A 72089-nucleotide genomic window follows, 5' to 3' on the forward strand; every position below is an offset into this window, starting at 1 on the left:
CTCTGAAGTTAAAAAAAAAAAAAAAGCAGGGAAAAATGGAGGGACTGAAGGGAGAATGGACATATTGAAACATCGTCGAAGCAAACTTGGTGGAAGCAAGTTAGTCCTCGGTGAGGATTGAATCACCAAAGAGGCCAAGAGAGGCGATGCCGAGGTCAAGCGACTTCGGGCGGCTCATTCAAGGCGACGCTAAGGGTCATGCAACCACAGCGACTTGAACTAGTCATCGTCAAGGACTCTCGGCAACCCTTAGTGAGCCTCGCACAACCCTCTACGGAGCGTCGGACCAGTGATCCATATCTGGATCCGGAATATCAGTTTTAGAGAGCAAGATGTTGAACACTGATTGTGAGGGGAAAAGTGGAATACAAAAGGTCTTAGTGAGAGTAAAGTTGGAAGAAAAAAATTTATTAACCCTAAAAGTAGCATTTCCAAAATACATAATGCCAATGCTAGGTGAATTTTGTATTGGGTTAAAGTATTTTGGCAATGCTAACTTTGACTCGGAGGTCTTAGAGAATTTTGAACCAAATTCATTCTTAAGATGTATTTGGTCGTCCGGATTTCTAGTTAAAGTAAAACTGGATAAGATAGGATAAGAAACCTAAAGAGCTTGTCATATTATATCTACTGTTTGGTGAACTAGATATATAAAGTTGGATAAGTGGGGCAAGATGCAACCAAGATGGACTCTGTTTTGCCGAAATATCAGAATGCTTTAGAAATTATTCAATAAGGAGTTATGATGAGTGAGTTTTTATTGGATAGAGATTAGTGCCATCCCGCTTAATAATATGCTTAAGCATGTTGGACGAAAAAGCAAAGAGTGCATGCACGCATGGGGTTTTTGAATAGGTCGTAACCACCAAGACGGAATGATTGGCACAATCAATGTAACCGTAGGTCTTACGACAACGATGGAGATCTACAAGTCTCGCAACACTACGCTCTCTCATGACATGCAATAAGCTTCCAGTTGAAGGAAATCTAAGATCAATTGCTCCAGAATCTCAATAGGGTTATGCTTCATAAACAGGGAATGTTTTGGCAAAATCAATGGGTACAAGTCGATATCAATTGCTGGTTGCTTCCTAGACGAGAAAAACGTAAAGCAGGAGAGAATGTGCCGTAATGACTGCTGAGAGAAGCCTTCCATAAAATATCAAAAAGGAAGTCCAGAAATATGATTTTTTTTTTTGCCCTTCAAAAAAGCAAGAGAACGTCTTGGTGCAATCCTCGAAAATTGACTGCGCATGCATAAGTTAAAAAAAATTTACCTAATCGGTCCTAAACTTATTGTACATATGTCAATTTAATCATAAGATTTGCAATTTAGCTAGTTTAGTTATAAACCTTTACGCAAAAATTCCATGTAGTCCTTTGGGGAGCAGCTTTGGCTTAAAACTTGAGCAATTTCGGTCAATTTTCATCAGAAATCGTTGAGTGGTCCAATCATTACCAATCATCCAGTGTTACACACAGCCATGTTAGCAATTTCCGGCGAAAATTGGTAGGAAGGTTTATACTGGAATTTCGTGCAAATGTTTATGACTTAATTTTCAAAATTAAAAAGTTAAGGGTGGAATTAATTAGCATCTGTACAATATATTTGGGATTGCTTGAATAATTTTCTCAACACAAGTCCAATGGTACGTGATGCTGGTTTGTATATTGCCTAGGCTTAGACGATTCGAAGACTTCATTGAGCTCAGGAATGACTCGTGTGCACCGGGATGTTGTTCTAAACTAATGTTGACCAGGGAAGGGGGAATTTAACATCAAAAGTAGGGAAAAAAACCAAAAGGCAACATGCTTTTTGTGCGAAGTCTTTGGTAGGCGAAGAAAAATTCCATGCGTAACTAAATGAGTAGAACAGATACAAGCACCGAATGACATTGAACCTAATACCTCAACTTGAGGAAACCATCATAAAAAAATCCAAGTCCAAGCCAAGCCCAAGCCCATTAACATATTCGATTGTATTCACGTCCTCTCAAAGGCTTAATCAATATTATTTTACTATGGCCTAGTAAATATTCTCATGTTATAATTCGAAACACAATGAAGATACCATCGTGCTCTCCTTGCTTTTCATACAAAAAGGGTTAAGACAAAATGGATTCGAAGCAAGCGAAGGGGAATAAGCAAAAGATCAGTTCATACAACACTACGGATTAACATGTGAAATGGACTGGAACAGATAAGACGGAAAAATTCTATGCAGTATCTGTACCGCAGCACGACAATCATCTCATATTGTCTTAAGGCATGTATTCTCTAATGACTTCACTATAATTATAGAATAGTCAAAGCTAACCGCGAAAAAGAAAGTTCGCTGAAGAAGGTTTTGATTGATGAATCAACGTGGAGTTCATGATATCTTTTGCATGGACGATGATGATGTCATTCTCCGCCTCCCATAAACTACTCAAATTCACGTGCCACTTCTTCTGCCCAGCCAAAGCAAAGTACAAGTGTCTATCTTCGCTACCAAAGAGTCAAACAACTCTCCGTCACACCTTTACCTTTTTCCGATAGATGGCTTAGCACGTTTTGGGCAGATTCTGAAGGACCAGCCTAACAACTGGAATGGAGATCAATTGAACTTGCAAAATCTCAGGGGAGGGCCATTCACATGCAAAACGAAACCTACGAAATCCTAGCAGAAAAAATTTCTCTTTTTCATCTCTTGTTCATTCCTATAATACTTTTACAGACTCGAAAAGGCGGGCCGTAGATACATTATACTGAGATTACAGGTAAAACGTCTTCAATGAAAACAATGGGCACATAAAAAAAGCCTCCATGTCATAACTTCAAAAGAAAGTGCGACAAGTTGCAAACCTTCACCTCATGCGTGCGTTCATGGCCGGTGACATCCGAATCGATGGATATCTTCTCCAGTACGGTATTTTTTATCCATCCACCCAGAATGGGAATGCCGTCAGCGTCTGGGGCCAACACCACTTTCTTTTTTGTTCCCTCACGTTGTCATTCAGCATGTGATCCAGAGCGATAATGACAACGATGTGCAGAGAGATTACTCAAGGAGTTCCAACCATTCAACACCTTCATTATTGGCTTAAGCTGGTAGCTGAAGCTTGGCATTGTTCTTCCAACTACAAGAACAGGAGGGAATCTCACGTCACTTGTACAACTATAATAGACCAATAATTATCTAGAGGGTTTCACTTTAACTACCTGATAAAGTAATAGTAGAAGAAATCTGCATAAAGAGCGGTTTGGACAAGCCCCGAGACGCAGGCTGATGAACAAAGAAAGATCAATCATTCCACCTCTAAACAATAACTGCAATTAGTTTCCTGAAAGTTTAACAAGACCAGCTTACCTATCCCTCGACTGAAATGCTGCTCGGCGAAATAGCGATATATCCAGTTGAGAATGTAGAAAACTCGATAAGCCCTGAAAGGCGGGAACAGAATCTAAGAACAATATATAATGCCAGCATACGGTAACACAATGAAGCAAATACAAAATTGTTACCAAATAAAAGGAGCCAAAGCAATCTAGAACATCCTACTGAATTTGTGCTAAGTACTGCAAAAGCTGCAGATAGCTTTATCTCAGGAGGTTTTCTATGTCATCCTCTTTCTCCTTTGTGCTTGACAAAGGCGAGAAATAAAAGCTAACCAATACATGGTTAAATAGATCATATACTGTGATCTCCAATATAATATGGACATAGAACAGGCTCGAATCTCCATGCTAACATGGTTCAGTTCCATGGATATGGTAACAGGCAAATATTGCCTTCAATACAAGACAGATTGCAGCTTAATCTATGGGAAATGTTCTACACATTCTGGCATTGTTGCTGTAAGGATAAAATAGGTTACTGCAAGATCTGTTAATACGGAATTGTAGGTTTCAGAAGGCTTATCCATTAATAAAAAGGAGAAAAGACTTTCTTCAATAAACTTACCATGGTTTGGACTGTCTGGCAACAAATGAGATGAAGAGGCTTTTTTTCCTTTATTAGTGATAAACTTTTAGGCACAAAGCCTAAAGATCATAGTCAACAAATGGAAAGAGAAGAAACCAATGTGAATGTGAATCGACATAAATGGACAGACACAACATGAGCCTAAGTCCATAGTCGACATTTTTATTTGCGATGGTCTATCCGAAGTTCTCATCATAAATTCTACTTACCACAAAAAGTTACAAGGAGCTGAATAAATGGAAAACTCCAGATGAAATAACACCAAGATTCATTGGCAGGGAGAGGAACGGAGGGGGGCTGTGACTTTCAACTGCTAAACACAGAAAGTGATCTTTGCAATCCTAAACTACAAAATGTTCCTTAGTACAGCTCATTGAGGCCAAAGAAAGAACTATCCTCCAGAAATCACTCCCACTAATTTTGAGGTTACCATTTCTCATCAGCGACTTTCACTTAACTCATCAGTGGAATGATCAGATTTTCGCTTGTTAACCAATAGGCTAGTTTTCTAGGGGGTGGGAGAGAAGGCGTTAAACAGCAACACATGAGTTTGAAACTGAATGTACTCTATGACTATCGGATGTTCGGAAATCTACTTCAGGTTTTAGGTTGCACCAAGGCAAGCATTGAACCTAGGATAACAGCCCACTTTTACAACTTCTCCACTTGTAAAGGATGAAATACTGGTTACGGAACTCTTTGATTTAGGATGATTCTAAATTTGAGTGTTGATAGAGGATTGCAAATGGAGTTCCGCACGATAAAATGAAGTCAAACTACATCTCCACAGCAGTTTTTTCTGTATTCTGAGCCAAGTTCGTTATTCAGTAAAAATAAAAATCCTTAACCCTAAGAGATTGCTCCAAGTTAAGTGTGTTCTTTTTCCTTGCTCAAATTTTGAGTTCAAATCATGACATCTTCCATTTTCTTGGCCATCTATAGGAAGATGAAGTTGTATGCTTCAATAAGTTTCCAGTGCACATGGGACAGGGAAATATACACTCAATGGGAATTAGTTGGTGCTCGGAGAAAACTCCAAACACCCTGTTGTCAGCAAAAAGAAGGGAAAATACAACAAGAAGCACTCTTTCAACAGCAAGACTATACATGCAATGATAAAAGATTTATTATTGTTAGGTTTATTACTTATTATCCTATAGTGTTAGCAAGTTGGGGTTGTTTATGTAATTGGACAAGGCTAAACCCTAAGTGTATAAATACTTCTTTTGATCTCAATAATAATTATTCTCTTTTTTACCTACAACATGATATCAAAGCATTGCCTTCTTACGTGGGAAAAGATGTATGACCACGCTGCTGCCACTAGGGTTCCTTCCCTTGATGCGATAGCCAGCAAGAAGAGAGTATTTGGCTTGGTTGTTATTTTGTCTGACGTCTCCAACCGTGCTGCCTCCCATTGCTGCTACTCTTGCACCGGCACACCTTCGACTATGAGGAGACTCTTTCTCCGGTGGCCAAAATTCCTTCTGTCCTTGTCATTCTCTATTTGGCTGCCCGATTTCGGGGGACTCTTCATCAGCCTGATGTCAAAAATGCATTCCTTCATGATGATCTTCAAGAGGAGGTCTATATGGAGCAACCACCGGGGTTTATCGCTCATGGGAGAAGGTGTGCCAACTATGAAAAGCTCTTTATGGACTTAAATAATCTCCTTATGCTTGGTTTGGCCGATTTAGTGACGCGGCTATTACTTTTGGCATGCATCGGTACAATGTGGATCACTCTGTGCTTAGTATGTCCTCTTCAAACGGGTGTGTTATTCTTGTTGTTTATGTTGATGATACTATTATTATTGGAAGTGATGTTAAAGGTATACAATGGCTCGAGAAGTATCTACGAAAGGAGTAACACTAAAGAATGGGGTTGTCTTTGTTATTTTCTTGGCATAGAAGTGGCCTATGCCGAAGGCAGTATCGCTCTCTCTCAACAAAAGTATACTCTTGACATTCTTAAGAGGTGGGCTTGCATGATGCTAGGCCTGGTGATACACCTATGGACCCCGAGGTGAGGGTTGATAATGAACACGAAGAGCTTCATCGTAATCCGAAGAAGTATCGTCGGTTAGTAGGCAAGTTAAATTATCTGACTATTACATGTCCGGATATTTCTTGTGCTATTAGTGTGGTGAGTCAATTCATGAGTTCTCCCCATACTACTCATTAGCAAGCCGTCCTACAAATTGCTCGGTATTTGAAGGGAGCTTCGAGTCAACGGCTTGTGTTCCATAATCGAGGTCATTTTCATATAGCTGGTTATTCTCAACCCGATTCTATGGAGGTAACAGGATATTCTGATGCAAATTGGGCCGGTTGCCTTATGGATCGTCGGTCTACTTCGACGTATTGTGTCTTCCTTGGTGGTAATCGTGTCATGGAAAAGTAAAAAACAACTTGTTGTTTCTCGATCTAGTGCAGAGGTGGAGTATCGCGTTATGGCTAATGCTACGGGTGAAACAATGGGTACGTACGCTATTGGCTGAGATTGCTGAAATTGGACTGCATATGGCCGGATCATCTACTCTCCATTGTGACGGATCAGTCCGCTAATCATATTGCAAGCAATCCAGTGTTTCATGAACAAATCAAGCATATAGAGGTGGATCATCATTTCGTTTGGAAAAAAGTGAATTGTGGTGATATATGGCTCGTGTACGCACGTTCTAAGGAGCAGCTAGCAGACATTTTAAGCCCCTTCGACGTGGACGAGTTTTATACATTTTTCACAAGTTAGGCTTTTTTTATATGTATGCTCCAACTTGGAGGGCAGTGTTGGGTTTATTACTCATTATCCTATAGTGTTAGCAAGTTGGGGTTATTTATACTTGAGGGGGAGTGTTGGGTTTATTATTCATTATCCTATAGTGTTAGCAAGTTGGGGTTATTTATTTAATTGTACAAGGCCTAACCCTAAGCCTATAAACACTTCATTTTGATCTCAATAATAATTATTATCTTTTACCAACAAGAATTATGTTTTGAGATGATACGTATTCCATGATCAAAAAGGGGTTTGGACAGATGAGGCTTGACCAAGTTATCAAAACCCAAAGAAAGCACTCGATGACATCACAAGATGGGTTTAGTTAAACCTTAAAAAGAAAAAGATAGGCTCAGATTAGAAAGATATTTAACACCCCAAATACGAGTAACGAGGGAAAACGTAAAAGTATGTTATCCAAACAGAATAGGGGAAACTTAATAACAGGGGCTACAATACGAGGTTGTTCCTTTGCACTCTGAATATTCTAAGTGAATGTCTATGAATAGGTAATAGAGTACCACTAGTGCAAAGGAACATCAACAGAACATAATGAGAGAGAAGCAAGAAAAACTCAACTTGTAATTGAAAGCAAGTAAGATATTAAGAGATATACATACCCAAGAAAGAAGACATATTGCCCTGTTAGATTGTCAACATTGCCACTTCGTTGTAGCAAAACTAACTGGGGAAAAATTGCAACAGCCTCCAAATATATCGAAAACGCCCAAAAGATCTGCAGCAAATTAATAAATGATCTCAGTTAGCAACTTAAAGGTTCAAATAGGCAAGAACATGACAATCTCATAAAGGATCCCTGAAGTGTAATAAAGTAGAAAAATAAGTCTAAAGGGAAAAACTCGGGGAATGCAACGCACTTGACGTAGGATTTCAAAAAACACAAATCTATTGTCTGGGAAGCATTTTGATCCTTCTCCCTATTTAGTTTTTTCTGGATTATATTCCAAAGGAAGAGATTCATGGATCAACTCACTGTGCATGTTCCTATTTCTTGTTGCCTTTTGTTTTCCAAAGGAAAAGAATCATGCATAGACTCACAGGTCACCAAAAAAATGAATAAAACATGATTGTATCACTTCTTCCAGGCTTCCAAACGTTGAAATCAAACATAAGGAGACAACAGCCACTAAGCTCTAATGAAAAATGCTGTAACAGAGAAGTTAAATGCCACTGCCTGAAGCTACATCAGAAGGCTACAACTTGTCCCACAAAGGACCATGAAGAATCATGAGACCATCCGCTTCTCCCAGAGTTAACCAAGAGGTGGTCCTGGGAGAATCACAAAACCAATCCATCAATTACAAGTTTGCTTTGTGTAGGCCATTCCAACACCCTCACATTGATATTGGTGGCTCTTAACAGCACATCAAGCCCCTAAAAAGCAATAGGCTGACACCTATGCTGGAGGAGTCGTTTTTTCCTATGAAACAATTATCCTCCGAGTCCCAACAGCAGAAACAACTAGCATAGACAGCCTTTTCTACCTTTCTAATTCTTTGTTTGGGGAGGGGAAGAAAAATTACGTTGAACATAACTGTAAACAAAGTTACAGAGTGGGTGCAAGAATTGGTAGCACTAATATAAGCAGAATTTTTATTTTCCCCTTGCATCTAGAATGCTATACTAGACAGTTTTGCTCATTATAACATAACTAACAATACTAATATGGCCTCCACTGTTAACGGAATTTCTTTTCCTCTGAAGACACCTTTCCGACGAAGTCTCCTAATTTAGAGATAACCATGAGAATTGCTGAAGAAAGTGACAAAGACAATATATTATGCACTAAATGTCACGTACCATGATACGGGACATCGGTTCTATTTTATGGCACTCTAGTAATTTGGAACAAGAAAATTGACATTCCCATCATCCAATTTGAGATTTTCTATTGCATTTCATTCAAAAAATTGGTAATTTACTTCCAAGACAAGCAATGCCATGAAAAGGCAGTTAGAATTTTAGTATGTTAAGCAGTCTTTGAGATGTACATAAAACACATTGTAATGTGTATTGTCCTAAACACAGCTAAAAATGCAATTTTTTAATTCAACAACACAACAGGAAGTAGCCCATGCACTCCATACCACATTTAAGCCTGATCATATTAAATAGCCCTCAGCAAGATCAAAAGGCCATCGATTCTTTTACCTTTTTGGCCACCAAAGGCCATTAATTCCACAAATAGCTATATATATTCTACAGAAATTAAGGCTGCCGATCGATTATTTTCATAACCCCTCCTGCAGCTACTAAAAGTTCATTTGGATTGACAAATTTATTCCACACAGCACTTTTTTGGCTTCCAGACAAATTTTTTCTCACTGAGAAAGACAAAATTTGAATTTTCAGAAAACATCAATAATTCTAAATTAGATTTACTGTCAGCATTTGTGAGTTTTCCCAGGTTGTAGGGGTTTTACGTTAAATAAGAAAAAAACTTCAACACCAACAAAAGCTAGAGCGAAAGAATTGACTCCAAACAAAGGCTATGTACGCGAGCAAATGCCAACAAGTTCGACTAAACAACAAATAAGTAGAGGTACAGCTTGTAAAATATCAAATATCTACTATCCAAACAACTAATAAGCAAATTAATAAGGGTTTGCAACTGAGAAAAATGGAAACACAGGCACCAACTTATCCCTGGCAAAGCTTAGAAACATCAAACCTAGGAATGTCACTGGTAAATATCACGGAGAACTCAGTATCCAACCTAAAAATCCTACCAAGGATATAAGGCAAAAAAAGGAAGCACAATATGGTAACCTAAAAACGTAACCGTAAACGCAGAGGAAAAAAGGGAGCTGAAATGAATTTGACGAGGACCGAAAGGAAGAAAAATCAGAAGTCACTACGATGAATATAACCTTAGCAACAAAACACGCTAACGTCTTGCAACGGATTGTGTGTCAAAATGTCTAAGTCCAACATTGTTCGTGAATGGTAGATATGTCGTTCAAGCCTCAAAAGAGTCCAGCGAATTTCCACATAAGTGATTCCAACCCCATTTAAACTTCTATCTCCAGTCATCAAGTTAATCCAAAACATGCGCAAGATGAATACGAGAATTTACCTCCTGAAAAGTGAACTTTTCATGAACAAGAAGTGCCAACACAAATGCAGCCAATGCCAGAAAATAATGACGAAAGGTGTCGAGGTCCTTATTATAGCTACGGCGCACGACAGGATGCATCCGCATGCACCACACGATCGCAAGAGAACTCCCAATGAACACCAGTTTCATTACAGTATTATACACCGAAATGAAGTCCGTAAACAGATCCAAGTACCGCATCAAAAACACCAGTGCGTAGAGCTCCTGAGTCTTTAGGGAGATCCCTGGACAAGCGCCATGAGGAGATTTCAGCTTTCCCGATTAACAAATAAAAGAACCCACAAAATCAATCGACCGAAACCCAACGGTGTTTGATCACTACATGCACCGCAGCCACCCCCCACCCCACCCCCCACCCCCCAAAAAAAACCCTAATTAATCAGATTCAACTTCTACGTAGACATACATGTAGCATAATATCTACGTAATAGCCCTAGAGAAAATTGAATATAAGGAATAATCCGCCATCACCATTGAGCTTCATGGATTGAATCTCAGACCTACTAGAATCGCCGCTTAACCAGCAATACCAAGTTCACCCAAATAGACCTAAAGGGCACCGAACTGCTTAAGCTACACGCTCCCCATCGACAGCTTCAAGCACGCAACTACGTAACGAAGCGGGCAGAGAGTCAGAGAGTTTTACCTGAGCACGATTTGGTGGCGTAAATCTTGAGGAGAAGAACCAGAATACTCATCAAGTGAGTCATGTCGCCGGCGAATCTGAATATGTTCATGGCTCCCGACGCTAAGGAGGAACCCTTCGCGAGCGAGAGCGAGAGATGGAGAGAGCAGAGACGAGAAGCTCCTCGACTGGCTTCCGGGGTTTGGTGTGTTGTTGCGTGCTGTTGCGTCGGAGGGGGGAAAGGGAAACCGAAATCGAGGAAGAAGAAAGGTGACGTGGCGGTCGGAAACCGCTCGTGGGCCCACCACGGTTTCGTCGTGGCGAGAGGTAATGGTTGTCTACGGATCGCCTGTGCCGTTGATCTCTACGCTCTCGGAGCCGAGGGCCATCTGCAGCCGTTGATTATATGCACACACCGGCAAAACTGGTCGCTTGACCAGCCCTTGACATGGAGTTGTGGGGTTTGACCAGCATTTCCAAGCACCTGCCTTTGGGCCTCCGAACGCTGTTCAGCGAAACTCAAAGTCCCCTTATTTTGGGCCTTTGGTAATTTTTGGAATGATATTTCATGACTAATGAAATTTTTCCTTCTAATTTTGCTCCCTCTAAATTATCGAAATTTCAATTTCACCCTCGCTGCTGTCCCGCGATCTCGACAAGCGTCGCACGAAATCGCGTGAAACTCGGCGCCGGATCGTGTCGACAAAGCTCTTAGGCCCTCGGGCCTTCTTCACTCGAGTCAAGTCCATTTTTTAACATATTTTTTTAATTTTTGAAAATTTTAAATCATTGGTTTTTTTTTTTCATTTTTTCCCTTGGCCAACGAGGGTACCGGTGACACTCGCTATGGGGCCCCGACAGCCCTTTTCAAAAACGGCACTCAACTGAAATATTTTACTCCGAAGTGACACTCAAGTGAGGAAAAAAAAATTATGGCACTCAAGTAAACACCGTACGAAAATTATGACACTCCGGGTGAACTTAATAATGATCGTATAACGGCTTTCTAAGGGTCATAAAACGGCTTTAAAACATTTGATTTATTTCTTCGTAGACCCTTCATTTTTTTTACAACGGCTTTATAACGGTATCTTAACGGCTCTGTTTTCTTTGAATATAAAACAAAATACTAGAAGTCAATCTTGTATGTGCACTAATTTATAAAGACAATATCATTTTCTTCTAAAGTCTTTTATTTCCTTGCTAGGTTATACGCATAAGGTTATTCATGTTTCTTCTAATATTCAGTACGGATTATAGAAGAAGGTCTGATTGAGAGGAAATTTTTGGAGAAAGCTTTTTTTTCCTCCAACACCTGCAAAGGTTCGTTAGGCATATAAATTTCTCAATCTTGTATATTGTACTAAAATTTTGAACACAAGATAGGTAAAGAAAACCATGAACATTCAAACTCTTTTATAGTAAACTTGACCCAAAAAATTTTAATGAGCAATTCCAGAACCAAGGCATGAAATAAATAAAAATAAAATTCAGTACTTGATTTCTTAATTTTGTCGAGTTTCAATCTTTTCAAAGGACAACTTACTATTTAGAGAGTTTTAAGATTTTTGAGATGCAGCTAATGGCTTGGATAACAAAACGACCCGACCGAGTAATGACTAGATGAGCAAAAGGTTCATCTTCAACAAACAATTGATCGGGATGGTACAACTAAAGTGGAAACACTGGTTCTAACACGTATGAAATAACGACACATGACATCTTACCATCGAAGAGAACGTGCGAGTGTGAACGATCGAGAGTAATATGAGCACCTTTTTGTTCAAATGATTTTTCACCCAAAAAAAAAAAGAATAATTATATGGAACAATTTGATAGGAACTTGATATCTTTCATGATTTAGCTTGAAATTAAAACTAACGAAATGAAGGATTGGGGAGAATTACCACAAAAGTCACAAACATATTACAATTATGCCGATTCAGTCCTACACCTTTTGAATTTGTGTCAATTCCGTCCATTCGATCAATTTTGACTAGCCGGGGTTGACATGAATTTTTTTTAATAAGATTTCATAATATGTTAAATTTAATATATATATATATTTTTCTCTTTCTCTTTTTTTTTATTTTTAAATTTATTTCCCATTTACTTAGGGCCGACGAGGACGTCACGGCCCTAATTCCAAAAAAAGAAAAATTAAAGAAAAGAAAAAAATATAGAAAATAGAAAACATTATCAAAATATTACATTAAAAAATCCATGTTAGCGCTTGTTAGCCAAAATTAGTGAGACAGACTAAATTGGCACAGATAGAACGGGCTTAGGATTGAATTGGTCAAAAAAAGATTTATGACCGTAATTGATACAATTGTAATAGGCTTAAAACTTTTTGGGTAATTCTACTAAAAAATTGACTAGCATATTTAGTTCTTTAAGTTTTAGCATTTGGAGCAATTGGTCCTCTTAACTTTGATTTTGTTCAATTAATTTTTTTTTTCCTTTGGTGTTCTGTGGTATTTAATTGTCTTAAGTTTTTAGTTGTGCTGTCAAACCTCTTGGTCAACCACCCTACTAAGCCGACGAATTAAGTATTGAGGCGACATTGCTTATGTGATGGAAAATGACACGTCATGTTGATTTGGCTCCAAAGAATAAGGAAAAAAAAAAAGAAATATCCTAATTTGATGGTACCACGTACCACGGTACTAGCCAGTGAACAAAACACTCGATTAATTAAACAGAGGAAGTTGGAGGACCTAAATGCAAAAAACCAAAATTCAGAGCAACATAAGTGGACAATACGTGGCATAGCGGCCACGTATAAGGGGTAATTGATTCCAAATGCGAAAAGTTAATTCGTTTAGAATTGAAGACAGTTCGACTTGAAAAATGACTTTAGTTTTAAGCAAACACAAGTGTTATTTAAGGAATTCATATAATGTGAATAATACGTGGCATCGCGACTATCGTATTCTTGCTTTTCTTAACCTTTTTGGCTCGAAATTCATCTCTAAATACTTATCCGTTTTTCCAAATAAAGAAGCAAAGGATAAAAGCCGGCTTTATCCGGTTCAGTTGTTCGGATCACCCCGTGAATCGGCCTGAAATCGAATCCGATCGGGAAGCTCGTTCATGGGATTGAATCGGTCCGTTTCCCCGGTTCTAAGAAATGAAGGGACCACCCCCCGGTCCGCTTGATCCCGCTAGACGATGAAAAAGGCTCCAGCAGTTTTTTTTTTTTTACTTTTTTTGGCGACTCTTTTATTCTTTCTTTTTTGGCAAGAAAAAGGAAAAAAAAACAATAAATGAATGAATAAATAAATAAACGAAAAAGAAAACAAGGAGACGACAAATGACCTCTTGCCTACGTGGACACGGAAAACCAGCTGACCCCACACTCGACTCGACCATATCTCTCTCTCTCTCTTCCTTCTCTTCGTGACTTTCGCTCGCTCTTCTTTTTCTCTCTTCGCTCCCGCACTCGACATAAAATCCCCCGAAACCCGCGTCGATTTCAGCGCTCGATCACCGCCGTTTCGCCGCCGCCGCCGCCGAACCCGTCTCCTCTTCCTCGTTCCTTTCTCTCTGGTTGGCCGGGCTCCGTTGAGCTCCGACTCACCTCCTCGCCGTCGTCCTCGTCCTCCGATTGGCGGGCCGATTCGATGCGATGGGCTGTGCCGGATCTCGGGCCAAAGGAGATGGTACGGCCCCCGATCGTTCTCTGCTTGCTCTTCGCGGTTCCGGTCCCGCGAGGGGATTTTTCCATCCGGTTGGGTTTTGTTGATCTTGATTTTTCGAGTGCTGGGTTTTTGGAGTTTGGTTCGTTAGAGCGTTGACCGTGACCTAGACCGATGTTGTTGGGGACGATTGAGTTCTTTCCTGTATCTTGTCGAGCTTAGTGCTCGATTGTTACCTGCTACTTTTTGCGTTTTTACCTTTTCAGTGGATGGGAGCGTCTGTGATGAGCGGGTTTGACACTTCAGAGCGGTGTGGATCTTAATTCCACGATTGTTGATTGCATCAGTCCTGTGGAAGCCTCTGTAGGTTAAACCCTTGCTGCTGTGTATGAGATAGAGTTTTGTGAGGTTGAGGATGTGTGACACGGTGATCAGCTAGGCCATGTTCTTTCGGGAGTTGAAGAGTTGAAGGAATCATTTGGATCTGCATGTTAAACCTGTAAATATTTTTAATATGAATTACGCATCTATTAACCGAACTGTGATTTCACCGAAACCAGTAAATATTTCAACTTTCAACTCTGTTCGTATGACAACTTGATCTGCTGAGTGAGAATGATTTGGGCGTCTACTGAATTTGTTTCTAATGGAGTTAAGAAAATGTAGTTTGCATATGGCTGTATGACTTTCTTTTCATGTAAACTCGAAAGGGTTTGAGCGTACTGGTGGATGCTCCCCTTGATATTCTCCTCGCTTCATTTAAACAGCAGTGGCCAGTTATCTTCTTCCCTTGAGCCTTCTTGGAAGTTTACATTGGTCAACCTTTTCTCTGTGATATTCTGTGTTTACGTTGATTGTCAAATTTGGTCACCTAAGTGTTTCAGAGTAATTCTTTTTTTCATGACATTCTTATGTGGGATGGGGGAGTTCATGTCGAAAAATTTATAAAACATCAACGCTAGGTAAAGTCCTTGAAATTATCTATCCACTATTTGGTATCAGAAACACTTTTTATCATTGCATTTCTACATATTGCTCTGCCTACTGCCAGCACATTCAGTGCACTTGTCACATCATTTCAGCTGGAAGCTGAACAATTTGATTGCTATCTTATTGTTTGTATTGTTGTTGACAGACTCTTCTAAGAGAATTAGGAAGCCAAAACCTTGGAAGCATCCTGAACCAATTACAAGGACACAACTGATGAAGCTGCGTGAGGAGTTTTGGGACACGGCACCTCATTATGGTGGGAGACCAGGTATTCTTACATTGTTAGGATAAGATGGTGTTAATATGTAATGCATGGTAACCACCCTTCACCTTCACCCGCCCATCCTGCGCGGGTGAGGGGAAAACTACGCTTTGCAAATTGGGTAGATCATAACAATGTGAGTCGTAAGTGCTATCTTTGTTTGACCATGTTTGAGCAATTTCCTTTTGAATTGTGATGCTTCGTGCTTAAATGTGCTGCGTAGCGTATTTATCATGCTGCTGTTAACTACAAAACTATAGATAACTCACATTGCATGAGAAATATGCTTTCCATGGGAAAGCAGGGCACGGCTTACCTTCTTATTTTGGGGGAACTCATTCGATATGTGTTGGTCTTCTTGTGATTAGAGCTATTTTCTACTGTTAAAATCACAGGAACTGGTTTTTTCTTGATTTGAGTGTCCATGGCCTATTTATGTGCGCCTATTCCTTAGAAAGTGGTCACTATACCTTTGACACTAGAAGTTGGTATTAGTGATGTTGTTTTCTTGAACTCAGGAATGCAATGAGTTGCCTTAGTGACGTTGTTTCTGTATGGGAGGCTTACTTGCCGCAAATTTTCTTCTACTTATGTTTATGGAAAGATGGTTGTGGAATGTAAAGTTTCCTATGTTTTACTGTTCGCTCGTCAAGTATTAAAATAAATTGAATTACGAACAGCAATTGGATAAAGCTCGTCCAGTAAAATGTTGCGGTTGCCTTCCTGTACCTCATGAGTGGTACAATACTGTTTGCTAGAAAGTGGACTACATGGATTGTTCAGAATTAGGGATCCCTTTTCGGAGAATATACTTACCTGTCACTTTTCATATTGAGACTTGTAAAGGCTAGAACTTTGATGAGTTAAAATATTTATGGGCCTACTTATTCAGTCATTTTTAAAATTTCAGTGGGGTTATACTTTTACACTGCTAGATTAATTAGCAAGTCTTGACACTCTTTTGCTTTGCCTTTGCCAAGCTGCAGTTGTTTTCATACGCACTATCATCTTTGATTATCCTAAATGATTTGAACATTTAGTAAGTTTTGCCCTAAATCTCTCACTTTTAACCAATTCAAAGGTGGATTTCTGGAATTCTTGTATGTGGTGAGTGGGCAGGTGTGGGACCCACCCATGAGGACGGGGAGGGATTGGGGGTTGTTTACATGTAAGGACGAGGCAGTCTATTACATGAAACAAACTTTCTTTGCTGTTGAAATGATTGTGTGGGATGACAATCATTGAAGATATGTTTTTTACTTCAAGTTGCTTAGACCCATTCTTAGGTCAGACGCCTGAAGTATGATCCTATTTAGAAGACGTGGCACACATTGAATATTAAAAGGTCACCCCCCAAAATGAAAGGCTTTTAGTAAGTCAAAAAGTAACTTGCTACTAATATTGTCGACTAAAAATACAACTGATAACCTGTTGAGATGATTATATTGATATTCTTTTCAATTTATGAAGGTTCCTGAAAACTGCCAAGCATGTTATACTTGAAAATAGGCTTAGGCTACTGCAACTCTCGCTGTAGCCTACACTAATTTGCTTTGAGTTGCAATTCTTTGCACTCTTGACAAGGCAGTAATTGCTTTGTTATCAACTGATCACATGTATTCCGGCATAATTTTGTGCCATTTCAATAATATGATGATAAACGGATGTCCCCAAAGGCTCGTGGGATTTTGGAAGCTTTGCACATCCATCTTCCTTGTCTACAGTTAAGAAAACCTTCATAGCAACCTGCTTCTGCATCCCTCCATGAAGTATGACAATGTGTGTGTGTCTGAGAGAGCCTGTTTAGCTGGAGAGCACAAGTTCAAGCCTCATGTTCTGTGCATTTTTAGTGTTGAAACTTTTAGAGAGACTGAAGATGGTGAAGGAACTGACATAAGTTGGCATGTCAATATCTTGATGACTTAGCTATGTTTTCTGTTGTATATTACCGAACTTCCTTTCAATTTCTGTAGTAATTATCTCTCTCTCTCATTTGATGTCACTGTTGTAGACTTGTTAAGCAATTTAATTCTGCTTTCAGAGATATGGGATGCCCTGCATGCTGCAGCAGAAGCAGATCTAACGCTTGCCCAAGCAATTGTGGATAGTGCTGGTGTGATTGTTCAGAGAGCTGACTTGACAATATGCTACGATGAAAGAGGTGCTCTATCCATCTATTCTCCCAGTCCCCCACCCACTTCTCGCCCACCACCGCCTATGAATCTTTTCCATATATGTTGTCCTGTCCATCATCTAATCCGTGCGATGCTGATTGTTGCAGGTGCGAAGTACGAATTGCCCAAGTACGTTTTGAGCGAGCCAACCAATTTGATTGATGATAATTGACAATGGAGGCGGGGCAGATTTTGCTCTGCTTCGTGTGTAAATCCTGTGAATTGATATCGATAGTTTGGTACAACAAATTGCATCAAAGTGGAGGACATTCAGGCATTTTAATGATGCACGCATCAATACAAATGTTACGTGACTTCTGCCGCACGAGATGTATAACTTCCACAGTTTCATATGGTTTGTTTCATTAGTAGCTGAACCTTCTAAAGAAACGTGAAAAGTAATTAATTCAGGTGATTGTTAAAGTGGAAATGATGACATCCTTTGTTCCTAGACCATTGTTTTCTCTAACTTGGCAGGGTCTGAGGCAAATTAACCGTATAATATCATCCATCTGTCATGTGGAGTTGCTGATGGCCCTTACGTTTCCAATGCTGCGGATTCATCTTGTAATTGATTACAATTTCAGATTTGGTTCCAAATTTGGAAACAAATCCCTCAATAAATATAGATTGTCCAATGCATAGTGAGGAAGATGTGCTAAATTGTCCAGAGATCTTTGTGAAGATTGAATTTAGCATTACTAGTGGATTCATTCAAAGCCCTTTCACACCAAATCTGCCCAGTTTGTTTCTCTTAATTAACGTCATGCATAGAGTGGAGATAGCTATTGGGTAAGACAAATCCGGCCAAGGAGTACAATGGTTTCCGATGGCAAACAGCATGGAAGCCCTCTTAGCTAGAGCACGTAGCTGTAGGTTTGCAGTACAAGTTCTTCCAAACGATTGATCATGATGCTCTTATTATAGTTCACGGAGTTCTCCGGCGCAGGCCCAATCGGGCGAGAGCTGTGGTCCTCATCTGCCTCTTCAAAGGCGGCGATGACAGCGACAGTGGCGGCGCCTCCATGCTTCTGATAGGTTTTCGTTCCATTTTCAGGCCCTCGTGGTTTGCATTAAATTCGAGGAAAACAAGGAATAATTCGAGGTACGTCATGCCATCTTGTGACAAATTTGTTACAACTAAAGAAGCTGCGAATACAATAGGGGCTAACGGAACTGATGTTGACCTGTTTGTTTGCCGACATACCACAAGTTCAGGTATTTCTTGGAAAAGGAAGTGAAGATCTAAATAGAAAGTCAATTGCTTCTCAATAGGCATCGACTCGTAAACTTTGTGTCCATCACATAAATTCAACATGAAAAGCTTGTTAAATATAGCATTTACAAATAACGTGAGAATCATCGGAGTATGACCAATCTTCGAGTCGATCATCTCTTCGCTTGAATGCCACAAAAATGGTGCTTACTTATTAGTAACACGCGAGCGCGAGCCCGACAGAATGGCCGCCTCATCTTACATTCCCAGTTCTCTTTCCCTTTTTGGTTGCCGGACCATCCGTTGCTTGTTCATGCCGACTCTGCTTTGAATCATATCAGGACTAAAATTTGGGCAGCCGAGAATTGTTTGTGAGCACTCACCTGGTAGTTTCGAATTGTATCCGTCACTCAATGATATGCAGCCGATCAATTCCAAATTTGTGAGCGACTTTAGTTCATCCAGGCCCTTAACTTCCTGAAGCCCTTCGCATTCTTGAATTTTCAAGGACTTGAGCTTTTTCAGATCCGATAGGTCTAGACTTTCAATCTCAAGACACCCGCTTACGTCCAAATGCTCCAACGACTCCAGCGATTCGAGACCTTGGATCGCAGTTAGATTAGGGCAATCGATCAGCGTCAACAGCCTCAACCTCTTCAAACTTGAAAGACCGGCAAATCCCTCGAGGAGTTCTAACCCTTCCACTTCGAATTCAATCAACTGTTCAAGCCCATTGAGCTGAACCTCCTTCCACCAACATTTATACATGAACAAACGTGTCAAGTTTCTCAAGTCTTGACCAAATGATAAACTGGTTCTGGATTCATGATATTGGAGCGACAATGTTGACAGAGACGGTTGAAGGAACACGAGGGATTGTCGGCATGGACCATCTAGGGAGAACAAGGGATGAAAGTTCTCAGCATGACCACTATACCTCAACTCCGCCAATTTAGTTAGGTTTGAGAGATCCTCGACCCGCTTCAGCGAACTTGATCCAAAGCTTAGGCTTATCAAACTTGCGGGAAGCTTAGGTAAGACTTCGAGTTTGCTACAACCACATAGTCCCAACATCTCTAGGTGAGGAAGAAGTTGGATCGACTCCGGAACATTTCTAGTAAGGGTAAATTCCAAGTTAAGAACTCTCAAAAGCTTTAACTCCCCAATGCCCTCGGGAATTTCCCACTCTAGATCCCGGCAATCCTCGGCATGTAGCTCTTCCAACTCTTTTAGCTCGACAATGCTAGGCGGTAGCTCCCTTATCAAAGAAGACGCAAGATTGAGGACTTTTAATCTACATAGGTTTCCAATAGATCCAGGTAACCGCAGACAATTTGTTGCCGAGACATCCAACTCGAGTAGCGATTCCAACTTCCCAATCGAGACCGGAAGTTTCTCTATGGAAGCTTGTGATAGAAAGAGAGACTTGAGTTCTGGTAGATTCACAACAGAAGTGGGAAGTCTATTGATTTTTGTACCTTGCAGTTTAAGAACCGACAAGCGCTTTTGGCTACCTATGGAATCAGGCAATCTCGTGATAGCTGTATACGAGAGATCCAACTCAATCAGCGATGTCACTGTCGCAAATGATTCAGGCAGCTTCCTCAACTTTTTGCAGTTCCCTAAGTACAAGTACTCGAGCTTCTCTAACTCTCCAATCCCTTTGGGCAACTCCGTAAGATCCGTACACCAATTCGCATTGAAGTAGATCAGGCACTTGAGCTTTTCGAAGGAACCATCTATCTCAACCAGACTTGTGCAATCTTTAAGGATCAATCTCTCTAAACTCAAATAACCAGAGAAGTTTGGAGTCCTGGTCATGTTGTAGCAATATGTGAGATCTAGAACTTTGAGCTTCTCCGCAACCTGTTACAATAGCTGGAAATTAGATGTAAATGGGTAGACTAATTTTCCTCCTTTGACCCTCATAGATCCATTCATCTAATACTAGTACCTATCCAACATTTATCCAACTATGTATCATTTCAATACAATCTAATTGTAAAACAAGACCAGCTGAATCACCTTGGTTTAACTTGTGGAATGACCCTGATTAATCCGAGTCATCATTTTATTTACGACAGATTATCAGAGAAACGATTAAACTACGCGAGACAACTCAATGGAGATAAAGACAAACAATTATATCGACGGATGGTACCTTGATTTGACTCCATCCGGTCCAGTCCTCTGTGATGGAACTATCAGACACGTTGAGAACTACAAGATTGCTTGGATGGAAATTGATGGCCAAGAGGTCTCGAGGACACCTTTGCCAGGACACGTATCTTAACTTTTTAAGCTGACTCTCAAAATCTCCATCTAAATGTCCCCCAAATAATTTGAGGAACCTTATGTTTGGAAGCCTTGAAAACTCTTTGCCCGTATAGGTTCCTCCTCTTAAGCAGACTGCTTCAATGGCCTCCTTTCTCTGCCATTCAATAGTAAAGCAGTATATTAAAAACGTGTTCAAGTTCTGTGTCTCTCGATTAAAAATGGGCTCCTAATCAATAACTGAAATATTGAGAAAAGTCTAAAATTTGATGGTCAAACGTATAGTTTACCTCTTTTGTTCCTACGATATCACTGGCCGTCTCAGGAACCCACAATCTGCTTTGCTTTCTTTGATCCATCAGCCTCGTATCTCCACGGACAATTTTCCTACCGAGATCTCTCAATTGATCGTTCATCCAGAATTTGTTGTCATCAGTAATCTTTATCAACGACATGCAGACAAGGACTTCAACAGAATAAACCGGAGAAAACCCACAATCTTTCCACATGTAGTATGCATTCGTCTTGTCTTCGTCCACAAAGAGACAGGCGATGTCGAGAAAGATCTGTTTTTGCTCCGAACTCAGCCCATTGTAGCTGATCTTCAGCTTGTCCTGAACCTTTTCATGAGGTACTTCCCTCAGATTTTCCAGTACTTCAAACCAGGAGGCTTTGCTTTGGCGACGAAGTAATGAGCCTACAACTTCGAGGGCCAAGGGAAGTCCTCCGGTTGTAGAAACTACTTGTTTCGAAAGATTGACATAATCATTTGGAGGAGGATTGCCTCCAAAAGCATGTCTAGTGAAAAGCTCAAGCGACTGAACGGGATCCAATGGCTTCACTTCGTACCGCAAAGTTTGGTCAGCTTCAACGACTCTTTTGTTCCTAGTTGTAATTATAATTCTGCTTCCTGAGCCAAACGGAAGACGCTTGATGGCTAGTTTCTCGAGTTGCTCCTCATCATTGACGTCGTCAAGGACGATGAAGACTTTCCTGTTAGACAGTCGCTTCACAATCACCTCGATCCCATCGTCGGCATCGTTTATTTCATCTCGAAAGTCCGAACCCAACATGTTAGACAATAGCTGTTTCTGTAAACTTACGAAGCCCAAGCTAACCGAAGATTCCCGGACATTTCCCAAGAAGCAGCTATGACTGAAGAGGGAATTCAGTTTGTTGAACACATCCTTAGTGAGAGTCGTTTTGCCGATTCCGCCCATTCCATGGATTAGCACAAAGCGCATGCCCCCGGAGCCCATGTCCAACAACTTCAGAACCGCTTCCACTTGATCATCCATTCCAACTAAATGCTCGACAACATATTTGTCTCTTGTCTTTAGCTTCATCACAATCTCCCGTACCAACCTTTTAATGAAATTCCAGTGCCTGCAACATCAGCAAATCATCCAACTCGAAATTGTAAAAGATAACCTCAGGAGACTTAGCAAGCGGTTGCAATCGACTCATCAAGTGAATGATTTATTTTAATCATCAGGGACTCACAAGCACACAAATTTTGATTGATTCAGGTACCAAAAACAGCTTCCAAATCACAGATGGTATTCATTCAATTTAAAACTGCCTAAACGAGATCTTATTCAAGTTTCCGTACATAATCAAAGTCTAATACATAGGTTATAGAGTACTTTAGGACACCTACATACCCTTGCTTTTCCAGCTGCCATCCTTTGAATTTGGCTGCACGTTTGAGGGCATCCTCCCACTCTTGGATCGTCTGGTCGTCAAACCTCTTCTTATGATTCTCCAAAGCACCGACGTATAGTGGAGACCTGAGCTTAACATCGGCAGCTTTCACGTCGTAGAAAATAGGCAAAATCTCCTTCTCGGATGGTTTTGATTCCATGCAATCCACCATGCGCTTGAGCTCGCGAAGGCACCACGCACTCGAAGCATAATCTTTAGAGAAGATGGGTACGTAGATCTTCGATTTTTCTATGGCCGTTGGTAGCTGAGCGTCTAATTTTTTTCCGATGTGAAGCTCTTCCTCATCAAAGAAAACACGGATGTTTGCCTCTACCATAGCATGGTAAAGGCAATCCGTGAATCCTTGGCGAGTGTCCGGCCCTCTGAAACTCAAGAACACCTCATAGTCGATCACCGACGGCTCACCGCCGCTCGTTTCAGCCTCCGAGCTCTTTCCCATGTCCATTCTCGCAAGTGTTTTCGCCTGAGAGTTTACTCTCCAAAAGCGCACCTGATCAATGAAAGGAACTTTCACTTTGTGTTTGCATTAAAGAGAGGCTGAGGAGTCGCTACTGACTTTCGTTTATAGTTGCCAGGATTGAGACCTCTTTCCCATAACTTTCCCTGGTTGAATAGTCTTCGATAATGCCAACCGCTGTTTTTTTGCATAAAAAATAGACTGCGGGGTCACTACTGAGTTTCGTTCAAATTACGCTTGAGGCCTCTTTCCTAGAACTTTCCCTGACTTGACTAATCTCTGAATAATGCCAAACATCATATTCAGACAACTGCGGCCAAATTTCCCAGCTTAAATCTTATGCGTGTCAACATCCGACACGAAAAGTACCGGTTGTAATATGAAATTTGTTCTTTTACCGGTGACATAATATGTATCCCGATCCTTGTCAACGACACACAATCAAATGAAATTTGTACGTTACGAGTATTTTAAAGTATATTAGACTAAATTGATATCATTATAATAAATTTTAATTTTTTTTAATAATTTTCTCAATATTCGGGATTTTCCAACTCACTTTCCCGACCGAATTCATGTCTGAAGCTAGAGCACACTGGTTTGTCCTTATTTTTATCCAGGGAGGGATGGGACGACCTTTCTGTGCTTTTGTCAGGCGCCTTACGTATGATCCTATCAATCTAGAAGATGTGGACCGAAAGGTCATGCCGAAAAAAATAAAAAGGTTTTTAGTAAGTCATGATAATAACTTGCTACCAACTAACATTAATTAATGATAACCTTTTGATATGATTATAATGAGATGCTTTTTAAACTCGTGCAAGTGCCTGAAAACTACCAAGCATGTTGTGCTTGTAATAGGCTCGGTCTACTTCAACCCCTACCGGAGCCAAAGCTAATTCGCTACGAGTGATGAGTCTTTACACTTGGCAACACGATTGTAGTTTTGTTACGAATGGGTCGGATATATTACGGATTGTAGGTTTTCTAAGGTAGTATCCAAACTTTCTTACAAACGAACTTCGTTAGATGTATTGAAGAATAACACTTGCAAGTTTTCTCCGGATTATTCAATTCGAGTACTCGTATGCATATTCTCGCATCATATCCAAAATTTAGAAAGTTAATATACATGTCGACATTTCTATATGAGAGTTTCGATATGCTTAAGATTAAAAAAAGTCAAGGTGCGAGTACCGCAAAATTTTTTTTAAAAAAATGAAAAACCAAAACATAAAAGATAGTCCTTACCAAAAAAAAAAAAAAAAAAAAGATAGAGTCAGTACAAACAGATCTAGAATACGAATTAGCTAATAATAAAGCTGGAAATTTTCTGTCCAAGTAAAAGAAATCTAAATCCATTTAAAAAATATCACCTAAATGCCAAAACAATATCTGAAAAAGTCCTAGAGTTAAGGAAGAAAAATAAAAATGTAATCTTTGGAAAACCAAAAAAAAAAAAAAAGCATAGCTGCCAGCTGTGGACTGAAAATGAAATCTTGAGAAAACCAAGGACTAACCCTGTAATTTCCTGGATATTTGATATCCATTGAGAACGACTTGCCTATAAATTAGAGTTGACGTAGACTCGACTATTTGATAGTCAAGTCCACCAGAAGGGGGGCCCACCGGGAGAAAATTAAAGACCATTCAACCAGGGAAAGTTCTAGGAATAGAGGTCTGAAGTAGGGGTAAGAAAAAGGACTTGATCGGACCGGTCAATTTGGTCCAATTTCTAGGGAGTCGGTCCGATTCTTGGTGTTGACAACAAAAATCGATTTGGGCGTTAAATGATTGCGGAGCCCATTGGATGTCGCAAGGCCCACGAAAAGACTCACATTGGTAGCCGAAAACACGGTAAATCAACAGCAGGCCGGATGGAAATGTCGACGACACCATGATGTCTGTACGTCCCGGCGATAATTGTGCGGAGCAGTTAAGTTACTACTTTAAACCGTTTAAAGAATAAGGAGAGCAGTTACGAAAGCCAAACCGAGAATCTAAGGATAAAGTGCACGTGAGTAACCGCAAGTGACGGTTATACCTTTGTACCAGGCTATGAATCGTCAGAGACGTGACGAGCCAATCAATCAACAATCAAATACTTATATATATTTTTTTTTGGTAAGGAAAAATACTTATCTTTTGCTTTGCAATTTATTTTATTAAGCATTTACCTTTATCGTCTTATTTATCGTTTTACATTTATTTTACTTCTTGTCCAGAGTCATCACAAGACTCCGTTCAAACAATAAATACGAAAGCTCTAAGCTTTTCGATGGAAGGTCTTTCGTCACGGACGATATCAGACGAAACATCTTTTTGGAATGCCCGGTAGGACTATTTGTGGTTCAATTTGAGGAAGTGCTATGGCAAAAAATAAAAATCAGGTTGGCATCACCGGCGAGAGTCATTCTCCTTAGCGATTGTCGAATGATGGCTCGGATAATGTCAATGTTGTTCCGAGTGGAGTTCTGGGTGATATACCAAGAGAGCTCACCCACGAACAAAGGAGAGAGTAGGTGCCGGACGCTGCTACGGTAGCCACCATTAAAAGGGTGTTGGAGGAAGACCAAAATGATTTCGCCAATCATGTGGTGAATCATCTTACCGACGCCCTTAAACCGATGATTACCGATGTGGTGACGGGTTTGATGTCTAAGCCCGGTCCGTATAATCAATTGCCATTTCATAACCGATGTACAATAACCCCAATAATATAAATCTAGCGATTGAGTTATATTCGTCTTTACTGTATTAGTTTGGTATTAGAGTAGGTAACTGGTTTTCAATGAAATATTGCCAAAACGTTCCTCTACTTTTGGTGAGAATCTTCGTCTTCAAAGTCAGTAAGAATAACTTGCTACTAATATTGTCGACTAAGATTAATAAATGATAGCCTGCTGGTATGATTCTATTGAGATTGTTTTCAATTTGTGGAAGTGCTCGGGAACAACCAAGCATGTTGTGCTTGAAAATAGGCTCACACTACTTCAAAAGAGACTGATTATATGTCGCCAAAGAACTATCGATGTTTAGCTATAGGAGGCGAGGGTCGGGATGAAGTAAAGAATTCTCCGGTTTTAATCACCACCCCTTCGGTGGGATGGCGGCCCTCATATGTGGCCGGCCAGGGCGTTGTGACCCTCGCCTAGACTAGGCGATGGCGTCGCGGTTGTCACCGCCCAACAGGCAAGGGCCCCCGCGCCTTCGCCCAAATCCCAACCAGAGCCGACACCCTTATCTCGCTAGCCGGCAACCTTGCGAGCCATAGTTATAATAAAATAAAAGAAAAAAAAGTGAAAACTTGAGAAAATAAAAGAAAAATATTGTACATGTAAGTTAGTCATACCCTGCAAGACAGTTGTGGTCCACGTTAGCGATATTTGGCCAAAACCGACCCAAACGGGATTTGATATCCAATTTCGTGGCAAGCTATCTTTTCTCTGGGCTTTTACACTGATAAAGAGCATTCAGCTCAGGAACGGATGTGGTGTGCCGGCACTTCTCCTCAACGATCTTAGGAAACTTCGTTACTCCGCTTGATCCATACGAGAATAATTTTGGGAAAGCTGCAGATTCTCGAAATTACCGGCGAAGTACAGCCTTGGAGGTCCAGGAAAGGAGTAGGAATAAAGGCGGTCTGCACCATCGGGGTTTGACCAAGAGTATACAATTTGCAAGGTCTTCGCTGGTTCTCTCGAGTTGAATACGTAGGGAAACTTGTCAATAATTCGGGATTGTTAAATTCAAGTCTTTTGAGAGTCTCTGGTTCACGCAGGCCCTTAACTGCCACGAGCTCATCGCATTCGCGAATCGACAACGTCTCCAGCTTTTTCAAATCCGATAGATCGTCCAGACTTCCAATCTTAGGACACCACTTTATCCACAGTCGCTCCAACGACTCCACCGAACCAAGCCCTTGGATCGCAGTCAGATTTGGGCAATCACACAGGCTCAACAGCTTCAACCTCTTCAGACTCGAAAGACCGGCGAATCCCTCAAGGAGTTCTGCCGCTCCCACTGTAAAATCAATCAACTGCTCAAGCCCATCGAGTTGAACTTCCTTCCAAAGGCATTCATCAATGCGCAGACGCGTCAATTTTTTGAAGTCGCCACGGAATGACAAACTGGTTTTCGATTCATGCAATTCAAGTGACAACGTTGACAGAGACGGTGGAAGGAACGTGAGCGATTGTCGGCATGGACCATCTTGGATGAACAGAGGACAATAGCTCTCATCATGACCCCCATAGGTCAAATCCGACAATTTAGTTAGGCTCGAGAGATCTGGAACCCCCCGCAGCGAACTTGATCCAAAGCTTAGGCTTGTCAAACTTGTGGGAAGCTCAGGCAATAGTTCGAGTTTGTCGCAATAGTATAACCCTAATTCCTCTAGGCGAGAAAGTGGTTTGACCGTCACAAGAGCATTCCTGACAGGGCTAAATTGCAAGTTTAGAACTCTCAAAAGTGATAATTTCCAAATGTCCTCCGGAATTTCCCACTCCAAATACAGGCATTCCTCGGCATGTAGCTCTTCTAGCTCTTTTAGCTCGACAATGCTCTGAGGTAACTCCCTCATAGGAGATCTCGAAATTTTGAGGACTTTCAATCTACTCAGGCCTCCAATAAATTCGGGTAACAGCTCAATTTTTGTATCTGAGACATCCAACTCGAGTAGCGATTTCAAGTTCCCAATCGAGACCGGAAGTACCTTTATTTTAGTTCCCGATAGAAAGAGAAACTTCAGTTCCCATAGATTGCTGATAGAATCGGGAAGTTCATCGATTTTTACACCTCCCAATTTAAGTACTGACAAGCGCTTGTGGTTACCAATAGATTCGGGTAACCACTCAATTTGTGTATACGAGACATCCAACTCGAGTAGTGATTCCAAGTTCCCAATCGAGACTGGAAGTACCTTTATTTTAGTTCCCGATAGAAAGAGAAACTTCAGTTCCCGTAGATTGCCGATAAAATCGGGAAGTTCATCGATTTCTACATGTTCCAGTTTAAGTACCGACAAGTGCTTTTGGTTACCAATGGAGTCGGGTAATCTTGTGATAGCCGTATATGAGAGATCCAACTCTACCAGTGATGCCATTCTCGTGAATGATTCAGGCAGCTTCCTCAAACTCTTGCAATAGCTTAAATCCAAGTACTCGAGCTTCTCTAACCCTCCGATTCCTTCTGGCAACTCCCTAAGATCTTCACACCCACGCGCTTTGAAGTAAATCAGGCACTTAAGCTTTTCGAGGGAGCCATCAACCTCAATCAGACCTCCGCACCATTGAAGGATCAATCTCTCCAAACTCAAGTAATGAGAGAAGTCCGGAGTCCTGGTCATGCCCTTGCAGAATGAGAGATCTAGAACTTTAAGCTTCTTGGCAACCTGTTACAAATAGCTTGCCAATTTAGAGGCAATAAATGATTGCGCGCTGGAACTTAGATGTAATTGAGTTCGACTCATTTTCCTCATTTAACCCACATAGATCCGTTCATCTAGTACTAACACCTATCCGACCTGATCCACATATATCCACCTATATATCAATTCCATACAATCTAATTTAGTGGCCTTGATTACGAGACCAACTTAGTCATCTAAATTTTACTTGTGGAATGGACTTGATTAACCCCTTTACGAGCCATTTTATGTACAATAGGTTTTTGCCTATATAGTTATGGTATGGTCAGTTTTAACTAAGAGCATAAAAATTAAGTGAGACAATACGATAGAGATAACGATAAACAAATATAGCAATAGATGGTACCTTGATTTGACTCCATCCAGCCCAGTCCTCTGTGATGGAACCGAAAGACAGGTCGAGAACTACAGCATTGCTTGGGTGGAAATTGATGGCCGAGAGCTCTCGAGGACAGTGCTGCCAGGACATGTATCTTAACTTTTTAAGCTGACTCTCAAAGTCTCCATCTAAATCTCCCCCATTTAAATTGAGGAACCTTATGTTTGGAAGCCTTGAAAACTCTTTGCCCGTATAGGTTCCTCCATCTAGGCAGACTGCTTCAATGGCCTCCTTTCTCTGCCATTCAATAGTAAAGTAGTATATTAAAAACGTGTTCAAGTTCTGTGTCTCTCGATTAAAAATGGGCTCCTAATTAATAACTGAAATATTGGGAAAAGTCTAAAATTTTATGGTCAAACGTATAGTTTACCTTTTTTTCTCTTATGATCTCATTGGCCTTCTCAGGAACCCACAACCTGCTCTGCTCGCTTGGATCCACCGGCCTCTTGTCTCCATATACGATTTGCCTGCCGAGCTCTCTTAGTTGGTCGTGCATCGAGAATTTGTTGTCATCAGTTATCTTTATCAAGGACCTGCAGGCAAGGTCTGAAATCGAATAGTCCACGAAGAACTCACAATCTTTCCACATGTAAAATGCATTTGTCTTCTCTTGGTCTACAAACAAACAGGCGATATCGAGAAAGATCTGTTTTTGCTCGGGACTCAGGGCATCGTAGCTGATCTTCAGCTTGCCCTGGACCTCTTCAGGAGGTATTTTGCTCAGACGTTCCAACACACCTTTCCACGAGGCTTCGTTTCGTCGACGAAGTGATGAGCCTATGACTTTGAGAGCTAAGGGAAGTCCTCCAGTTGTAGAAACTACTTGTCTCGAAAGATCAACGTAATCATCTGGAGGAGAATCCCTTCCAAAAGCATGTCTGCTGAAAAGCTCGAGTGATTGAATGGAATCCAACTGCTTCACTTCGTACTCCAAAGTTTGGTCGGCTTCTATGATGCTTCTGTTCCTGGTTGTCAAAATAACTCTGCTTCCCGAGCCAAACGAAACATGCTTCATGGCTAGTTTCTCAAGTTGCTCTTCATCATCCACATCATCGAGGACGATGAAAACTTTCCTGTTAAAAAGTCCTTTTTTAATCGTGTTGACCCCACTGTTGACATCGTTAATTCCGTAGTGAAAGCCTGAACCAATCGTGTCAGATAATAATCGTTCCTGTAAAGTTACAAGTCCGGAGCTGTGCAAGGAGGATTCCCGGACATTTTCCAGGAAGCAGCAATGACTGAAGAGGGAATTCAGCTTGTTGAACACAAGCTGAGCGAGAGTCGTTTTACCGATTCCCCCCATTCCGTGGATTAGTAAAAACCGCATGCCCCCTGAGTCCACGTCCAACAAGTTTAGAACGGCTTCCACTGGATCATCCACCCCAACTAAATGCTCGGCGACGTGTTTGTCTTTTGTCTTCAGCTTCATCGAAATATCTCGTACCACCGATTTAATGAATTCCCAGCACCTGCCAGGCCACATTAGCGAATCATCTAAGTCGAAATTGTGAAGGATAATCTCATGACATTCAGGAAGTGGTTTGCAATCAAAATACTGACACTTCCAACGGGTGATAAACACAAAGATGGATAAAACTAGATCTACGAATGAAAGAATTAGAGGAAAAACACAGAAATTACAAAAGACATGCTCCTTGTATTTATTAACCCAATCCCCTCACACCCTCCCGACTTACCAAAGAGAGAGAATTTCAAACCGCCTAAACGAGATCTTATCCAAGCTTGGGTATATAGTGAAAGTCCCAAAACAGAGAGATCAATGGAAACATACGTACCCTTGGCTTTTCAGCTCCCATCCTCTGATTCTGGAAACGCTTTGGAGGGCATCCTCCCACTTCTCCCTCCTCTCGCGGCCATATTTCTTCTCGTGCTCACCCAAAGCGCCCACGTAAAGTGGAGACTTGAGCTTAACATCGTCAGATCCCACGTCGTAGAAAATCGGCATGATCTCCTTCTCGGATGGTTTGGATTTCCAGCACTCCACCATGTGCGCGAGCTCGCGCAGGCACCACACGCTCGAAGCATAACCTTTAGAGAAGATGGGTACGTAGATCCTCGACTTCTCGATGGCCTTCGGTAGCTCGCCGGCTATTTCTTTACCTACGTGGAGCTCTTCCTTGTCCAAGAAAACACGGATGTTCGCGTCTAGCATATCGTGGTAAAGGAAATCCGTGAATCCTTGGCGAGTGTCCAGCCCTCTGAAACTCAAGAAGACCTCGTAGTCAGTGGCCGACGACGCACCGCCGGCGCCACTGCTTCCGGCCTCCGAGCTCTTTCCCGAGTCCATTCTCACAAAGTATTTCTCTACCGAGGGTTTCCTCTCTCGGAGCACCTGATCAACTATTAAAAGGCGTAACCAGTCCGCGTAGCCTTTTCCCCCGGTGGGCTCCGCAGCCTCCGCTTCTGGTGGAAATGACTTCGGACAACTCACAGCACACTATCCAAGTCGTTCTCAATGGATGCCCAATATTTGAGGAAATTATAGCATCAGTCCTTGGTGTTAGCAAGATTTCATTTTCAGTCCCTGGCAGTGGCTATGCTTTGTTTTTATGACGAGCACTGACAAATCATGAGCTCACAATTTTGTCAATACTTCCTCAACACATTCAAAGTTCCTCCAATTACTGTACTAATCCTAGCCATGAGAAAATAATTGTGCACCACCTCATTTTAACCCAAATCCATTCACTAAATGACACGTGTCTAATGGCACCGCATTTCAGATCCTTTCAAGAAATGTTTTCCTCACTTACTTTCTCCCTTCCCTAACAATCCCGGCACGCCTAGCGACAGTCCAATTGCTACTCTAACAAGTTTTAATCCCACCTACGCGTACTTCTTTGTAAACTGATTGGTCCAATAAAATAGGACTTGGTAAAACGAAATATGGGGGTGGTTGTCTTGAAAAAAAAAAATACATGATCATTGGATTTTGATGTCATTGTAATTGGATAAATATTTCTTTATAGAAAATTACAGTGTGTTTAGGTTGGTGAGTATATGCAATGTAGGTGCAACTCAAATGTTTATGCTCTTCAAATGTGTAAACAATTTTCTTTTAACTAATTTGTTTCAACCTTATTGCGTGTGACAAAATCCGTCCTTGACCTCCCCAACAATTTACATGATACAATCTCATTTATATTAGGCAAAGTGACAAAAATTATTCCTAAACTTTGCTTCAAAATGTGCGACGTAATCCCTCAACTTTAAATTTGTTCAATATTGTCCCCGAACTTTTAGTGTACGTTTAATTTAGTTCATCGACTATATGAAAATGTTTAATATTGCCCTTCCATTAATTCAAGTTTAGGGACTACATTAAACATTTCCATACGGTTCGAGAACTCAACCGAATATGGACAAAAAGTCCAGGGTTAGAACTTCATGAGTTGCATTGCACACCGAACTAAAGTTTATTGATCGTATTGCGTAAATTTAAAGTTCGATGATCACGTTACGTGATGAGATAGAAATTAAGAGATTATTTTTATAATTTACTGGCCGTTTCAGAATTTCGTTTATATTACGCTTCAGATCTCTATTCCTAGAACTTTCCCTTAACTGGTGGTTTGTTTTTTATTTTTTTGGAACGACGAGAACTTTCCCTAGTTGCGTGGTCTTTGTATAGTCTCGAGTCTACGTCAGCTCCTAAACCACGTAACCAGTCCGCGTTGCTTTTACTCTTGGTGGGCTCCGCTTCTGGTAGACTTGACTTCTGACAAACTCACATGTGCAAGTCGCTCTCAATCAATATCAAATGTTGAGGAAATTGCAGTGTTAGTCCTCGGCATTCCCAATATTGCATTTTCGGTCCTTGCCTATGCTTTGTCTTTTTAACGGGCACAACACAAATCGAGATTGCATTTTCGGTCCTTGCCTATGGTTTGATTGGTAATAAAGTTTGCCTATATAAATTTCGATGTGAAAATTTGGAGTTTTCTTTTTAGTTTCGCGCTTTTGTCGTGTGAAGCGGCATGTCATATGAACCTAGTGTTTCAATTTTCTTTGTTTTCGTTCTATTAGCTTGAAAATAGAGTAGGCAACTCGTTTTCGCTTGATGAAGTATTACCAAAAATGTATTACTTTTGGTCTGAATGTTTTAGTGAATCAGCTTTTCTTGGACATTTTCGACTAAGAGTCGGCAAACGACCTATTTAGACGGAACGACTTCCCTCATCCATAATACAAAGATGGCAACCTAGTGATTGATTTGAGATGTCCAATCTTCATTTTTGTTCATAGCTCCTCCAATCTTCTATCTAACATGCATTTGAATTGATACACATTACGAATCTTCTTGGCTCTAGGGGTGAGGATGATTTGGATGGGCCTTTCTCACCGTAAAATCGGGAACTACCGACTAAGCAAAAAAAAAAAAAAAATGACAAAGATTCCTTTTACAGAGAAACTCAAGACTCACCGGTGGGTGAGTGGCGTCAAGCTCACGGTCGGTCACGAGATGCATAAAAACAGACTTTCGTTTATATTAGGCTTGACTTGAGACCTCTTTCCCAGAACTTTCCCTGGCTGAATAGTCTTCGAATAATGAAAACAACCGTTTTTTGCTTAAAACATAGACTGGGGAGTCGTGACTGACTTTCGTTCAAATTAAACTTGAGGCCTCTTTCCCAGAACTTTCCCTTATTTTATGTTTTTTTGGTCGGAGGTCGCAATATGAAATTTCTACTTTTGCTGGTGACATAATTGAGAAAAGAAAGAAAGAGAGATGTTTTGCCGAAATTGGATGGTCGACAAAATAACTTTTCTTCAAAATGTGCGAGGTGATCCCTCAATTTTAAATTTATTCAATATAGTCTCTAGAGTTTTGATACACGTTCAATTTAATCATTTGATTGTATGAAAATGTTCAATATTATCATTTCATTAATTCAAGTTCAAGGACTACATTAAATATTTTGATACAATTCGATGACTCAACTTAATACGTACAAAAAGTCCAAGATTAGAAGCTTATAAGCTGCATTGCACATTGGACTAAAATTCAGAGATCACATCATGCAAATTTAAAGCTCAGTAAATCGCATTACATGTAGAGATAGAAATTAAGAGATCACTTTTATTTTTATATATATATTTTTTTTGGTCGAAAGAGATCACTAGAGATCACTTTTATTACTTACCAGCCATTATAGAATTTCGTTTATATTACGCTTCAGACCTCTATTCTTAGAACTTTCCCTTAAATGTTTTTTTTTTTTTGGAACGGAAAGAACTTTCCCTAGTTGAGTGGTCTTCCAATAGTCGAGTCTACGTCAACTCTTAAACCGCGTAACCAGTCCGCGTAACTTTTACTCCCAGTGGGCTCCACTTCTGGGGAGACTTGCCTTTTGACAGACTGACAATATGCAAGTCCTCAATCAAATATCACATGCTGAGGAAATTGCAGTATTAGTCCTTGGCATTCCCAATATTGCATTTTCGGTCCTTGCCTATGCTTTTTTTTTTTAACGGGCACAACACAAATCGAGATTGCATTTTCGGTCCTTGCCTGTGGTTTGATTGGTAAGAAAGTTTACCTATTTTAATTTCGATGTGAAAATCTAGAGTTTTCTTTTTAATTTCGTGCCTTTGCGTGTGAAGCGGTATGTCATAAGAACCTAGTGGTTCAATATTCTTTGTTTTCGTTCTATTAGCTTGAAAATGGAGCAAGCAACTCGCTTTCGCTTGATGAAGTGTCGCCAAAATGTATTACTCTTGATCTGAATGTTTTATTGAATCAATTTTTTTTTGGACATTTTCTGCTAAGAGTCGGCAAACGACCTATTTAGACGGAGGGATTTCCCTCGTCCACAATACAAAGACATTGCAATGATGAGATCACCCACAAGTTCAAGGGCAAGATTGTCATGACAGAAGAGGAGCGCTACTAATCGCTTCGTCATTGCAAGTATGGTGCTTGATCCTTTGTCTGAAAGCTTGTTCTTTTGTCAATCCATTGTTATTTGGCGTGCTGCTATGTTAGATAATGTAGTCATTTCCCTTTTCAACTTTCAAAGGGCTTTTTATTTTCTTTCAGAAAGAATCGCTCAAAACACTCTCTCCTTCTTTCCCTTGGCTCTGTTAGTTTGGAGAATCCCGCGGTAATCTGAGCTGTGAAGTGGAATTTTCCAAAAACTGCAAGGAAAGTTTCATCGGGTCAAGTTCGATTGAGGAAGCAAACTCAAGAAGAAGAAGAAGAAGAAGAAGAAGGAAGAGAGTATGATTTTTGTAAATGCTCCTCTGCAAAGATATCCCAAAGATCTTAGGCTTTCTTGTAAATCCTATTTTTTTAATCTAGCCAGTTTCATGCTCTATTTTTTTGCATAAGTCTGTGACTGTTTCTTGACTTTCTTACCTGAAAGCTGTTGCTTATACAATGTCTTGTTGATATGCGAAACCATTTTTTGCGGATCTATGACTTGAGCTTCCGCTGATCTTTTTTTTTTTTTTTTTAAATTCTCAATTACCTCACTGATGAAAGGTAGCTTAAGAAAAGTGAAAAACTGCATTTTTTACAATCAAGTATAAGAATCTTTTTGGCAGTTTTCATCTTTAACTAAATTTATTTTGAAATTTGTTTGTGACTGGAGAGATTTTGATAATTACCTTTGAATGTTCAATTTGTTAGATGGCTGAAACGAGTGCTTCAAATATCACATTAAAAAAAAAAGGAGATCTTCGGTGGTATGGGAACACTTCAAACAGATTCCTAATAAAGAAAAGGGTGAATGTTTGTATTGTGGAGCTGAGATAGATTGTGCCAGTAGTCGGGGTACCAATTCGATATATCATCATTTGTCAAGATGTAAAGAATACCAATATGAAAATGTCGATATTTGTCAAGAGCTCGCGAAGGCACGAAGCACTCGAAGCATAATCTTTAAAGAAGATGGGTACGTAGATCTTCGACTTTTCGATGGCCGCCGGCAGCTGATTGCCTATTTGTCGCGACCTAAAAATTGATTTTTTCAGGTTAACGGATTATTAGGTTAATTAGATTAACTAACCTAATTCGGACTCTCCCAAGTCCTACCGAATCGCAACTTAGGTTCAATTACACGCCAAGATTTTAAATTGGAGCCGCCACTAATCTTTTATGGTAGGTAGATTAGAAACCTAAATAAAGTATTCGGGAGAAAATACTTTATTTCATACGAACCAGAGATTAAATGGATTCGGGGACTTGGTTACATTAACTTTTCAATTAATGCCCTTTCGGTACCCGATTTTCATGAAAAATCCTTAGTTTGATGATTTGAATTAAATTTTTTTTGGGGTTTTCTTTTATTAAATGCAATGCTAATGCAATCTACCTATATGACAAATGAGATGTAATGACATGGCAAAACTACGTGACATGACATAATGACGTGGCAAATATGCATGACAAAGAAAATATAATAATGCAAACTAAACTATAATGCTATGCAACGTGGATGGTATTTTTTGGTATATTTTTGTGTATTTTCGGATTCATGAAAAAAATAAAGGTAAAAACTACTCTAACGTGAAGTAACGTCTAATTTAATTTAAGAAATTGATTTCTCAAAGACCTAATTTTATTAGACATTATTTTCATGCAAAAAGTGAAGAGAAATGTGATTTAGCTTAAGAAAATATGACATCTTTTTTGGGATTTTTTAGGAATTTATTTAAACCATGAAAACAATGAAATTTGAACAAAAATAAACAATATTACCCATAAAACACCTTTAAATCCGAAATTCCGATTTTTATTCACAACATCACCCGAGATTAGGGTTAGCAAGTGAATATATTATAGAATTACCGTCGTCCCTATATACATAGGGAAAACCTTGAAATTCTATTTAGGAATTAGCGATCCGCTCCTCGAGATCGAGGATTTGATATCTAATTCACACGTACGGGCACGATCGTACTTCGAGATCGAAGTCATATGTTGCCTTTAATGTACGTTTTCCGAGGGACAAGGCACAATTGGGGAGCATGTGTTATGGGCATGTTTGTTTAAAGATGTGCAAATTTTAAAACAAATCAAAAACAAACAAGCACGACAAAAATAAAATAAAAATGAAAATCAATTGAGCTTGAAATTTTGAAAATTCAAAGAGGGGTGGCCGAAAATATGGCATTTGGGGATCCACCTTTCCTCATCCAAAAACTCAATCCATTTTTAATTTGAGAAATTATCTTTGAGATTTGAAAATTTAATTTAGATAATTCTCAAAGAAAATTCGGACTTTATCCAATTTGACCAAACGTAATCTCTAACACTCAAATATCATCAGGAAAATCATGAGAGGATAAGATAAGATATAAGCCAGAAAAAAAAAAAAACAATCCACCTAACTTGCATATCGGAGATAACGATCGAGATCAGAAACTTTATCAAAGAGCAAGCCAATCATCATCCAATTAAAAGATGCTCACTTATCAGATGAGGTTTGGTTCAATCAATTATAATCCACGTCGTGAGATTAGATAAATTACCAAAGATAACATGATCATCCAAACAAGATAAAAATCACGACAAAATTCATCCACCAACACGTTGGATTCGGATAAGCAAGCTACCTATATGTCGAAAAAGACCATGCTCCTGTTAAAAATTCTGATTTTTATTCAAATGAATTCACTCAATTAAAACTAGTGAATGATTCTTATATGAGAAAAAAACATGTTCCAATTGAGTTAAGTCAATTCATAAAAGTGTAGGGATTCCACCAGTTTAATGAACAAATTAGGTTTGCAAGAAAATCATCCATCCACGTAGCACTCATGGCTCAATTCTGGAATTTATCTTTAGAATCAGATTTTTCTTTTACCTAAAATTCTGATTTTTAAGTCTAACCTACCTTGATCTACAAATCGTCAAATATGTTGCTATTTTGAGAAAAGAATGATTCCAAGTTTATTTTATCAATTCCCAAAAGATCACTACACTATTCAACCAATTCATGAACAAGTTTAAGAGAAATCAGACTTTCATCCATCGAAAGTTCAACTTTTTATCCCTCATAAAAAAAAACTTCTTCACTTTTGGTCTAAAAATAAAACTCACGCATGATGATGCCATAACATTCAGCAAACTATGAATGAATTATGACCAAAAGTTCAAGAGAACGCACCTTTTTCAAGCAATCTTCCAGCAAGAGTACACGTTGACGTTTGAGTCCAAAACAGCCTTTTCTTTCACCAGATTTGTGCACGCCTAAACGCTTGAACAGAATTGATTTCTGTGTTGAACCGAATTGAACAGCAGCTGGGGACAATCTGGTTCTTAGCGTCTTGAACTACGACGAACGTCGGGACTACGGAGGGGTGAAGCGCCGAACCGAGACAGCTGAGCGGTGACGGATCAACGAACCAAAGCGGCCGCGGGGATGTTGGTGAACAACGGAAAAACAAGGGCAGCTCGTGCGTGGGGGAAAGCTTCGGCTAGGGGATTGTCTCGACCACGGGGGAGACAATCGAACCCTCAATCTCTCCGAACAACTCTCTACTTTTTCCGCAAATCAATAATGACCCTTAGAAGTGCTGTCAATTTCCGAACCTCTCCCCCAACGTGAATGAAGCTTTGTATTTATAGAACTTGTCTCGACAATCCTAGTAGGAATAGGAGTCAATTTGGATCGTTGGATAGAGAGTTCTAGTTTGAACGGGATCGAATGTAAGCCTTAGATTTTAAGAGTCCGCATCCACCAAAACTTTCTGTTATTTGCAGCCAATTGATAGAGTTTTATTTTCTCAAAACATTTATCAAGATAAGACCTTTAAAGCTCCTTAATCCAAATCCAAAAATTCAAAAGCCTATCTCTATGAGGACACCATCCATTCTTTCGGCCAAGGTGATGTTGAAGTGAAGATGGCCGAACATGGCCTTGCTCGTGGATTTTGAAACATATCCTTGGGCCTAGATTATTGAACTGACAATTAACCAAAGCCCCCCCTATAATTTAAGCAACAAAAAATGGGCTGATTAAATATGATTTTAAGTCCAAGACACATATATAAAATTTGGCACTTTCTCATTCATGACCCATCCGAACTTCCAATACAAATTATGGACTCATCTTGAATTCTCAAGCTCAAACTAAGGCCTTTCTAAATAACGACCATTTAATCGAAAGCCTTAATGATTAAAACAAGCTTGAACGAAATGGAATTGCGCTCAAGAAGTAGGTCCATTCGGCACATCCTGCGGGTTCAGTTAAAAATCCTAGATTGAGTCCGGTCTAGTCGCCTGTCAAGTCGGACCGCAACGATTTATCTACGACCCTAAATGCAGATGATGCGACCGACAAAAATTAAAAAAATGCAATGCATGAAGATTATTTTTTGTGAGAATTATGACTAATTCTCATTTTATGCTTAAATAAATGATTTGCTAAAAATCAAAATTTAGGTGTCAACACTATTTCTCTCCCGATGTGGAGCTCTTCCTCGTCGTAGAAAACACGGACGTTTGCCTCTAGCATAGCATGGTAAAGGCAATCCGTGAATCTTTGGCGAGTGTCCGGCACTCTGAAACTCAAGAAGACCTCATAGTCGATCACAGACGGCTCACCGCCGGTCGTTTCAGCCTCCGAGCTCTTTCCCATGTCCATTCTCGCAAGTGTCTTCGCCTGAGAGTTTACTCTCCAAAAGCGCACCTGATCAATGAAAGGAACGTTCACTTTGTGTTTGCATTAAAGAGAGACTGAGGAGTCGCTGCTGACTTTCGTTTATAGTTGCCAGGATTGAGACCTCTTTCCCATAACTTTCCCTGGTTGAATAGTCTTCGATAATGCCAACCGCTGTTTTTTTTTTTTTTTGCATAAAAAATAGACTGCGGGGCCACTACTGAATTTCGTTCAAATTACGCTTGAGGCGTCTTTCCTAGAACTTTCCCTCACTTGACTAATCTCTGAATAATGCCAACCATCAAATTCAGACCAATTACGGGCAATTTCCCAGCTTAATCTTATGCGTGTCCACATCCGACACGAAAAGTACCTGTTGTAATATGGAATTTGTTCTTTTGCCGGTGACATAATTCGTGCCCTGATCCTTGTTAACAATATGCAATCAAATGAAATTTGTACATTAGAAGTATCTTAAAGACTGAATTAGTACTATTACAATAAATATAAGATTTTTTTAGATAATTTTCTCAATATTCAGGATTTCCCAACTCACTTTCCTAACCGAATTCATGTCCGAAGCTAGAGCACACCGATTTGTCCTTACTTTTAGCGAGGGAGGGATGGGACAACCTTTCATTGCTTTTGAAATCATTGTGTGGGATGACAAGTCTTGAGGGAAACTTCTTGTCACTTCAAGTTGCTGAGACATATGCTTTCGTCAAGCGCCTTACGTATGATCCTATCAATCTAGAAGATGTGGACCGAAAGGTCATGCCGAAAAAATAAAAAGGTTTTTCGTAAGTCATGATAATAACTTGCTACCAACTAACATTAATTAATGATAACCTATTGATATGATTATAATGAGATTCTTTTTAAACTTGTGAAAGTGCCTGAAAACTACCAAGCATGTTGTGCTTGTAATAGGCTCGGTCTACTACAACCCCTACCGGAGCCAAAGCTAATTCGCTACGAGTGACGAGTCTTTACACTTGGCAATGCAATTGTAGTTTTGTTACAAGCTGGCTAGATATATTACTGATTGTAGGTTTTCTAAGGTAATATCCAAACTTTCTTACAAACGAACTTCATTAGATATATTGAAAAATGAGCTTACGCTTGCGGGTTTTCTCCGGACTATTCAATTCGAGTCCTCGTATGCATATTCTCGCATCGTATCCAAAATTTAGAAAGTTAATATACATGTCGACATTTTTATATGAGAGTTTCGATATGCTTAAGATTAAAAAAAGTCAAAGTGTGAGTATCGCAGAACTTAAAAAAAATGAAAAACCAAAATATAAAAAGATAAAGTCAGTACAAACAGATCCAGAAAACGAATTAGCTAATAAAGCTGGAAAATTTCTGTCCAAGTAAAAGAAATCTAAATCCATTTAAAAAATATCACATAAATGCGAAAACAAAATCTGAAAAACTCTTAGAGTCAAGGAAGTAAAATAAAAATTGAATCTCCCTTTGTGCAGTGCCTATAAAAAAACAAAGCATGGCTGCCGGCTGGGGACTGAAAATGAAATCTTGGGAAAACCAAGGACTAATACTGTAATTTCCTCAATATTTGATATATCCTTTTTTGGGTCGAATCTCAATATTTGATATCCATTTAGAACGACTTGCATATAAATCAGAGTTGACGTAGACTCGACTGTTTGATAGTCAAGTCCACCAGAAGCGGGGCCCACCGGAAGTAAATTAAAAACCATTCAACCGGGGAAAGTTCTAGTAATAGAGGTCTGAAGCAGGGGGTAAGAAAAAGGAATTGATCGAATTGGGAACTAATCCGGATCGCAGCAGATCGGCCAATTTGATCCGGTTTTCGAGGATGCCAGTCCGATTCTTGGTGTTGGCACCGAAAATCAGCTTGGGCCTTGAATGGTTGCAGAGCCCCATTGGATGCCGCAAGGCTCGCGAAAAGACTCATGCTGGTAGTCGAAAACACGGTAAACCAACAGCAGGCCGGATGAAACTGTCGGGCACACCACAATGTCGATACTTCTCGCTGATAATTATACGGAGCAGTTGAGTTAGTACTTTAAATCGTTTAAAGAATAAGGATAGCAGTTATCAAAGCCAGACCGAGAATTTAGAGATAAGGTGCACATGAGAAACCGCAAGCGTCGGTTATACCTTGCACTAAGCTATAAATAGTCCGAGACGACTCTTTGTAATTGACCAATCAATCAATAATCAAACACTTATCTTTTTCTCTGTACTTTATTTTATCAAACATTTACCTTTATTGCACTTTACGTTTATCGTTCTGTTTATTATTTTTCCATTTACTTTACTTCCTGTCCGGAATCATCATAAGATTCCGTTCAAACAATAAATACAAAAGCTCTAAGCTTTTCGGTGAAAGGTCTTTCGTCACGGACCATTTTCGACGAAACATCTTTTTGGCAAGCCCAGTAGGATCATTTGGGATTCGATTTGAGGAAGTGCTATGGCAAAAAATAGGAATCGGGTTTGCATCTCTGGCGAGAGTCATTCTCCTCGGCGATCGTTGAATGATGGCCGGGATAATGTCAATGTTGTTCCGAGTGGAGTTCCGGGTGATATACCAAGAGAGCTCACCCACGAACAAAGGAGAGAGTAGGTGCCGGACCCAGCTACGGTAGCCACCATTAAAAGGGTGCTGGAGGAAGACCAAAATGATTTCGCCTATCATGTGGTGAATCATCTTATTGATGTCCTTAAATCGATGATTACCGATATGGTGACAGGTTTGGTGTCTAAGCCTAGTTTGTCTAACCAATTGCCATTTCACAATCAATTTGGGATAACCTCAATAATATGAATATAGTGATTGATTAATATCCGTCTTTATTGTATTAGTTTGGCATTAGAGCAGGTAACTAGTTTTCCCTTAATGAAATATTGCCAAAACGTCCCTCTACTTTTGGTCCGAATCTTCGTCTTCAAAGTCAGTAAGAATAACTTGCTGCTAATATTTGTCTATTCTCCCATGGCAATAGGGGTGTTAATATTCGTCTATTCTCCCGTTCCCCTGCCCGCTTCTCGCCCACCACCACCTAGAAATCTTTTCCATAACTATTTTTCTGTCCGGTAATCTAATCCAAGCGACGATGGTTGTTGCAGGTGTGAAGTACGTTTTGAGCGTGCCAACCACTTTAATTTGATGATAATTGACAAATGAGAGGCGGGTGGATTTTACTCGGCTTAGGTTCAATTCCGTTTGTTTCGCGAGAAATTCACATTTTAGAAAACATTTCCTTAAAATTGATTGTTTATGTCGTTTACGAAAATGACTGAAGGAACAATATGTTCATCGTCCATCAAAGTATTTAGGCCAAAATTGTTGTTCGTAATGGATAAATATTTTTTTTCTCGCTAATTATTTAAGCGATATAACCCCATCCATACTTAGGGAATAGCTTTCAAATCCATTCATTTTCCGTAAAATAAACATAGTTTTAATGTGTAAATCCTGTGAATTGTTATTAATGATTTGATTAAAAAAAAAAAACAAAGTTGCATCAATGCGGGGCGCATTCTGGTATTTGCACTGAGATGCATAACTTGCACAGTTTCATATATAGTTTGCTCCCAAAGTGCCCAAGGGGGGATTTGACATAGAATTTCGTGGCAAAGCTATATTTTTCTCTGGGCTTTTACAACCCAATCAGCTACCTTATTCTGACTGTCGGGTCGTCACTGAGAAGAAGAGAATTCAGCTCCCGAAACCCATGTGTATGGCCCCTCCTGAAGGCCGATCTTCTGGCCATTCGCCCCTCCGCTTCATGTAGACGAGAATAAATCCGGGGAAGCTGCTCATCCTCGAGACGGTTCTGAAATGCTGGGAGATACCCGACTGCGTGCGTAGGAATCCTTCCTATTTCCTTGTACTCGCCGACACTGCCTCGAAACGAATTTTCTTTCAAGTTTGGGCAAAACACAACGGTTAGAAAGCACTTGCCCGGTACTTTTGAATTGAATACGTTAGGGAAACTTCTCAATGATCCGCAAGCGACAAAGCTCATTCTTTTGAGAGTCTCCAATTCATCCAGGCCCTTAACTGCCACAAGCTCATCGCATTCGTTAATCAACAAGTACTCCAGCTTTTTCAAATCCGATAGATCGTCTAGACGTTCAATCTTCGGACAAAAGGATATATGCAGTTGCCCCAATGACCCCACCGAACCAAGCCCTTGGATCGCAGTCAGATTTGGGCAACTGATCAGGCTCAACAGCTTCAACCTCTTCAGACTCGAAAGACCGGCGAATCCCTCGAGGAGTTCTGCCCTTTCCACTTTAAATTCAATCAACTGCTCAAGCCCATTGAGTTGAACTTCCTTCCAAAGGCAGTGATAAATGTGCAAACGCGTCAATTTTCTGAAGTTGCCACGGAATGACAAACTGGTTTTGGATTCATGAAATTCAAGTGACAACGTTGACAGAGACGGTGGAAGGCATGGACCATCTTGGATGAACAGAGAACAATAGTTCTCATCATGACCGCTATAGGTCAAATCCGACAATTTAGTCAAGCTTGAGAGATTCGGGACCTGCCGCAGCGGACTTGATCCAAAACTTAGGCTTGTCAAACTTGTGGGAAGCTCAGGCAATAGTTCGAGTTCGTAGCAACCATATATCTCCAATTTCTCTAGGCGAGGAAGTAGTTTGACCGTCACAGGAACATTTCTAATTGGGGTAAATTCCAAGAGAAGAACTCTCAAGAGCGATAATTTCCAAATGCCCTCGGGAATTTCCCACTCCAAATACAGGCAATTCTCGGCATGTAGCTCTTCCAACTCTTTTAGGGCAACAATGCGCTGAGGTAGCTCCCTCATGCGAGAACCCGAAATTTTCATGACTTTCAATCTACTCGGGTCTCCAATAGATTCGGGTAGCCACTCAATTTTTGTATCCGAAACATCCAACTCGAGTAGCGATTCCAAGTTCCCAATCGAGACTGGAAGTACCTTTATTTTAGTCCTCGATAGAAAGAGAAACTTCAGTTCCCGTAGATTGCCGATAGAATTGGGAAGTTCACGGATTTCTACACCTTCCAGTTTAAGTATTGATAAGCGCTTTTGGTTACCAATGGAGTCGGGTAATCTTGTGATAGCCGTATATGAGAGATCCAACTCTACTAGTGATGCCACTCTCGCGAATGATTCAGGCAGCTTCCTCAACCCCATGCAATGGCCTAAATCCAAGTACTCGAGCTTCTCTAACCCTCTGATTCCTTCTGGCAACTCCCTAAGACAATAACACCCATGCGCATTGAAGTAAATCAGGCACTTAAGCTTTTCGAGGGAACCATCAACCTCAATCAGACGTGTGCAACCTTTAAGGATCAATCTCTCTAAACTCAAATAATGAGAGAAGTCCGGAGTCCTGGTCATGTCGTAGCAATGTGAGAGATCCAGAACTTTAAGCTTCTTAGCAACCTGTTACAGATAGCTTGCCAATTTAGAGGCAATAAATGGTTGCGCGCTGGAACTTAGATGTAATTGAGTTTTGACTCATTTTCCTCATTTAACCCACATAGATCCGTTCATCTAGTACTAACACCTGTCCGACCTGATCTACATATATCCACCTATATATCAACTCCATACAATCTAATTTAGTGGCCTTGATTACGAGACCAGCTTAGTCATCTAAATTTTACTTGTGGAATGGACTTGATTAACCCCTTTATGAGCCATTTTATGTACAATAGGTTATTGCCTATATAGTTATGGTACAGTCAGTTTTAACTTAGAGCATAAAAATTAAGTGAGACAATACGTTAGAGATAACAATAAACAAATATAGCAATAGTGGTTACCTTGATTTGACTCCATCCAGCCCAGTCCTCTGTGACGATGGAGTTATAAGACAGGTCGAGAACTACAAGATTTCTTGGATGGAAATTGATGGCCAACAGCTCTCGACCACAAAAATGCCAGGACATGTATCTTAACTTTTTAAGCTGACTCTCAAAGTCTCCATCTAAATCTCCCCGATTTAATTTGAGGAACCTTATGTTTGGAAGCCTTGAAAACTCTTTGCCCGTATAGGTTCCTCCATCTAGGCAGACTGCTTCAATGGCTCTCTTTCTCTGCCATTCAATGGTAAAGTAGTAAATTAAAAATGCGTTCAAATTTTGTGTCTCTCGATTAAAAATGGGCTCCTAATTAATAACTGAAATATTGGGAAAAGTCTAAAATTTTATGGTCAAACGTATAGTTTACCTTTTTTTCTCTTATGATCTCATTGGCCTTCTCAGGAACCCACAACCTGCTCTGCTTGCTTGGATCCACCGGCCTCTTGTCTCCATATACGATTTGCCTGCCCAGCTCACTTAGTTGGTCGTGCATCCAGAATTTGTTGTCATCAGTTATCTTTATCAAGGACCTGCAGGCAAGGTCTGAAATCGAACAGTCCGGGAAGAACTCACAATCTTTCCACATGTAAAATGCATTTGTCTTGTCTTTGTCCACAAACAAACAGGCGATATCGAGAAAGATCTGTTGTTGCTCGGGACTCAGGGCATCGTAGCTGATCTTCAGCTTGTCCCGGACCTTTTTAGGAGGTATTTTGCTCAGACGTTCCAACACACCTTTCCACGAGGCTTTGTTTCGTCGACGAAGTAATGAGCCTATGACTTCGAGAGTTAAGGGAAGTCCTCCAGTCGTAGAAACTACTTGTCTCGAAAGATCAACGTAATCATCTGGAGGAGAATCCCTTCCAAAAGCATGTCTGCTGAAAAGCTCGAGTGATTGAATGGAATCCAACTGCTTCACTTCGTACACCAAAGTTTGGTCCGCTTCTATGATGCTTCTGTTCCTAGTTGTCAAAATAACTCTGCTTCCCGAGCCAAACAAAACGTGCTTGATGGCTAGTTTCTCAAGTTGCTCTTCATCATCCACATCGTCGAGGACGATGAAAACTTTCCTGTTAAAAAGTTCTCGTTTAATCCTGTTGATCCCATCGTCGACATCGTTAATTCCGCAATGGGAGTCTGAACCAAACATGCCAGATAATAATCGATTCTGTAAAGGTACGAGTCCTGAGTTGTGCGAGGAAGATTCCCGGACATTTCCCAGGAAGCAGCAATGACTGAAGAGGGAATTCAGCTTGTTGAACACAACCTTAGCGAGAGTCGTCTTACCGATTCCCCCCATTCCATGGATTAGTAATAACCGCATGCCCCCCGAGTCCACGTCCAACAAGTTTAGAACGGCTTCGACTTGATCATCCATTCCGACCAAATGGTCGGCGACGTGTTTGTCTTTTGTCTTCAGCTTCATCCCAATCTCATGTGTCACCGATTTAATGAATTCCCCGTACCTGCCAGGCCACATTAGCGAATCATCTAAGTCGAAATTGTGAAGGATAATCTCATGACATTCAGGAAGTGATCTGCAATCAAAATACTGACACTTCCAACGGGTGATAAACACAAAGATGGATAAAATTAGATCTACGAATGAAAGAATTAGAGGAAAAACACAGAAATTACAAAAGACATACTCCTTGTATTTTATTAACCCAATCCCCTCACACCCTCCCGACTTACCAAAGAGAGAGAATTTCAAACCGCTTAAACAAGATCTTATCCATGCTTGGGTATATAGTGAAAGTCCCAAAACAGAGAGGTCAATGGAAACATACGTACCCTTGGCTTTTCAGCTCCCATCCTCTGATTTTGGCTGCACTTTTGAGGGCATCCGCCCACTTTTGGATCATCTGGCTGTCAAACTTCTTCTCATGATTCTTCAGAGCGCCGACATATAGTTGAGACCTGAGCTTAACATCGTTGGGTTCCACGTCGAAGAAGATTGGCATAATCTCCTTCTCGGATGGTTTGGATTCCCTGCGCTCCACCATGTCCGCGAGCTCGCGCAGGCACCACACGCTCGAAGCATAACCTTTAGAGAAGATGGGTACGTAGATCCTCGACTTTTCGATGGCCTTCGGTAGCTCGTCGGCTATTTCTTTACCGACGTGGAGCTCTTCCTCGTCCAAGAAAACACGGATGTTCGCGTCTAGCATAGCGTGGTAAAGGCAATCCGTGAAACTTTGGCGGGTGTCCGGCCCTCTGAAGCTCAAGAAGACCTCGAAGTCAGTGGCCGACGACGCACCGCCGGCGCCACTACTTCCGGCCTCCGAGCTCTTTCCCGTGTCCATTCTCACAAAGTATTTCTCTTCCGAGGGTTTCCTCTCCCGGAGCACCTGATCAACTATTAGAAGGCGTAACCACTCCGCGTAGCCTTTTCCCTCGGTGGGCTCCGTTTCTGGTGGAAATGACTTCGGACAACTCACAGCACACTATTCAAGTCGTTCCCAATGGATGCCCAATATTTGAGGAAATTATAGCATCAGTCCTTGGTGTTAGCAAGATTTCATTTTCAGGCGGAGAGCATATGCTTTTCGGAGAAGATGCCCTCCAGCTGCACAAAAAGGTCTAAACATAAACAAAATGATAAAGCTGGACGGAGAGCATATGCTTTTCGGGCGGAAAAGATGCCTTCCAGCTGCACAATATTAAGGATTTATCAGCATGGAGCAGTGGGGATGATTTCAAAATAAAATCGAAAATCAGTAATCAAAATATATGGAAACTGATTCGATTTCAGATTTTAAGGTATATAAAATAAATCTTAGATTCTAAAAATTGAGAAATCAATTCTAACAGGTAAGTTTTAAGTTTTACCATCTAGAACTTGGAATTTGGACTCTGGATCTTGAAATAAATTTTTATGTCTTTTTTGGTATATGTCTTCGAGTGATCCTACAATATTCTATGGGGTCTGATGATTAGAGTATATTCTAGAGCCAAATAAATTTTTAGATTACTGATTTCAAAAAATGATAAACTTGTTCTAATAGATTGGTTTCAAGTTTTGAAAATAATTCGCATAGAATCTGAAATCGCTCATCTCTACTTCCCCTTAGCGGTTATAGTGTTCACTCTCATTTTGCGTAACTAAAAATGAAAAAAGAAAAGAAAATAAATTGGCAAGGTCTCGGCTATCGGAATCGATCCTAGAACCTATGACAAAGTAGATTCCGGATTTCAAGTTTCAAAATATTACGGGTAGATTCCAGGTTCTAAAAAATGAGGAACATTTTCAAATAGATGCGTTTCAAGTGGAATCCGTAAAGAATTAGGAATTGCTCGTCCCTATTTCTGATGCGTTCAATTCCCCAATTGGCAGAAATTCTCATCAACCTTGTCCTTGATTGGTGAGCTACGAATTATTAAAAAAAAAATTACTGAGATGTGAAATTAATTGAAGTTACAACCGGCGATGGCCATGTTTTGTGACACATTCTTCGGTGCACATGGGCTACATACATCGTAATCTTCGATGATTTGTATACGTGAATTTCACATTGACACGTATACAAATCATCAGAAAAGAATTCCACATTTTTGCTCCAACTGTGCCTTTGGGTCCGACTCTGCCCTTTATCCCCGGCAACCGGAGGAGGAAAGTTGAAACGAAATAAGCTTTTCTGCTTCGTAAAAGGATTGATAACTGGTCTCCATGAACAAGTATCGACGTGAAATATGTTACCAAGCAAGAAAAAATTAATAAGGAATCTCCAATTAATTAGTAATTGATTGACTAAGAGCAGTTGCTGATGCATTAAAGTACTCGTCTTATTCGACCAAAAAAAAAAAAGGCAGCCTTATCTTATCTTCCTCTCGACCTCAGTCTCCAGTCAATTCAAAGTCGTCGGCTTGGTCTTCCATGAATAACGGGTACCTTTGTTTCTTGATTTCTTAATTGATTAATAGGACAAGCATATTGCATCCATCCTTACTTGTGGCACGCGGTCACGAAGTTGCCTTCGGAACTGTGGTCCATTATTAACAGATGTGCCGAAAAGTAGAACGTGTTTCACGAGATTTTTTTAATAGACCAAAAGATTAAATTTTCTAATTCAGGAAACGACAAATAAATGCTAGTGCCCCAAAAGGACAAATGATTCTCGTCCGTCTTCTCCTAAGTTGTATTAAAAATTTCATCGAATATGCGAATAGTCTTTAGACTTGTTGGAAAGTGAGTTTATTGCAATCAATCAAAAACCCGACAAGACACATCTCCATGTAGACCTACATTTTCATTAGAGAGATCGTGTGATATCAAGTATGTTATTAGAAAGCGCGTAACGGAAATTCGATATTTTTTTGTTGAGGAAATCGTCAGAACAAAGATCAGAAAGATCAAGTTCGAGCCTATTAAGATATTCTTGTAGACCCACCTTCACTCAAAATTCCAAACTAAAGAGTTATGGGCTGACTAAAATATATTAATTGTTGTACACCATACTAATTCTTTGATATGAGATTTAGCTAATAGATTTCACATCTCCTACAATATTATGTCTGCTTCCTATAATTCAAGTATTTTTCTACATCAAGATATGAAGACTACTGTCGGGGGCTACATTGTTACACCACATTGACCCTTGCCCAAAAATTACACCCAACTTCATCCACCAAATACCATAAATATGAAAGTTCGCCACTGTATTTGCATTGCTACATCACAACACTCACCGCCCGAAAATTACACCCAACTTCATTCATCAAATATCAAAATAGATTTTGAGTAATTCCAGCAAAAAAAACTTTTCAATTATGTTTGGAGTAACAATTTCAAGGTAAAAGAAAGAGTCTTTTCCATCATCAGTTCTTGCATTTAAGTGAAAAATGTTACAAATTGATTGTGTGCTTGATTGCTACAAAACGGTCATAAGAACATTACAAAATCAATATAGATTAATGGCAAACAAACACCGTTATGAATTGATGACGGTAAAAAGTCGTTGCAAAAGTAATATTTTGAATATTTGAAAACTTATTGAAATATACACAATTTTCCTTTAGATGATTGCAAATGCAAAACAAATGGTTCTTCACTATAGATACAAAGATAATTCAACTTCAAAATAGTGCTGAACTCTTCATTTTGAATCGTATATGTAATTGTCCATGGGTTAGCAAATTTTGTTTTGGCATTTTCATGTGAAAAACATTCTGGGCTTCGAATTAAAATGATGGAGAAATTAGATGGGGAAAGTACTAAAATAGTCCTAAATATCTTGCATTGGTAGCAATTTAGTGCTAAATCTTTTCAACCGAACCAATTTAGTTCTAAACCTTTTTATATTGATATCAACTCAATTAATCCAACCAATTTTGGCTGAAAATTGCTGACGTAGACACCGGCGATGCCACGTAGAATGGCCGGTGATAGATATTTTCAAATAAGATTTATCATTTTTTTTTCCCTTTTTTAAGACTTTGCTTTGGCCGGCAACCCTCGTCGGCCCTAGCTAGGCCGCAACCCTCGCCGGTGGCTATTAAGGGTTGGCTGGCTTTCGCCAAGGGCCGACGACTAAGTCTAAGGAAAAAATAATTAAAAATATTTTAAAAAAAAAATATCCACGTCATTATCGGCCATCTATGTGGCATCGCCGACATCCATGTTATTTTTACGATTTTTGTTTAAAATTGGCTGGATAGACCGAATTGGTACCAATGTAAAAAGGTTAAGGACTAAATTCGTCTAATGAAAAGTTTTATGACTGAATTGATACAAATGCAATAGATTTAAGACTTTTGTGTTGCTTGTTCCCGAAATTAGACTATAAGGAGTAACATTCGAGTAAACCAAAGCATAAGGAGATGTTAGGTTCAAGGACATATAGATGCTGAAAAGTAAATTAAATAAACTTAATGAAATTGCATGAAATGTAGAGTTTTTGTAGATCCTCAAATGAAAACACTAAGCAAAACAAGAAATTCATAATCAGAAGACACATAGTGAACCGAACTCTTAAACTTGAGAAAAATACATAATTTGAAAGTCATTGAAATTGAAAGACCTTCATTGACAGAAATTAAGGGCGCTCGTAGTAATACTTCTGCTACTGAAATCAACTTCTGATCAGAAGTTAATTTTTCTACTTCTTCTTAGAAGTAGAAGTTAATTGTTCTGCTTCTACTTCAGAAGTTATTTACGGTCCGATAAATTTATTTGGTGACGCTTAAAAATTTCTAGTTGTAAAATATTATTAACACAAAATCTTCTATGAAAATTTATTATTGGTGGCCGAAATATTTCTACTTCATTTTAATTTTTTTTAAATTTCTTTAAAAATATTTTTTATTATTAAATAGATTATTTACTTTTTAAAAATAAAAATTTATTATTTATTTTTTGCTTTGACAAATGGACATTACAACTCGGTAGTGGTGGTCGGTGCGGTGGTCGATGGTTGGAGGTCGTTGGCAGTAGTTGCGATCGGTGAAAGTTGACAATTGGTGGCGGTTGCGGCCGGAGAAGGTCGGCAGCGAGGGTGGTCGACCGTTGGCGGTGTTCGGTGGCTGTCAGCGGCCGTCACAAACGGCGCTGGGCGTGGCTAGCAGAGGTCGGCGATGGTTGGCTACCGGGGGCGATCGGTGGGTAGAGGCGGTGGGCGGTAGCCGGTAGTGGTGGCGATAGATGACGGTTGATGATGGTCTGTGGTGGCGGAGGTTGACGGAGGTGGATATAATCGAAAAGAGAGTGAGAGCGTAATGAAAAGAGAGTGAGGTGAGAAGTATTTCTTGATTTTGATAAAAATAACTTTATAAATGAAAATTCGCTTCAGAAGTGAATTTTTTTTTTTGAAAGTAAATTTTTTTATGAAACGGATTTCTGCTTCAGAAATTATTGCGAAATGGATTTATATTCTAAAAGCATTTCTGGAGTAAAAATTCACTTCCAGAAGTGTTATCATATGCACCCTAAGTGCAAAAGTTGATCAAAATTCGACAAAGCTCTGGCATTATTTGAGCGGTTGCCTCCTTCTTCTTCCGCCATCAATATTTTCATAGCCCAATCCGCAGCAAAAGACAGTTAATTGCTCTTAGTTTGGCTCTACGTACACGTCACAAATTTACATCAAACTAATTTTTTAACCATTAAAAACTCAAAATTGGTTTACATGTGGTAAATTTACCCTACATTAGTTTTGAATAAATTTTATCGTAAAATTGCTAATTTAGATAATATTTAATATTGATAGGTATACTAGTTTGAGTTTTTTTCCCTTTATTTATCATAAGTGTAATAATTTGAGATTTTTTATGGTAAAAAAATTAGTTTGGAATAACTTTACAATCAGTTTACAAGTATAGGGTTTATCGTGACTGAAAAATAATTTGAAATAAATTTATTGGGTGTTTAAATTAATTTGAAATTTTTCTTGATATTAATTACTTATTACTTGACACCAAAACGAGGAGCGGATGCTCCCGAAGTGCGCTCTTTTTTCTGCCCTCTTCTTTGTCTTCTTCTTGAGATGATAGGATACTCACGAGTCACGAGTATCGAGAGATGGATCCGAGCAACCTGCTCTTTTGAATGAACGATGAGCACATGCTTTCTGAACGATTCTAGATCCACGACATTTTTGATAAATGAGTGCAGAGAAGATGCCTTCCAGCTGCACAAAAAGGTCTAAAGATAAAACAAAATGAAAAAGCTGGACGGAGAGCATATGCTTTTTGGGTGGAGATCATGCCTTCCAGCTGGACAGTGTTAAGAAATTATCGGCATGGAGCAGTTCGATGCACTTCTTTACTTTGCAGTGGACCTCCACCTCAGGGATGAGCACGCTTCAAGATAAAATCGAAAATTTAAAATCCGAAATTAATAAAATCTAAGTCTATTCAGATCTCACGATATGTAGAGTGCGTTCCAAATTTTAAAAATTAAGAAACTTATTCTAACGAGTAGGTTTCAAGTACCTAAATCATGAAATAAATTTTTATATCTTTCTTAGTACATGTCTATTTATGATCTATGATGTCCGATGATGATTATATATTCTAAAGTCAAATAAAACTTTTTAAATTTCAGAGAACAGTGCCAAAAACACTGTTACACTGGGTCGTGACCTATAAGGCGGCCTGTAACCCTCTGTCCGAAAGGGCATGGAGTGCGATGAGTATATGGTCTCATCCTCCCGTCTCCTGTATCAGGACGGACGTTAAACGGATGGAGCCATTGCGGTATCCGCCCCTATCGAAGCCGAGATAGTAAAAGTCATAGGTTTGGTCAACCTATGGTCCTTTAGGACTCGTCCTTTTAGGATACGGCTACATTCGATCCCCGAATGTGACAACTGCTTGTCTTTGCGAATGGTTCCAAGGGATTTCAGTCGACCTGTGCCCTTGATGCAATACACAGGCTTCGTCCTGGGTTTTGCTTGCCCGTCAAAACCTCCGGGTTTTGCACAGGTGAATCACTTCACAGGTGCAAGTAGGGATCATCACTTGTTGATGGTCTTTCTCTTCTCCTTTTTTCTGGTGCAAGTGGATTCACTCTACCTTCCTGAAGAAGGCTAATTTTTGGAATGCCAAACGACCGACGTTCTGCTCGTGGTCTTGGAAGAAAATACTTGACCTACGGGAGGAATTTTCCCATCTCTTCGGATGGCGGCTGGGCAACGGGGATACGGTATTATTCTGGTCCGATCCATGGCATCCTCGAGGACCTCTCGATAAGGTATTCTCTAATACCCGGATTAACAGATCGGGCATCCCTCGAAAAGCTACGGTGGGCGACTACTTCTTGGGTTCGGGATCTCCCTCCGAGGTACGTTCCATCATTGAATCCCCGGCCCGAGCGGCTCCCCGTACTTGATCAAAGCCGCCTCGACAGATTTCGGTGGCTCGGCCATACATCGGGGACGTTCTCAATTGCCTCGGCATGGAGCTCCATTCGGCCATGTAGAGCAATTATGCCATGGCATTCCTTCGTATGGAGTAGTGTAATGTCCCCGAGATACTCTTTTCATCTCCGGCTCATTACATTGAAGCGTCTTCCTACCCAGGTACTACTCCTCACATATAATAGAATTGTTGAAGCTACTTGTGCTTTTTGTCGAGCCGCACCAGATAGCATAGATCACTTGTTTTTTGGCTGCCATCACACCGGTTCTTTGGCGTCCTTTTGGGCTGCAAAATGTAACCTCCCTTGGTACAATCGATGTTGGGAGGACAACCTCCATTGGGCTATTCACCATATCGGTGGTCGTTCCTTCCACCACCGGATCGCCCGCTTCTCCTTCGGGGCTCTTTGTCACATCATATGGAGGGAGAGGAATCGTATATTGTTTCGCAACAAGATTCTCTACTTACCGGCCATCAAACAGCACCTTCTTAAGGTTGTTAGAGATAAGGCGCTTACCTTCAACCATGTACAAGACACTCCTCGCAATCGGAGGTTGCGGGCAAGTTGGGACATCAATCCTAGTATATTTACCTAGCTAAAGGGTCGTTCTGATTGCTTGTTTGTCGTTGTCTGTTTTTTAACTTGACCACCGAGTCACTCTTGCACTTATCCTAATCAGCTTAAGTGCAAGCTTTTGTAGTGTCCGGCTTCTCTTTTGATGTTTAACTGGGCTTTTGCCAAAAGTCAATAAAACTCTTACCTTCACCAAAAAAAAAAAAAAAAAACTTTTAAATTTCAGGTTTCAGAAAATGAAGAACCTATTCCAGAGCGTTGGCTTTATATTCTAAATGTATCATATACGGGACCTAAAAATGCTCATCTCTACCTCCGATTAGTGGTCATAGCATTCACTCTTATTTTGCTTAACTAAAAATTAAAAAAAAAAAAGAAATTGGCGTAGTCCCAACTCCCTTGAAACCGACTCCTAAAACCCGTAGCAAGGTAAGTTTCAAGTTTCGGGATATGATTGTTGACCAAATCAACAGGATCCTCCTAGTTTGGTAGTAGAAGATTATAGGAGATTTTCCTGATTTGATTGTTATAGTTGTTACTTTGTATATTTCCTGAATATTCGGGAATTAATTATGAACCTCTATCAATAAAAGGGCAATCCCCCTCTCAAAGAACGACATAACCTTGAGAGAGGATTCCCGAGGACGTAGGCTTGCTTAAGCCAAACCTCGTTAAAATTGCGTTTGAGTTCTTTTCTTCTAAATTCATCATGGTATCGAAGCAGGTTCAACTCTAACTTGTTATTGTTTGTTTCGACTATTCTTCTAGTCGCCTTCTTGTTGTGTTGTCACCATGGAAGGATCGAATGATGGCAAGAAATTGTCGATTGTTCCAACTTCTTCTTCTTCTACCAAAGGTCCTCCACAAGATTCTTACAACCAACGACTCACCAACATGCTTCTGAATGAAAGGAATTTTCTTCCTTGGTCTCGAGATGTAACCGTAGCTCTCGGAGGCCGTTCAAAACTCGGCCACATCAATGGTAAGATTAAAGCTCCTTGGGAAGATGATCCCAGCTATGAAGAGTGGTTAGCCAACGACCATTCTGTTATGTCATGGATCTTCAATTCCATGGAGCCCCGAATCTACGAGATTTTTACATACTCCAACTCTACTCAAGCATTATGGGACGCGTTAGTTGAAATGTATGGGCAACTTAGAAATGCCTCTCGGATTTTTGAAATCCATCAAGAATTGGCAAATTCAAGACAAGAAGAGAATTAGTCGTTTACTTCTCATCTTGGAAATTTCAAAAAGAGGTGGGACGAGCTCCGACAAGACGGCCCCGCCACTCAATCCGTGGTTGATTATGTTCGTAGAGAGGAGGAAGATTAGACCTTTCAACTTTTGGCTAGCCTTCGGCTAGAATATGATGATCTCAAATGGCGGATCCTAATGGGACATCACTTACCATCTCTCAACGAAGTCCGTGCCACGATTCGGTCTCTCAACGAAGTCTGTGCCACGATTCGGGGAGATAAAACCCGACGTCGGGTCATGAATCCAGCACCGACAAACCTAAAAGGAACCGCTGAAATCTCGGCTCACAATGTCATAGCCAACAAACCAGCATAGGTTGTCGCTAGATTTGCCAAGGGAAAGACGAAGAAAACCGGTCGTTTCCATTGTGAACACTGTGATCGTGATGGTCACACCAAGAATCGTTGCTGGATTCTTCATCCTCATTTGCGAGTCGGCAAAGAGAAGGGGCCAGAAGCAAAATTTGCTGCTCAAAATAATCCAAATAACCCGATGGAATTCCAGGCCAAACTTGAGAATCTTGCGAATCAATTTCAGTTACTTTTGCAGAGTCAAAGATCCAACATTAGGACAATTGGATCAACCGGCTCATCTGTTGAATCAAGCCACATGGTACAAACTTCTGGTAAGGTGTTCTTGACTCAGTTCAAAAGTTAGTTTGTTGTAGACTCGGGTGCCTCTGACCATATGTTTAATTCTGATCAAATGATGGTTAAAATTTTCTCCAATGATTCCTCTCCTATTATTGTTGCTAATGGAGCACGGGTTCCGACGTAAGGAATAGGAAAATTCAAGATGTTGTCTAAGAGTTCTAATGCATTGATCGTACCTGATTTGTCTTCAAATCTATTGTCTATTAGTAAGTATACAAAAGAATGGAATTGCAATGTCATTTTTTCTGCTTCAAAGGTAATATTTCAGGATTGCATCACTAAGAGGACGATTGGTGAAGGGAGGCTGCAGAATGGACTCTATGTCATATATCAATACCCGGAGGCATTGAGTGCAATCCGGAATATTAAGAAGATATCGGAACTATGGCATAGACGCATGGGTTATCCATCCGATAAGATTTTACGCATTCTTGATAAATCTTTATCTCATGATTCTAGTTCATGTGATTGTTGTCATTTCGCAAAACAACATAGACTTCCTTTTCCTAAGAGTACACATTTCTCCTCGGAATTATTTGATTTAATTCATTCTGATGTCTGGAGTTCTCCCATTGAGTCTCGAGATGGCTATAGATATTTCGTCTCCTTTATTGATGATAAGTCTTGCACTACATGGTTGTATCTACTCAAAACCAAAAGTGAGGTTCTTATTGTTTTTCAGGAATTTTGTGCTATGATACAAAATCAGTTTAAGACAAACATAAAAGTGATGCGCATGGATAATGGGACGGAATACACCAATCAAGCGTTTCAAGCGTATTTGCATAAATTGGGTATTATCCATCGGACTTCATGTGTCGGGACGCCCCAACGGAATGGCACAACAGAGAGGAAAAATCGTCATCTTCTAGAAGTTACTCGAGCCTTACTTTTTTCAGGGAATATACCGAAAACATATTGGAGTGACGCTGTTCTCACCGGTTGCTATATTATTAATCGGATCCCTAGCCGAGTGCTTGATTACAAGATTCCGATAGAAATTTTATATAGAAGGAAGTTTAATATCTCGCATTTGAGGGTTTTTGGCAGTACATGCTACGTTCACTCGAACAATGGCAAACTCGACCCTATAGACGAGGATCCCTTTCTCCACCATACCACGGTAAGGCCAATCGGTGAATTTGTTACGAGTGTCTAGCCCTCGAAAACTTAGGAGCACGTCGTATGAATGTCCGGAGGATGCCGGTGAATTCGCCCCTTTCTCCATTGTAGGATCTGTAAACACCAGAGAGGTCGAATCCTATCTTTTTCTCAGGAGAGATTTGCTTTGGGTGTGCTTGCAGTTGCATCTGAGCGAGGGCTCTCAATACACTAACTTCTGGGTCTCAGACTCTCAGGCATCACGGGGGTAGGGAATAAGGCAACTGACTTGGAATATTCCTCGAGTCAATCCAATAATGATCTTCTTCTTCTTCCTTTATTTTATTTTTATTTTTTATTTTTGCTTTGGATGCCCCATCGTCTTTTAATTAATTTGTTTGGTCTTTCTGTATAACTTGTCCAGTTCCATCGGGTTGGCCACCAAAAAAGGACAATAAAAAAGAAAGAAAGAGACTTTCAGTTCGATTTGGTTAATCGAAACAAACCGAACCGAAAAAAAAATAATTTTTAATTTTTAATTAACCAAACCGAAAACCGAACCGAACCAAAATGTAGAAAATTTTTGTTCGGTTAAGGTTAGTTGATGGTTTAGTTTTAGTTTTTCGATTCAATTTTGACATCCCTACTTTTGACAATATGAAAAAAGAGTGTTTTCAAGATTAGAAAAAGGAAATCGATAAAGAGACGATCAATGAGATTACCAGCATAATCAACATTAGTGAAAAACATTCACTAATCCAATCCTAAACTTTTTAATTTTGTTGATTCAATCCTAAATCTTTTCACGTTTTGCTAATTGAGACCATTCAGCCAATATTATATTGAAATCGCTGACATGGACATCGGTCGTCCTACATGGCACAATCGATAGCGACGTGGATAATTTTAATAATATTTTTACTATTTTATTTTTATTTTTTATTTTTCTTTGTTTCTTTTCTCTTTTTTCCGTTTTCCCCCATCAACCATTGTCGGGCCTCGTCGCTAGCTAGCAAAGGTTGCCGGCCTCGAGCAAGGGACACCCAGGCCATCACTAGCCCTTGCTCGAGGCCGATTTTGCCGGTCCTCGCCCGAGGGTGGTGGATAGAAAAATGGAAAAGGAAAAAGGAAAGAAAATGAGAAAAGGAAAAAAAATAAAAAAAAGGAATAGTATAAAAAATAACGATTATTATTAAAAAAATTTCATAGTCAGCACCGGCCGTCCTATGCCGTTAGCAATATCCGGTCAAAATTGGCCAAATAGATTCAATTAGCGAAATTAAAAGGTTTATGATTAAATTGGCAAAAATGCAATACGTTTAAGACATTTTTTGACAGTTTTCCAACCAATGGAGTGTGAATAAATATAAGTGGAGCAATTGGTTCAAAATTTTTCTAATAGTCAATATCATACTCTTGCTTAAGCAAGCCTAATATTGCTTAATAGAATCATCACTGTGAGTCTTAATGTAAAAATCCACTTGTAACCTCTTGTAACTTTTTTTCCCGTCGGAAAATCAACCAAATCCTACATATGAGTCCTTTTCTAAAGATTGCACTTCCTCAAACATTTGTTTCTGCCAATGAGTGTTGGAACAAGACTCCTGATAAGATTTTAAGGTCATGAAGAGGAGCAAAATACCAATGATAATTAAGGAGACATATTGAGGGCAGTCCAATCAGAGCGTTGCATGTAAGGTTCAAATTTAGGAAGTAATAAGTTCAGATTAAAAAAACTTCGTGATTCTTCCAGGTCGGAGTAAAAAACTTCGTCAAATGTGCATTCTTCGGACCAATTGATAAGAATCAATGTGCTGTCATCCTAGAAGTTTTCTTGTCCTGTTCATTTAGTAACAAAATTTTAAAATATGAAGAATAGTAAAAGCTACAAAAGTGACGGCACAAAATCACAATTTATAGCTTTGAAGTTAGAGGATATAGAGTGAAATTGAAAGGACTTTGATAGCATAATGGTTTTTTGGTGATTATGAGAGTAACAATATATTATGAGTTACAAATTCTTAAAAGTGTGGACCTCACAATAATTTTTAATTAGTTGTTATTTATTTTCTGTGACTCAAAACAAACTGTTAGAATAAAAGTCACCTAAAGACTATCATAACATCAATTTCCAAATCAAATGGAATTTAAGGATGTCTTTTGAGCTTTTCCTTATTCTAATCATATGAGAGAAAACTTCCGGACTCTTAAACTTTCAATCTATATCAAATGCACTTCTTACTTTTTGACGTTTGCAGCAATGTTCATTTTTAAATAAAGATCCTCAACTGAAAGATTAAGTAGCCCCTCTACCACGTAGGTGTATTTTATGGGAAAAAGTACACAAAAAAAAAACCTAAACCTATTGCATTAGTACCAATTCAATAATAAACCTTTCGATTGGATTAATTTAGTTCTAAATATTTTTACATTAGTAACAATTCAATCCATTCAATCAATTTAGGCCGGACACTTCTAAGGTAGATGCCAGCCATCTTACGTGGCGTGGCTCACGCCGACGGAATGTTTACTAATTTTTAAATATTTTTTTCTTTTCTTCTCTTTTCCTTCTTTTCTTTCCTTTCTCTCTTTTTTCTTTTCTCCTTATTCCCTTTGCCAATCGCCATGGCTGGTGAAGGTCACCGGCATGAGACAAGGGTTGCACGAGGGTGGCCACGTCCGGCCCTCACCTATGGCCAGCGAGGGCGGCCGGCGACCTTCGGCATGTTGGATTACGATATATGGAAATTGGATCGGTGCTCATGGTTGAATTAAGTCTTGAGATATGATATATATTCACGGGCCTATTTCCTTTTGGGCTTAATAACGTCTGATGTGATTTTCGAGCTTAACAATAGCTGATGTAGTTTTCAAGCCTTATCACTTGGCAAATCATGACTAGGACCGAGCGCGGGGGCATTCCTAGGCCGGCACGGCCTAGGCATGGTTGGCGTGGTTAATTGATGCTAACATTATCTTCCTAAGAACGACTCAAGGTCTTGCAGCGATAAATTTACCCTCCGTTGGTTTTTATTAAATTTTTCCATCAAATTGATGAGTTGGATGACATGTGATAGTTGCCGGTTGTATTAGTTCGGAATTTTTACCCTCGGTTTGTCACACGTATATCGGTTTTGGGGGTTTTCGTGGTATTTACCCAATTTAACGCAAACTAAATGATGATAAATTTGTTACATATGTACTACTTTAAAGTTTTCGGTGGTATTAACCCTTTCATAAATCATTATATTTTATCGGATGTTACAATTGAACAGATTTGGGGTGTTAATTTGAAGGCGGCTTTTGGTTGGTAGTTTTGTCGGATAAATGAGTGCCTCGTACGATTTTTACTCTTAAATTTAGGTTTTTCTATTTATTTATTTTTTAAAATTTTTAGATTTTGAAATCGGGTTTTGACGTAATGATAAACATCTCAAATTTTTAAAACTTGGATACAGAAATTCGAAGCTGGCGTTTTAATTCGGTTCAATGCAAGAAAAGTTTCTTGTTAATTATCTATGGGTTGTTATAAGCATGAAGATGAGAAGATATGGCCTTCGTCTTCTGTAGTATGGCTTAGCAATTGGATTTGGTTGTTGAATGTGGAAACAAAGAAATTATGTTCATCCTCAATAGCAGAAGAAGAAGACGATCATGATGATGACGACGACGATGATGATTTTGCTGGCCGATCATAATCAAATTTCGTCGCACTTTCATTTTTTATCTATCTAGGCCGAGGACAGCTAATAAGTCTGATTAGACCGAAAAAAAAAATTAATAAGTCTGCCTGGCTAGTCACTAATTATATGTCTTGGTCTTCTATTATAGTGTGAGTCTTGGTCTTTGTTTTTTTTTTTTTTTCCCGGCTAGTACGAGTCTTGGTCTTTGTTATATCTTCCAGCTAGGCAACATGGATGGAACCTTTGATAATTAGAATCTCCCTAAGGTTAAGTATCAATAATTACCTTTTAAAATTTGGTTGTGGGCAATGACAGAGAAATATACTATTATTAAATTAATTAATGTATGGTAAAAGCACAACAACTATAATATTATCTCAAATTTAAAAATCAGAATTAGGTAGGAAGACTACTTTTGTTTGTGGATAATACCGTCATTAGATTACTTTTGTTATTGATTGTAATATGATTCAATATTTCCCGACCTTTCATGTGTATCTTTACGAATGCAGCCAACACTTGAAAGACTCTGGAAATTTCTTGGGATTGTGACAAAAAGGGCAGATAAGGAAATAATTAAATGTTTAAATCTTGGAAATGTCGTATTGTTTGACAAACGTTACTCTTGAACTTGATTGCGGGAATAGAACGATAAGTAGATGCTAATCCCGAATTTGTTAAGTGATTCTTGTCCATCTTCTTCTAAGTTATAAACTTCATCGAGCATGCGAGTACCGATTATATTTCAGACCAGTTTAAGGTATAATTATGAACAATGAAGAGCTCAAAAATGTAGTCACGTATAATTATAAACAATAAAAAGTTTAAACACGTGACATAAATCATAAATTATAAAACTTCGTTCCTAATTCGTCAAAATAAATTTTTAAACTCCATTTTCCATTCATCCATAAAATAGAGAGAGAAAAAAAAAAAAAAAAAGTGGACAAGAAACAAATGAGGCAAGACAAAATTAGACTCAACTTATTGGAGAAATTATGTTATTTTTAATGTAGCTAAGAACCGATTCCAAAATTGGTCCGGTTCCCGAGTGGGTCTTCACTTGGGACGGGAAACTAGACCTATTCAAACCGGTTCCAAAAATTTGGAATTGGAACAGGGACTCGAGCCTGTTCACGTTGGAATCGAGAACTCGACTTGTTTTTCGAGCGGTCTAGTCCGATTTTTCGGTTCTACCCATCCATTGTACACCCTTACCCATGTCGGCGATTTCCAGCAATAATTTACTGGATGGACTCAATTAGCATAAATTCATCGGATTTAAGACTTTTTGGACACTTTTCACTACCACTGGGTGTAGAGCGTTTTACTTGATCATTTTTTTTTGTTTTTGTGTTATGCATCTACAGACTCCTTTATATAGCCATAAATTTCCGAAATTCCTTACCTATTTTTCCTATTATTTGCAATTAATTGTATCATATCATAAGGTTGCGCGTACTTTAGTCTTTAGCTTAACATCAAAAGTGGGGGATTGCGAGAACGGCGACGATGCTTTATTCTACTTGAAGAGGATGACTAGGATTTAGGATGAGCCCTTTGCCTTCACCTCCCTTTTTCACCCATACTCTCCGGGGTTGTGGTCCTTATGGAGAAGATGAAGCAGAATTGCGCCCCCGCCGTTGATCCGATGAATTCGAAGGGAATGACTCCCGACGTTTCTAGCCTAGCATTTTGATGAATTGCCTCTGCCAATTGAAAAGATCCAATCTTGGACTTGAACACGCAACTGTGACCTTTAACACTTTGATCAATGGGCTTGTTGGAGAAGAAGAAATTGCTGAAGCCATGGCTGGGAACTAGACGTTGTCATATACACTTAGGGATAATCGGTTTCCGGTCTGATCCGGTCCGATCCCACTCGGGAACCGAGAACCGGATCGATATGACTAGTTCCCGATTTCTAGGATTGGGTACCGGACCGGTCCGGTTTCCGGGTAGTTGTATGAAACTGATGGATTATTAGTTGGGGTAAGCAACATGGACTTTAATTCTAATATATTAATTTAAATTTGGTTTATATTTAAGAAATAAAAACTAACCTGGAGATTATTAGGTTTACATTTAAGAAACAAAACAAATAAATAAAAAATAATCGGTCGGGTTCTCTTTGGAATCGGGAACCAGACCGAACCGGCCAGTTCAATTTGGTCCGAGTGGTTTCCAATTCGGTTGGTCCGTCTTATTCATCCCTAGTTATCGAACGGTAAGACTGGTGGCAGAGGCTTTGAAGTTCTTTAACATTATGACTAGCCTGGGAAGTCGCCCTAATGTTATCCTTATAATTCCCTGACACATGGCTTATGTTGCATAGGCAAATGGAAATAAAGCAATTGTTTAATTTGGTCCTTAGAAAGATCCAATTAGGTCTGCATCACTATTCACGAATTATTTGTCTTGGTCTTTTACTGTGGGGTAAGTCTTGGTCCTTGTTACATCTTCCGGCTAAATGACATGGATGGAACCTTATGATAGTGACATTCTCCCTGAGGTTAAGAATCAACAATTTCCTTTTTAAATAGGTCGTGGGTAATGATAGGGAGATTGGCTATTAATTAAATTGATTAGCGTATCGTGGAAGCACAACAACTATAATGTTATTTCAATTGAAAAAAACAAAATTAGGTAGGAAGACAACTTTTGTTTATGAATGTAATTATGCAACACCCTCGTTAGATTATTGTTATTACTATTAGTCATAACCTTGCTAAGTCGAATCAATGTTTCCTGATGTTTTGCGCTGGAATGCAGCCAAGCCAACGCTCGAAAGACCATGGAAAGTTCTTGCAATTGTGACAAAAAGGGCAAATAAGAAGAATAATAAAGTAATTGGTTCTCAGAAATGTTTTATCGGTCGACATTCGTTAACTGTCCACTTGCTGGCTGCGGAAGAAAAGGGCGAGTAGATGCTAATCCCCGTTCCGTCCATGACATAGGATCCTTTCGGCAAACCACGTTTTTCCTAGAGCCGTGAATATGGGTCAATGATCCATTTTTGACCCATATTTTGTACAAATGGATTATATATGGGTTCTAAGTTTTCAAAGGGCGGGATGAAAATGGATCCAAAAAAATTTAAATTGAATCAGATGGGGAAAAAATGGGTCACACACTTAAACCCATTTTCGACCTATATTGGACCTATTTTAGATTCACAAGGTAACTCTCACAAGTTGCAAATGGGCCCAAAGCTTCAAAGACTCAACGAAGTTGTTTTTTATTTTTATTTTTATAAGTGAATGAAAGAAATTAGAAAAGAAAGACTCTTTCCTCAGCGCCCACGCACTTTGAGAATTAAGGGAAAAACCTATTCATTTTATGGCGAAATCCTACTTTTCAAAGTTGAATCTTGAATAGATTTTTCACGGTAAAAGGATACCTAGAGTGTCAATATTTGTGTACAACACTCATTTTATTGCCAATATTTTTTTTTGATCACTTAAGTGTCAAATCGAAAAAAAAATTTGGAGAAAAACGATCACCTAAGTGACAATTTCAGCAAAAAAATGATCATTTAAGTGCCAATTCCAATAAAAAAATACGTGTGATATTTTTTTTTTATCAATTTTTAATATTACGTGTCAATTTAAAAAAAAAAAATCAACCCTCACCCCACGAGGCATCCATGTGGACTGTTCAACTTAAAATAGTTAAAATTTTTTAAAAATTTAAATTAAACAGAAAAATAGCCTAAAAATAAAAATAAAAAATAATAATAAGGAAGCAAAAGTTGCAGGCGTGGGCTCATAGTCCTCGTCGCCGCCACTACCCCAACATCGTCGGCAATGGCTTGCAAGGGGTGGGGAATGACCCAAGGGGGTCGCTAAGCCACGATGACCCCCACCAAGGCCTCGCCAAGGTCGGCGAAGCCCGACCGTGGGTTTGCGAGGTCAGCCACAATAGGGCCTCACCAACCCAAGCGAGGCCTCGGCGGGGGACGGTGGTGAGGGCTTTCAAGCCCTAGCCGTTGCAACAAAGGCTTTTTTTTTTATATAGTTTATTTAGCTTATTTTTTAGTTTTTTAATGTTTTTAACTTTTGGTTTTTTTTTGCTGACTTGGAAGCTCTGTCGAGTCATGTAAATGTCACGTCAGATTTTCGGTGAAGCTCACCGAACTTGGCACCGAAATAATTTTTTTTTAAAACAATTGACGATTAAGTGATCCGAAAAAAAATTATTGGCACTAAAGTGAGCGCCATACACAAATATTAGCACTCTTAATATTTTTTTTGCCGATTTTTCATTAAAGATTATATTTTAGACATGGATCCAAAATGTTTAGACGGGTGAACTATTCCTAAAATATCTTATATGTTTACCGTACCGGTTCTATTTTGGAGTATAATCACAAAAGACAAAAATACCCTTGATCGGGTCCTTTTTTGAAATAATGAAGACACTTTAGGCCCTTATTTGAAACAACGTCCACTTCCGTCCCTTATTTGAAAAAATGAGGGCACTTCAGGCTTTTATTTAAAATTTTTCCATGATATGGATAGACACGTGATTAAAAGCGAACAATATCAAGCCCGTGACCCATTGTTGATGATAAGTCGATATCAATATTGGTGCATATAGGTGATTAGTGTTGAACTGTTGATCGGTTGTCGATGTACCACGGTACCGTATGGTTAGCGATGGTCGACAAATGTATTTATTAATGAGATTCGTCAATTGCCAATGCGTCAGGAGAAAGTTTAACGCATGAAGAGCATCAAGATGCAGTTACAAGTTTGAAGTTGCTGAAGAACAAAGTGATTGAGATCTTGGAGCAACAAGCACGCGTTATTAAAGGAAGAACTGTTCGGATCGTGAGGTTTGTGTTTGTACAACAGTGTGTTTTTCTAGCTATAGTATTCAGATTGGCGTTGTCGATTAAATTTCGACATGCGTATCTATCCATGTGTTACGTTGTCGATTGATTTCCGGTATAGCATCTTTATGTTATCATCAAGTTTTGTCGTCAGTTAAATTCCGACGAGGTTTTTTTAACTTTTGGTTCGATTCTGATTACAACATTTTCCAAGCTTTGTCGTTTGTTAATTGCTGGCATGGTTTGTCTTTGCACAATGGCATGCTTTTTTAGCGATAGTATTCAGATCAGTTTGTTGTCGATTAGATTTCGACGTGTGTACTATCTTGGTGTTACGTGGTCGATTAATTTCCGACATGGCATCTTTACTTTATTAAGTTTTGTCGTCAATTAAATTCCTACGAGGTTTGTTGACTTTTGGTTCAGTTGTAGTTACTATATTTTCCAAAACTTTGTCATTTATTAATTGTGGGCATGGTTTGTATTTGCACATTTCCTTATTTAGTTGTGTAATATTTTTTCTTTTTTGGTAAAGTTAGCTGTCACGCCCCGATCGTCGAGTGCGCGGCATCCCCGCTATCTCGTCTCTCGGGTTAAAAAGATCTCGTCCCAGGCACGCTACCAACCCATGAGATTAACTACGCATGTGGAAACGTACAATATTTCCGGACAAAAATATAAGATAGGGATAGATCAGTAGGAAAAACACATTAATTCAAAAACATGATCTTATTTACAGTCACGTCGTGAGTCAATTGAAATGACACGCTAATTGGTCCCATACTTCGGGACGGAGTAGGATCAACTTCGTACCTACTCCAAATAGGGCTACGTCACTTTCATCCTTATCGGCTTTTCAAGAATTACTAGCTCTATCACTTAGAACCCGAAAATGGTTTAACAACGATGGGGTGATATATAAATCTCGGTGAGTCAACGCTTAAGCCCTACTAAGGCGTTGATTCGTGCAGAGGGTCCTATCAGTCAATCACATATTGATATATAAATATCCCAATCACATGCGGCTCATCCGTTGAAAATCACATGGTATGTAATACTCAACATAATATGCCACACATAACAACCTATAGATATCATGTCAATTGCATATGCAGATGCCACACATGGTCCGATTATTAACGGCCATCCGGCCCAATTGCACACGACTGGTGTGATTTTACACTACGATTGGTAGTGTCTACTAGCGAGACCAGGCTTCGTCCCTTACTTCCGGCGACGACATTTGATAGCCCATGTGATTCGTACGACCGGCACGACACGGCACTATCATGAATCCCTGTAGGGGTTTCGGTCCGTCACAAGCTATGACCGGCATCCGACAATCCATATGATCCGTACGACCGGCACGGGCACGGATTGACGTGCATCCGACAAGTCGTATGATTCCGTACGATTGGCACGGTACGAACTTGCCATGAATAATCTATCGTGTGACCACTCAAGCATACTTAGCAAATAGCCGGTTTATAATCCGCATTTAGTCAAATGCTCACCGATATGCTCACACAGCAAAACTTTTGAGTAATCACACAAATGCACATGTTATCCATGCGACCTCGTATCCATAAATCAAGTGATCAAACTCCAACCAATCAATCAATTTGACTAGCCATCCGCTAAGGCATTTCATCAATTAATCTATATAGATTATAATCGAGCGTATATAAATAATTCAATGACAAACATTCAATTCAATCTTACGTAATTAAATCCAAATCGTCAATCAATCATACGCTCATCCTTGACCTATTGTTCACTCGCGATCAAGCAAGGCCAATCAATCAATCAATTATTCAATCCCAACTAGCCACGGTCAGATTAACCTAACTAATTAGGACCATTTAAACTAAACAGAGTCTCTAGCCTAAACCAACCCTAATTAATCTACTTAAACGCCCTAATAATTTAATTAAACTAATTCAAATGTAATTAACAACCTAACCAATGATTGGAGGTCGACTCACCGTTAATAACTCGAGGCAAGACCAGCGATGATCCACGGGAATTCCTCAGCACGAACATTGGGCGAGGCCCGGACTTTTTGGCCCACGAACTTTGCCGTTCGGCCCAAATCCTCGATCACATGGGCCAAAATTCTCGGCCACGGCCCGGCACATGGCCCGGGCTCTTGGCCAACTTGGCCGGACACGAGCCAAGCGCGGCCCAGGTCAAAACAGGCCACGGTCCATGGATCTGGCTCGCGAACGGGGCACACCGGAGAGATGAACAGGCGGCGCGGCGGGGGTAGGGATGTTCGCGGGTGTGGCGTCTCTTTTGGGCGGTAAATGACTTCGAGGTTGAGCGAGAGGGTGTGAGGTGGTCGGGACAAGGTTAAAGGACAGTTGTGGGTGGCGGAGCAACGGCGAGAGCCGAAAAGAAGTAGAATAGCAAAGACGGGTGGAGGTAGAGCAATGTCTCTGGTTTGGGCTGTTTCGGGGTTCCGATGGTGGTGGAACTTCGTGGGGCTGACGATGGTGGTCCGAGGGGGACCGAGGGATGTGGCTAGTGGCTCTTGGTGATCGGAACAATTGCGGAACCAAGCAGCGTAGCAGCGAGCAAAATAGAGCAGAAAAAAGGGGAACAAAGCAGAAGCTTCGGTTCTTGGGGCTATTTGGGGTTCGGCACGGGATAGAGGCGGCTCAACGGGGACGGGACAGGTGCGGGGGTGATCGAAGGAAGGATCGGAGCTGAAGCGGGAGCGAAAACAAAGCAAGGGCAGCAGCTGCAACAATACAGCAGAAATAGAAACAGTGGTGCAACGAGGGAGTCGAGCCGATTAGAGGCTCTCGGGGTCCGCTGCGGTGGCGGCGATGGCTGCAGATGGTGGAGGGAGTGGTGGTTGATGGGCTGTGAGGTGGTGGTGGTGTTCGGTGGCTGAGGAGGCGTTGCACGAAGTGAAAACAGAAGAAGAAAAGAAGGATAAAGAAGAAGAAAAAGAAGAGGGGGCAGGGGAGAGTCGGCAGAGCAGCTAACGTTGGGGGAGAGAGAGAAAAATTCTATATTTTTTTTTTACTAGGGGGCTGAATTGATAAGGTGGGTCCACTTTCGTCATTTCACTTATCTTATAGTTCATAAATTCTAGGGTGTCACATTAGCTGTGTAAAATTTTATGTTCAAAATATCCATAATACCTGTCTCTTTTAATTAAAAATCGAAGAAGGTTGCATTCTATTGCGGAATGGAATATAAAAATATTTCGTCACGGGTTTATCTCCGACGAAATACATTCGATTGCTATAATTACAGTAACATATATAAAGGAGAAAATGTGGATTGGAAACAGTATTACTTTGTCAATATTTTCTTTTTGCAAAGGAGCCTTCAAACAGATCCAAGGGAGTCAAATGAAACCAGAAAAACTTATACGGGGCAAAAATAGAAATTCAACAAATTTCAGGTCCGAAAACATCAATCCCGCCATCGCTGGCAAGGTTTTCGAAAAGAGCACTTCGAGCGCGCGCGCGTCTCGAGAAAGACTCCGGCTAAATTCGATTCCGACTCGTGCATCCTCAATCGATCGAATCGCTTGAACAGGTTGAAAATTCCATGGAGGATCGGGGCTTGGAGGTAGAGAAAGCTCGGTTACTGAGCTTGGCTCTCGAGTAGCAGTCCGCCAGCAAGTGCTTGGACCGTCTCGTTTCGCTCTACGGTAACTCGAATCGTTACTTCGTCACGCATTTCTCTATGCGTGTTAGCGTTGTAAGGATTTATGTAGGTATTTCTCGTACCCAAGATGAGGATGGGTGTAGAATAGTCTGCTGTAGGTTTGAATAGGTCGGAGCTGTTTTCGCGAAGTTGTCTTACTGACGAGCAAAATGTCTGGCGCGGTTCCTGTTTGATGTTTTGAGGTTACTTTGATGTTGGCTTTTCTTGGTTATTGGCCAAATTGGGTGATATCTGGTGATGAGGGAATGGCGTAATTGCTTGTGTTGCGTGGATAATTATGGAATTGATTGATTGTGCATTCCTATAAAGAGATTTATTGCGGTTAATCCGTGTTCTGATGATGGCTGTGAAATGGTCTATTTTGTATTTAAATGAACTGGAGCTGGTTAAATTTTGTTCATTGAGCGTTAATGTCATTTTCATTTCTTTGTGGTTTTGGTGGAGAAATTTTATTGACTTGCAAAATCATCTTTCTCTTCATTTGGTTTTCTTAAGGTGACGAAGGTCGAGACTTTATCACTGTGGAGCACTGTGGCGATGAATTTCTTGCAGAACTTGCCGAGACTATGCAAGATATTGAGGATTGGGATGATTTGCAAACTGCAGAATCAGAAGCTTGTGGAGTTTTGGCTGACATGTTTGGCCAAGGTATCCCTAATAACGGTGAATGCAATTGCGTGCACGATGTTAACATCATAGAACATTCTCCACAACCTGAGAAAAATCGAACTTTTCTTGAGGTTGATTCCTCTACTGACAGTGAAGACGAAGATGATATAGTTGGCAATAAAATGGGCAGGAAATCCACATGCTATATTCCTGATCAAAGTGGTACTATGAGCAATTCATCCGCTCAGTTTCTGGCGAGACGATCGTTAGAATCCATGGTATGCTTCTGAAAACTGTGAAGTTGTCTCAGCCCTTTCTGCCCCCACCAGTTTGAAGGGATTAAGAAAAAGAAAGAAAAGCCGGGTGGCTTGGCATGTTTTTTTCGATGCCCCAAACTAATTTGGTTGATTGTTGTTAAGTTTGTGGCTCAAGTTTTTGCTACGTGGACCTGGATTAGGCTTGGGATTGGCCCATGTAATTGCATGGACCAAATACGCAGCTTGAAGAATGTCTGAGTATTGCATAGGGTTGGCCATTAGGGGAAGTGACTGTGGACACCTGAAGAAGCCACAATAGTTACCGGGCAAATCCCAGGAGTCTGGCCATGGTCCAGTTGTTTAGGAGGTTCACAAAAAGTTGGCAGATCTCGGCACGACTTTTTATTCTTTTAATGACGATTCTGCAACCCATATTTTTATATATTTTTGTTGCTGAGGTATGTTGGGGCCAACAAGGAAATTGACAAGAATTGAGAAGAGATTGTCTTGGTTTTTGATCGGGAGAGGTTAGAATGTCCTTTTCAGAAAACTCTTGGGAAATGCTTTCCACTCGTCCCATTCGTTTTTTAGTGACATTTGCAATTGGGGTTTTGGTTAGTGAGAAATTGAATTATTTCTTATTGTAATTCCCTGTTGGTCATTGTGAACAATCCCCATTGACGTAGATGAAACTGCCCAACCCCTTAAATTAGTGTGTTACGGTTCTTTGCTCGTAAATTATGTCTTTCCTTTATCAGTTCCAGTTTGCTTGTAATTCTGCTTACAGCAAAGGACCTTATGTGGGGTACCTGTACAAAAGCATTTAGTAAATTGCTCATGAGGGCTCTCATCCGATCAAATGTATAATAGACACTCCTAACTTTGGCTATTACTTCCAGAGTCTTTAAGATGTAAAATGACTTATATTAGAACTGTTTGGACAATAAAAACAGTGGATTTTTGTTTTGGATGATGTAATAATATCTATATGTCTCAAATTCTCTGAGAGTATAGTACATCATCGAAGTGTGAATTAGC

The 72089-nt window shown here is 39.9% G+C and overlaps 3 protein-coding genes and 1 pseudogene across 6 annotated transcripts; 2 read left to right on the plus strand and 2 right to left on the minus strand.

Annotated features, from left to right (window-relative positions):
- Window positions 1-2660: 2660 nt before the first annotated feature.
- Window positions 2661-10863, minus strand: LOC115753796 (ER lumen protein-retaining receptor A). 2 transcript variants are annotated; one of them, XM_030692606.2, is made up of 6 exons: window positions 10528-10859; window positions 9840-10105; window positions 7363-7478; window positions 3350-3423; window positions 3202-3265; window positions 2661-3119 (listed from the first exon to the last, which is right to left on the minus strand). In XM_030692606.2, exons 1-6 carry the CDS (start codon window positions 10616-10618, stop codon window positions 3083-3085), a joined length of 648 nt encoding a protein of 215 aa, XP_030548466.1. In that variant the 5' UTR covers window positions 10619-10859; the 3' UTR covers window positions 2661-3082. The 2 variants fall into 2 exon arrangements, with proteins under 2 accessions (XP_030548466.1, XP_048132320.1); XM_048276363.1 differs by lacking the exon at window positions 3202-3265 and having other exon boundaries at window positions 10528-10863.
- Window positions 10864-13904: 3041 nt separating this feature from the next.
- LOC115753789 (ubiquitin domain-containing protein 1-like) lies at window positions 13905-18003 on the plus strand. Of its 3 annotated transcripts, none has more exons than XM_048276369.1 (4): window positions 13905-14171; window positions 15283-15405; window positions 17411-17560; window positions 17681-18003. In XM_048276369.1, the coding sequence occupies exons 1-4, from the start codon at window positions 14138-14140 to the stop codon at window positions 17743-17745; spliced, it is 372 nt and encodes a 123-aa protein (XP_048132326.1). In that variant the 5' UTR covers window positions 13905-14137; the 3' UTR covers window positions 17746-18003. The 3 variants fall into 3 exon arrangements, with proteins under 3 accessions (XP_048132326.1, XP_048132327.1, XP_030548460.1); XM_048276370.1 differs by having other exon boundaries at window positions 13906-14171; window positions 17429-17560; XM_030692600.2 differs by having other exon boundaries at window positions 13915-14171; window positions 17441-17560.
- Window positions 18004-18896: 893 nt separating this feature from the next.
- On the minus strand, window positions 18897-31360 carry LOC115753793 (disease resistance protein RUN1-like). The gene is made up of 4 exons (XM_048275560.1): window positions 30849-31360; window positions 21354-22449; window positions 20951-21220; window positions 18897-20655 (listed from the first exon to the last, which is right to left on the minus strand). Exons 1-4 carry the CDS (start codon window positions 31358-31360, stop codon window positions 19048-19050), a joined length of 3486 nt encoding a protein of 1161 aa, XP_048131517.1. The 3' UTR covers window positions 18897-19047.
- Window positions 31361-69952: 38592 nt separating this feature from the next.
- The window catches only part of LOC115731483, a 6683-nt pseudogene continuing 4546 nt past the window's right edge, over window positions 69953-72089 (plus strand).

This window comes from Rhodamnia argentea, chromosome 3, assembly GCF_020921035.1.
Source record: "Rhodamnia argentea isolate NSW1041297 chromosome 3, ASM2092103v1, whole genome shotgun sequence".
In the NCBI taxonomy this organism is placed as follows: Eukaryota; Viridiplantae; Streptophyta; class Magnoliopsida; order Myrtales; family Myrtaceae; genus Rhodamnia; species Rhodamnia argentea.

What these genes read in the sequence shown, in the direction of transcription:
- LOC115753796 (XM_048276363.1), bottom strand. Translation starts at nt 10,618, where the DNA reads ATGAACATATTCAGATTCGCCGGCGACATGACTCACTTGATGAGTATT. An exon ending in CGCCACCAAATCGTGCTCAG is followed by an intron (nt 10,106 to 10,527) that starts GTAAAACTCTCT and finishes GCGCTTGTCCAG; the next exon opens with GGATCTCCCTAAAGACTCAG. An exon ending in CAATATGTCTTCTTTCTTGG is followed by an intron (nt 3,424 to 7,362) that starts GTATGTATATCT and finishes CCCGCCTTTCAG; the next exon opens with GGCTTATCGAGTTTTCTACA.
- LOC115753789 (XM_048276369.1), top strand. Translation starts at nt 14,138, where the DNA reads ATGGGCTGTGCCGGATCTCGGGCCAAAGGAGATG. An exon ending in ATCTCGGGCCAAAGGAGATG is followed by an intron (nt 14,172 to 15,282) that starts GTACGGCCCCCG and finishes TGTTGTTGACAG; the next exon opens with ACTCTTCTAAGAGAATTAGG. An exon ending in TCATTATGGTGGGAGACCAG is followed by an intron (nt 15,406 to 17,410) that starts GTATTCTTACAT and finishes TCACTGTTGTAG; the next exon opens with ACTTGTTAAGCAATTTAATT.
- LOC115753793 (XM_048275560.1), bottom strand. Translation starts at nt 31,360, where the DNA reads ATGGACTCGGGAAAGAGCTCGGAGGCCGGAAGCAGTGGCGCCGGCGGT. An exon ending in ATATCGTAGGAACAAAAGAG is followed by an intron (nt 21,221 to 21,353) that starts GTAAACTATACG and finishes ATTGAATGGCAG; the next exon opens with AGAAAGGAGGCCATTGAAGC. An exon ending in CCGGATGGAGTCAAATCAAG is followed by an intron (nt 20,656 to 20,950) that starts GTACCATCCGTC and finishes CTATTGTAACAG; the next exon opens with GTTGCGGAGAAGCTCAAAGT.